At 34.4% G+C, this 61,091-nt stretch overlaps 4 protein-coding genes across 6 annotated transcripts in view; 1 reads left to right on the plus strand and 3 right to left on the minus strand.

The window, feature by feature from the left end:
* Nucleotides 1-7,600: 7,600 nt before the first annotated feature.
* Nucleotides 7,601-9,862, minus strand: LOC128222384 (putative nuclease HARBI1). Its single transcript, XM_052931358.1, has 4 exons — nt 9,334-9,862; nt 8,707-8,842; nt 8,176-8,326; nt 7,601-8,009 (listed from the first exon to the last, which is right to left on the minus strand). The coding sequence occupies exons 1-4, from the start codon at nt 9,860-9,862 to the stop codon at nt 7,821-7,823; spliced, it is 1,005 nt and encodes a 334-aa protein (XP_052787318.1). The 3' UTR covers nt 7,601-7,820.
* A 2,532-nt stretch (nt 9,863-12,394) lies between these two features.
* LOC128222460 (furin-like) lies at nt 12,395-24,729 on the minus strand. Of its 2 annotated transcripts, none has more exons than XM_052931473.1 (14): nt 24,562-24,729; nt 22,424-22,519; nt 22,055-22,138; nt 21,070-21,198; nt 20,399-20,463; nt 19,944-20,029; nt 18,815-18,942; nt 18,420-18,629; nt 18,228-18,328; nt 17,578-17,681; nt 15,317-15,434; nt 14,474-14,793; nt 13,764-13,841; nt 12,395-12,992 (listed from the first exon to the last, which is right to left on the minus strand). In XM_052931473.1, the coding sequence occupies exons 1-13, from the start codon at nt 24,718-24,720 to the stop codon at nt 13,795-13,797; spliced, it is 1,647 nt and encodes a 548-aa protein (XP_052787433.1). In that variant the 5' UTR covers nt 24,721-24,729; the 3' UTR covers nt 12,395-12,992; nt 13,764-13,794. The 2 variants fall into 2 exon arrangements, with proteins under 2 accessions (XP_052787433.1, XP_052787432.1); XM_052931472.1 differs by having other exon boundaries at nt 18,782-18,942.
* An 11,187-nt stretch (nt 24,730-35,916) lies between these two features.
* Nucleotides 35,917-42,331, minus strand: LOC128222461 (uncharacterized). Its single transcript, XM_052931475.1, has 5 exons — nt 42,250-42,331; nt 41,304-41,956; nt 40,853-41,091; nt 37,079-37,333; nt 35,917-36,004 (listed from the first exon to the last, which is right to left on the minus strand). Exons 1-5 carry the CDS (start codon nt 42,296-42,298, stop codon nt 36,001-36,003), a joined length of 1,200 nt encoding a protein of 399 aa, XP_052787435.1. The 5' UTR covers nt 42,299-42,331; the 3' UTR covers nt 35,917-36,000.
* Nucleotides 42,332-61,071: 18,740 nt separating this feature from the next.
* The window catches only part of LOC128222464 (furin-like), an 8,517-nt gene continuing 8,497 nt past the window's right edge, over nt 61,072-61,091 (plus strand). For both annotated transcript variants that reach the window (XM_052931476.1, XM_052931477.1), the window contains exon 1: nt 61,072-61,091. This exon is cut by the window's right edge and continues 299 nt beyond it. The gene's annotated coding sequence lies outside the window, so the exon portion shown is untranslated.

A 61,091-nucleotide genomic window follows, 5' to 3' on the forward strand; every position in this document is an offset into this window, starting at 1 on the left:
GCACCGACCGATTTTACGGCTAACGACCTATATAGTACATATGATATGATGCCTACATGAACACGATTATACTTACTATGTCAATTTCTACTGCTGATGTCAAACAATCATCTTTATATTATTTGTAATCGAATATGACAGTAACATAATGTATCAATATACTTAAAAAATGATGTCGAAATTATGACCTCCTCTGTTCTTTCGCTGACATTACAGGGAAATTCAAAATTATATATGAATCCAACGCCCTCGACGTCACGAATATACCGCTGACGTCATTAATTGCCTGTTATTCTATATATTGATTGTCATAGTCATCGCTGGTACATATTTGTATATAATATATATTAAGATAGTGCTGACTATCAAGAATACGATATTTATCGATGAAACTATGTTGACTACTCACGGCAATTACCTTTTTACATTATCTGTATACATAGAATGCTCCCGATGACATGATTATTACCGCTAAGTCGATTTTTACCGCTGACGTAAGTTCGCCACTTGGAAATTATTCAATGGCTCCAATAGACGAACATGGTTTTCTGAATGGGACCAGCAGGTTCGCATGTCTTCAGGTCAGATGTCCTGGATTTCTAACCACAGGAGCAGCGTTTGATATTGTGGTCAATGTCACGATGGAGACAATGTCCGGACATTGCCTAGCAAGGTATGTACCAATCGTGCCACTAAAATAAGATTAAGGTATGTTAATTATTTACAGCAATGAAAGATTAACATTCGAGCCACGAAAGAAATCAAATGTAAATATTACGTAAAATCTTGTTGGTGCACCCACTTTATAGGTAGTTTAGAAGGTGTAAGGTAGAATTTTAGGCATGCCAATTTGATGCAAACATACTTTAATGGATGCCAACGTCTTACAGGTTGAAATATGAGTACTATATAACCGATTACCAATTCATTTACACTGCTCTTCGTATACCAGTTAACGCTACCATGAAGTTGCGAAATGTTTTAGCTCGGCATGTTTCTTATATTGTTATACTAATACAGAAGTCAGTCGGCTCTACTGAGATCTGGAAACATTATCTCACGCTCGGCCGGAGGAGACAGCTTTCGATTCACGCTAGAGAACGGTGATAACTACGGTCCCAAGTTTGGGGTGTATATTGGCACTGGGTTCCGTGACCGCGCTGTGTACCAAGCCCAGCATTCCTGCTACAGCGGAAGTCACTTTGACCACGTGACCATGCTGGCGGAAAATGGAGCGATTGCTTCTTATCAATGCTAACAATATATATTTGTGATTATGGTGTTATTCCAATACATTTTTGCGACATAGTTGCGAGGAGCATTTAAGTGAATATCTATTATGATTATTAAAAACCAGTTCAGTGGTTAACTATATATTTAAGTATTATAAATAATTCATTACTTTATGCTGATGCTCTGTGATTCAGGTTATAGTAATAGATTAGCAAATACATGTAGATATGTACTTACTCTTTTTGTGCAAACTGTTTGACGCTTCTTTCATATAAGCATACACTACCTTCTCCATTTGAAATTGTGATTAGGAAATGTAGAAGTGGCATTTTGATATGCATTTAGCTATTGACCAATACTAATATGATTTGTAACACTTTTTTGCTAAGAGATTTGAGTCAAGGAATCAACGCCCTTGTTTACATATTCTGTAAGATGGGAATATAAATATGTATAAGTTAATATTTGTTATGATTTCTAGTGAATTAAAGATAGTTATCACACTTCAGCGAGCACAGGACATAATTTCAACGACGTCATTTACGAACGGACGTTACATTCGCATACAGTTTGGCGCACCTATCTTAACAACTAAAATAAACGGTCATTTAATATGCTTGATAGCCGTATATTTATATATATATCACGGTCTTAACTTGAACAAACGAAATATAGTTTATGTGTTACACAGAGTATTTAGTAAACAATTCTAACCATGTCTTGTCGTTTGTTTGTTTTTTACTGACGGGATCGGACATTTTGCTTCCAATCGCTGTTTTGATTGGGGGTCTTTTAATATCAGCTTCTTAACGAATGCTTTTGTTTACATGTGTTATAGTTCTGGAAATCGCCCGCACGGAAAGCAATAAACGCCAAGAACACGAAGCTCTTAGATTATAGATTAAATCATTGTGTGTCTAAAATACTCATTGATATTTTCAAACTCTGGGTTTGTAAATGTTATTAACAATGTATTCATTGCAAAGGTAATTGATCGAAAAAGTCCAACATCTAAAACATGGCGGGCAAAATTAATGCAAGGCCTGTGAAGTAGCTCGCTGTCTTGGTTTTCCAATCACTTAGAAAGTGGGTGCCAATGTGTTGTTGTTTCAGGAGCCTAACGATTATTAAATCAATCGCAGTTTGAGTTCCTAAGGACTCAATTTTGGGTCTTCTTATGCTTCTTGTTTACATTCTTGTTTACATTAATGATATAGTAAACGACGATTTGCTAATGAAACAAGTCTATATGTTATAGTTGACTCCCCCAGCTTTAATATTACAGGCAAAGATCAACATAATATATATCTGGGCACAATAAGTCAGAATCAATGATCATATCGCGCTAAAGGAACAAAACCAATTATCCACCTGTGTAAATGTTTGACACTGATATCGTTTGTTGAATCTCATAAACACCTTGGTGTTTTTCTTTCCGTTGACGGCAATCGGCATACTCATATTAACTAATAAAGAGTTAACTTCATAAAACGTCAACGCTATCAACTCGATAGAAGGTCTCTGTGGGTTATTTATCTTTTTTTAAAACGGCAATCTTGGTGTATGCTTAAGTTATCTTAAATACTTGTACACCGTATGATAGAGTGATCTTGACAAGATCTAAAACGAATGCAAACGTATTGTTGCTTGTTACAGTTGCCTTGATTCTCTGCGTCTTCTTCACATTGAATCTGGCTATTTGAGAGCTACAAACACAAGACGTGAAAAACACACAAGATTTTTACGCTTCTACCATATGAAAAATGATCACTCTTCTGAATATCTTTCAAGATTGGTTCCTCATACAATAAATCAGGTCTCACAAAATCACCTAAAGAACCCATTCAATATTTCTAGTGTTCGTACACACACGCCACCATATGAATTCATTCGTTTCTTAGACATTCTCAGCTAGAAATCGTAACCAAGTTGAGAGAGAGCCTAATGAAAATTACTTAAGATCTCTTTAACATTGTTACTTACACAAAATTATCAGTGTACATCGTCTGTTAATATTTTCTCTTAACATATTTAATAATATTGATTAAAATAAACCTTATTTTACAGTACCCTTAAATGCCACTAATTTAATAAATTCATCAGTATCAATCTCATTGTGACATCCACATTGTTAGCTGTACAAATGTCCGTCACTAACTATGTACTTTTGCTAAGGCTTGGAAGTTGAACCTTTTAAGGTACTGTTATCATATTTCGTTCCAATCCCTCTCTCTGGATTGTAGATGTGTTTCTTCTTGTCTTTATGGTATGTAAATATACGCTGATAAACAAAATATGTTCAATCTAAATTGAAGGAAACTCTTGTGCTAATATTACTAAAAATGAATTGTGAATTGTCGATGTGTATAATTGGAATGAAATACAACACGCTGAAGCCAAACTTGACGATGTGTTATTAAAGGGGCTGTCTCGCGTATGATAAAATAGCGAAAAAAAGAAAGAAAAGAGACATAAACTTGGCATCGATGAGTACAATGCATTGAAACTTACTGACTGAAGTACCACATAGTTTTCAATTTATTTAACTTTAGCAGTTATTTCGTATTTTTCGATTAAAAAATATTACTGAGTATGTCTACCAGGTAGAATTTATTCATTTTGCGTGATTGGCTAGTCGGTGTTATCACGTAATATTACCGAGGCAGGTGTATAGCTTTATTATGTCACCCGAATAGAATAAGCCTTTGAAACTCAGAGAGTAAGACGCTGGACTTCAATTTTGGTCTTGTTATTATAAGTTTAAGGACCATTACTCGAGCGCATAGCTTTTCAAAAATAAGTTTTGTCATAAACAAGAGAAATATACACATATTTCAAAAATAATATAAATATTTCTGGAATGTCATGTTTCAATTACCAATAATAGTTCAAAGCTTTTTAAATATTTATAATTTAATTATTTCTGGAATGTCATGTTTCAATTAACAATAATAGTTCAAAGCTTTTTAAATATTCAGAATTTAATATCTCATATGTCAGTGACTAATCATTGTGCATTCCAGAGTAAATTCTCCATTTTGTCTTCGTACATTCTCGAAGAATTGAGGGGTGTTAGCCGATGGTATGCTGCCACACGGGTGTCTTTGCTTGGCTATTGTCTTTCAATTTGGCACATCTGAATTTCCGGCAGGTGGCCATAAAATAGATTATAGGACAATTATATGTTCTGTAAAAGGTAGAGTTTACACTCATTACATATATTAAATAAATATTTTGAACGTTTTGAAATGTTTTGATTGAGACAAAACATATTGCGATTTGTTTTTCGTTTTCATTTCAAAAAGTACCTAGTCAATTCACCTAATAAATACGTATTAACTAAAGAGAGTCGAAAGTATCCGTAAGTGTCTTGGTTCGTTTCTTTTCTGATTTTGTGGCAACTGGCTAATTGCCCTCAAGCGAAAACCCGTTTAAATAAGGTCCGAAGTTTTCATAATTTCTTCACTTCATCCTTATGTTAAGAATGAAGATTTTGTAATTCGTGACTTGCTAGGTCTCAGGATAACTTGATCGTGTGTGTTTGGAATTATGATTTACAATAGAAAAACAGATAACGTTGAGCAGCGGTAAATTAAAACCCACGATAAAAATGGGAAATACTTAAACTTACAACATAACTGGATATCAAATACACATCTAGTCATATAAAAACATATTTTAAAGGTTATGACTTTAAAACTGTACGCTAAATTATACTATTTCTGACGAGTAAATGAGAAAAAAAAATCCTACTTTAAAGAATGAAATGCTTAGTTTGAAACTCGGCCCATAAACCATTTTTATCGCAAATCGATTTGTAATAATGCAGAAATTGAAATAGAAGCCTATATATTACTCACCCCATCCTTTTTGACAGTTCATGAAATAGTTTTTTTCTGTTTAAAGTTGCTTGAATCATGGAAGAGACCAGGGGCCGGTTGCTCAAAACCTCTGTTAAATATAACGCTACGTTACCTTAATAGTCCGTTAAATCCTTAACGGAGCGTAAGATAACGCTCCGTTAAAATCCTGTTGCTTAAAGAGACTTAACGCTGCCGTTAAATTACGTCAGCGTTAAGTCCATAACGCCAGTGTTAAATCCTTAACAGGCTGTTAAATTTCTACTTCCTGTCCCATAATGCATCATTCTCCTTCCAAGATGGCTGACTTGTCTTCTGCAAAGAAAAAGAGAAAAACAAACTTTAATAAAAATGAAGTTTTGATGTTAGAGGAACTTATGAGTGTAGAAGAAACTAAAGAGCTACTTAGCTCTAGCTTTAGTAACAAGGTTACAAATCAGAAAAAAAAGAAGAATGGCACCGAATTGCTGGAATAATTTCCTCTTTGGGCTTTGCCATAAGATCTGCAGAAGAAGTGTCAAACAAATGGCAGAATATAAAAAGAATTGCAAAGGAAGAGGTGACAAGGTGAAAATATTTGTTTAATTCTTAGATATATAGAATACTGCAAAATAATAAATAATACCAAATGTCATCTTTAAAAAAATAAAATATTGTGATGTTAATAATTTCACTGGTTTGTTATGTTGTTTTCATTTGAAGCAATTTTTTTGTTACTAAACTGTAAGTAAAGTTATTGGTCATGGAATAATAAAATTTTCTTTAAAATTACAGTGAAAAGCTGCAGAGACGCGAGAGTGGTAGGGGCTTGGCAAGTCTAAAGGTTGCATCGGAGCAATCACAGAGGATTGTCTCTGTTCATGGCAATGCAAGCTTCAGCGGCATAACAGGAGGGACGGACACTGACGAAAATGGTTTGAACTTTTGCAGTGTATGTGTTTGAATACTGTACGATTACTAAATAAATACTGCTATATGGAAAACCCAATGTTCTAAAAATAAACGTACATCATGTTGCTATTAATAGAAATATATTATTACTGAAAAACATTGACAAATAAGAGAACTTTTACTCTTCAAAGCTGCTTAAACATAAACATAAACATTAACACGTACCTGTTATTCCATTCACTTGTCGAAACATCCACAGTAATCACCATTTTTTGTCAGTTTTATAGAAACACGATCACATGGCAAGATCAAGCATTTAACTCCCAAGTATAAATATCGCAAAGAAAACTATACCAAGAATTGAATTGCGACGCAGTGACCTCCCTTTACGAGCTGTTGCAAAGTGACACAATATTAATTGGAATTCATTTACATTGTTACTTAATTTAATTGGAAACTAGATTTTGTCATGTACAATCGTTATATACATACAACTTAGTTACAAGTGTATATATATTATACATTTAGTCGACTTTCAAAAGCATGTTAATGGCATGATAAATCGATGGTCATTAACTGTCAAGTGACTTTTCTGTCCTTCTTGTTGGTAAATTTTGAAAGAAGTCAAAACGTACTTTAATTCTTTGTTATTTAATACAGATTGTTAGAAACTTATTATGAAATAAGTTATATGATTTCTTCAATATACAATGTTGTTGTGTTGTTCCTTTATCTTGAAATAAACGTCAACTTATGCTTGTTAATTGCAGATGGTTTGAGCTATATTGCTAACATCCCATCAGTGGTCCCACAGGAGGGAGAGGAGCCCTCTGATTTCGAGCCAACATGCCCAACTGAAGTGAAACAGGACCCCTGCACCTCGAGCTTACGGGCAACGTTTGCAGGGAGAGCTTCTGTTTTAGTTTATCATTTTCAGTAATATGGTTATTTGTTCTCTATACAAACTAATATATTTACTAACGTGTAACTGTCAACGTGTAAACCGGCTTTTGTGTTGGTATGGAATACATATACGAACCAAGTTTACGGCAGCTTCTAGGATATCCATGTAACAGATTTAACTTAACCTTGTATTGATAATTGCATTCTCTGATTTTATGTTTGCAGACCAAAGCGGAAGAAACCCCTAAGCGAGGAGGTTGCCGAGTGGCAAATTCGTTTCTTCAAATCTCAGGTGGCATTGTCAGAGAAGAAGGTATAAACATCATTTATAAAATCAATTTCCTATTATTTTTATTGTTTTCGTGATTGTTGCAGCTAATTATTATTATTGAATGTAATAGAATTAGAACTGGAAGTGTAGTAGTACTAGTTATAGTACTAGTGGTAGCAGTAGTAGTAGTCGTAGTAGTAGCAAAAACAGCAGCAGTAGCAGCAGTAGCATTAGTAGAAGTAGTAGCATCAGAAGCAGTAACAGCAGCAGGAGTAGTACCATCATCAGCAGTAGGTAAAGTAGTATAAGTAGTATCAGTATCAGTAGCATTATTATTATTAGTATTATCATAATTATAATTAATGTTATTCTTATCATTCTTATTATTATGATTAAATTAATTAGTAATATTAATCTTTTTCAGCAAAAGCTGGTTGAGACACAGCAACGGGTACTAGAGAAATATGAGAGGCGTATGGACAACGAGGACGTTGACTCTTTCATAAAAAGCCAATTTTTCAATTAAATTAAATTTAATTGTAATGTATTGTAAATAAATAAATGATATATGTAAAAATGAAAACGAACAAAACGAACAGTTAAAGCTATTCTTTATTACAGCATGATGATGATGATGATGATGATGATGATGATGATGATGATTAAAAGTAACTGTTAACAATAAAATCCCGTGTCGCTGTTCCAGTACCAACATCATCCTGCACATTATTATCAATGTTTTGTATGACATCTACATCATCTACCTCTGGCATATTAAACATTAATGCTACATTATGTAGAATTGCACAGGCTGTAGCTATGCGACAGGCCTTGTCTGGACTTAGTCTGATCTGAAATAAAAATAAATAAATAGTAATCATAGCAAAGTTTTTAATATCATTACATATCCTAAAGGTGAACAGTAAAGTTAAAAATGAAAGCAGTCACTTTATGCACTTAAACTATAGACTAAATAAACTTAGTCCGAGTATTCAAAAAACATATGCAAGAAAGTACCTCACTGTGCAGCACGTGGAAGCGCCGCTTGAGCCTACCAAAGGCCCTTTCTATGCAAACCCGGGTTCTAGTATGGGCTAGCTGGTATCTCTCCTTGGCAGGAGTGTCAGCGTTCATAAACGGCGTCATGAGGAATGGCCGTAAAGGATACCTGTGGCGGGGAATAAAAACAATATCAATGATAAAATTGACAAAAAAACAACAACGTCCCGATGTTATAATCTTGTAATCATACGGGTGTGTGTAAGATTGTTTATACTTGCCCTCGGGCCTTGCTCATTCAGCGATTGCTCCCTTAAGAATATTAGTCATTTCGATTTTTGGAGCATGCTGTGCACAGACAGAATGTAACCCTGGTTACCTGAGCTACCCTGGTTCTTTAACGTGCATCAGTGTATAGCACTGACCCCCATTTAACGTCCCTCCCGCGAGACGATTAGTACGTTTATTGATGCGACAGGGAATAAAAACATGCGACCCCTTGATTGAAAGTAAAGTGTTTATAATTAACAACTAGACCACGGTTTTTACCCACTATCTCCAAGAAGCACCCCATCTTCCAGACATTGATTGTCTCGTTGTAGCCTGTTGCACAGCCCTGATGTCCTGAACACGTGTGCATCATGGCACGAGCCCTGCCAGCTGGCGTTGACACTTGTGAACAATCCTGGGAAAATAATTAATGAATAATAATTCGCATTTTTTATCATCAATTCAATTCAATTCAAACATTTATTGCATGAAGGCCTCCAGCCCATATCATCAGGGACGGTTCCTTAATGTTCTTTAATGTACAATCACAAATGTAAAGTTTATTTGTGTCGATGTCAGGGGAGAGAGGGAGCACTAAGAGCTGTATGTCCCAACTAAAACCCCTCAATCATCAAATCCTGGAGCCATCCCTGCGTATGGTTAGGTTAGAGTGGTAAACCGTATTAAGTTAAATGAAAAACATTTAGGGGACCATTTGTAAAACTTTCTATGATAATTGTCACATTCTGACCAAACAGAATATGCCCATTATTGATCGATAATCGGGGTGAATTTCAGATTTTATGACCGGTTCGGTCTAAGACGAGTTGACAAAAATTATTTGATAAAGCGTTTACAAGAAAAAGATCTTTAGAATGTTTATGGTGAAATTTCAATCATTTTTACCTTCATGATCGCAAACTGCCTGCATGTTGATACTATGATAGCATTTTCGGTTGACAAAAGCTGGCTCATCAACAGAAGGGGCCTGGATACGGATGTGTGTCCCGTCAACGCACCCTACTACGTGAGGGAAGCCTGCCGATGTGAAAAATCCGCTCTTCACTCTATTCTTCTCTTCGCCGGAAGGCCATACAATGAATCGTTTCATTCTTTTGCAAATAATATCTGTCACGTGGGTTACCACACGAGAAACTGTTGATTTGTGGTAACCCATGCTGTCTCCTACAACATTGAAAAACGCCCCTGTGGCGAGGAACCGAAGGGTTATAAGAACCATCTGTCGCACACTGAGGGCTCTGCTCCGGCGAGTGTCTCTTCTTATGTCATCCTTCAAGATATCCTCCAAAAATTCTACGCCATCATTTGTGAAACGATACCTCTCGTGCATTTCCCCATCATCAAGATGCTGAACATGAGGAGTATGTCTATACTGACGCTGTTTCCTTACATTTGGTAAAAATACACCTGCCATGGTAAAGCTGCCGTTAACTTTAATCGAGGTTCTTATCTCAATTAACTTTAACGGTCAGTTCCACCGTTAACTCCATCGTTAAAACTTAACATTTCTTTGAGCAACAGGAAATTAACGCCATGTTGAAATTTAACGGACCGTTAGTTGTTCAACGGTCCGTTAAGCCTAACAGAGGTTTTGAGCAACCGGCCCCAGGCCTGAGTTTTAAGTATAAATTTTTATTAACATTAGTGTTTATCTGAATACGAAACATATATTCATCTTACGTTAAAAGAAAGTCAATTCTTTATTCAAACCGTTTCATTAAGAGTATGCTGACACTCGGGGAGTGGGTAAAACTGTCAGACTTAAGACTTGCGTCAAAACTGCAATTTAGATCAAAATCACACCATTCGGTTATTATGTGCATATAGTGAACCATTATTAAACTTAAATATACATGTAATTTAAGACCTGAAGTATTGATAAATAGCTTCCTTATATATGTTGTATAGCCTTTATTCGCATCGACTAAGTGGCATTGTCATCATTATTCATGGCAGTAGCGGCTAGCATTATTTTAGAGCATAGTCATGTTACGTTTATTAAAGCTTACTATAACTGAAAAAATAACGATAGTTAAATTATAGTACGTCTTGATATAATAGATACTTATAATATAACTTATTAAATGAACGTATATAAATTATACATGAATTAGTAAATATAGATACGTTTGATTTTAATAACGTTTCGCGGGAAAAGAGCCAACTTATAATTACTTAAAACACAAGAATAAGAATAAGTTTTCAACATATGCGAATGAGGTAAATGCACATGGATATGTTTTGGCCGATGTTCTTTACCAGTATCAATGTCATGTAGAGTGATGGAACACTCTGGGCTAGTGATGGTTGAGCTCAGTTGTTAGCCGTCTATTAATAAGGTACTGAAATATCTATTATGCTTTTCTTCTGAGATTTTAGAATAGAAAATAAGTATGTTTCCGCCTGCAACCGACTGTAGATAAACATTAAATTGTCAACTATCCTAAAAGAACTTAAATTTACAAGGCACCTTTATATTGGACCGATATGTACGCAAGTGACAGAATAGAACGGAATTACTCCTCAATTGTTTTTTAAATATTTTTTTTGCTTTTATTTAAGGTAAATCAACCATTATTATTCTGAACAGGCATATTGTCTGTATTGTAAGCTTATATCGCATTTTTATGATTATCTTGTTTATTCTTCGCTAAATTATTGCTTTTTGACGGTGGGTTATTTATTTTTCAAAATGCTCTTATTGACTTCTTTTCAGAAAATTCAAATTCATTAATAATGTCACCACCTCAATGTTGTATATTGACGAATCTTGTATGATTCATGGGCTTCTCAACAGACCATCAGTATGACCTGTCAAAAACAGCTTGCAAGGGCACAAGTATGATAACTGTGTGATTTAGTTTATGATTAAAGCGTGTTCAAAACAAGGACGCAAATCTAAAGCGGTTTAACTACAGTGAATGTCATTAAGAGTCATTTCAATGTTGTAAACGAAACACATATTCATATTATTTTATATTGATGTCCTGTAGAAATGACTTTCACTTGCCTTGTAGTCCTCTGTAGTTTATCTCACCATTACGGGTTAAAATGCGCGTGTACAAAGTCAGGGAGGAAAAGCCAATAGTACATTTAAGACTTCCTGGTAAAATTGTTTTGAGACAACTTATATGCAGAATATATTGAGGATAATTGTGTATTTTATCGTACGATTGTAATATATGTCACCGAGTGAGCATCAACAAATATACTTTTTGAGTGACGTGAATGCTCACTAAATAAAAAAACTTTGAACAAACGGAAAGCATGTAATACATACACATAGTCCAATTATCAGCAGAAGGTATTACTTGCAAACATATCTATATAAACAAACTTCTGAACAACTTCATTCTACTGTAGTGCTGTATCCTTTATAGACGTGAACAAGTTGTGTGAACGTATGGTTGCAATAATGTTCACCTCGTGAACAGCAAAAGTAAAACTTTCATCAGCGAGTGTAAGATAGCTTTTTGTGCGTACTCGATGAAATATATTTTAGTGAAATCAGCTACTTGTTCTATCCATATGTACACCGTTATATATACATTCGTATGTCTAAATACTAAAATATACATATTGGTCGCATTTGTTCGAGAGTTACACCGTCACTTGTATTTGACATTCGGAATGTAGTGCTTCAAATAACACTTATTTCAGAAGTGAATTATAATACAGATATTTCCCAGAGAGTAATTGTTGCGAAAGTCACATTATTCTGAACGCCAAAGAATGACATCTGATGACACCGGTTATATTATAAAGAGAACAAACACACTGCCAAATCAAAGTGCTTCACTGAAAACAAAAATATTTGAAAAGTGTTTTTTCCAGGAATCAAAAGGCGGTTTTATGTAATGGATGTCTGTAAGAATTGCCTTTTACCGAAAATTAAACGTTAAATTGATTTTTACTGGTGTTTTCAACTCAAATCATTTACTTTTAAATGCATCTGTTATATCTCAGATAATTTTGAATTAATAAATGGCCTTAAATACAATTTATAAACATCGAAACACCTTACACAGCCAATGTATTTATAACAATTGCTTGTAATCTTAACCGCTTCAAATTGATTGTTCTGTGTAGTGTGCATGTCCAGTCATTGACTAATAGCCTTTAAGCAATTACACAATTTGTTTTTTGTGTTTGTTATTGTTGTTGATTTTGTGTTGTTGTTGATTCTTATTGGATATTATTTTATCTCGGAAAACAGCTTTTAGCTAGTAAAAGTATGTTGATCATAATTAACTGTAGAAAAATAATATTATTTCACATCGTATTATTCTCCAAGGCAATCTACAACAACACACATGTATGACAGTGAAAGACAAATTTATATAACAGTTCAAACGGATAAAATCAAGTTCTTGTATTTGCAGGATTTGTTGTTTCATTGTAAGTATTCCCAATTGGTGAGTTGACTTTGGATTTCTTTTGTCTATAATCACGATATATTAATACAGCAACGACTGCGATAATGATAGCCGCGCAAGGCACCGATACAGAAACTATAATCACAATCGTCTTATCGTCTGGGGGATCTGAAAATATAACAATTTCATCAAACATACAACCAATTATATTTTTAAGTTTATCAAAAAAAGATATTACATGCATTTATAAAATAGATGAATTTGACTCGACAAATGTTTAATGGTGCTTTATAACCTGTTGTGTTTGATGAATAGTTTGTTAAAGTACATTGGTAACTACGATTACTAAATCATGACTTTATTTTTGTCATCGTCGTTTAATTTTCCATTTCCTTTTACCTCTAGACAATGCTAAGTTTTGAATTTTCGAATACTTGAATTGTTCCTGAAGTGTTCAGTGTTTTTGAATTTTGTAGAGTTACCATACAGTAACAGGAATCGGTGACCTAGTTGATGTTTTGTTAAAACTTGTTAAAAAGGTATTAAGACATGAAATCTCGATAGGAATTATTGTCCTAAATAACCCCTTTATTACACAAATATACAATTAAATGCACGATAATTAACTAAGTAAATTCGTTAATCAAAATGTTTAGCGACATATGGTCATAAAATGTTTTATCCGTACCACGGCATATTGGCTTTGCATAATTATCAAGACTATGCACAGGCAATATGTACAAAATGCACAAACATGCATCGCAGATACAGATTAAAAGGCACAAAAGATGTTCTCTCCCTCTCTCTCTCTCTCTCTCTCTCTCTCTCTCTCTCTCTCTTTGTCTTTCTGTCTTAGTTTTACCGTCAATCTTTTAACATTACCTACATATACTACACTCATAACTGCAATTAGTCGAATACATTTAACCTTTAACCAACCTTTTACAGAAGGAGTTTCATTTCGACTGCATCAAACGCCAGTTCCATATAAGATCAATTTCCAGGAAGACAATGTGGCTACAATGAAACAAAGAAGCTTATTATAGAGATTTCTTCATAATTTTAAGCTGCTTCATTCAACATAAATATCATTGCTGCTTTCCTATCAATCAAAATGAAAACTAAATAAAATATACCCTAGCCAAGCATTATGTATGTTTTATATATCAGATGAAGTATTTACTGTTTAATTATTTAGATGTTGGTCAAACTAACTATAATTTCAAAGTATTATCAAGTCAATGACCACCAGTGACAAAATATTTGTGAATGGATTAAATGAACCAGCATTTTTTTAAATACGAGTACTTATAATGATTGTCGGTTTCAAGTTATGCCTATAACACATATATCAATGAAATCTTAGTATAAAGACTCCACCTTTCAAATTATCTTCCTAATTAGGATGGCATAATAGTTAAGCTACCACAGGCAACATCTTCAAGGTTATGCATGTTATGATATATGAGCTTTGTCATTGTTAAGAAACTAATATAAAATTAAAGAAAGGTTGAGAATAGAAATTACAAATAAATACAAATGTATTAAATATAGATAATATATAATGTATATTAGTAATTATGTATACATTTCATTGGTTTTTTAACTACAGCCTTTGATTTCATGATTTTCTATGGAATAATTTGTACCTCCTTCGTTTATATTCGCTTTGACCGATAAGTTAAGTTTCCACGTTCCAAATGGATTTTCACTCCAATGATGTACCGACATATATGTCCATTTTTGTTCTGAATTTTGCATTGAATCCGAGCCCCTCGTAGTCAGGAGAGTGCTCACAGTCCCGCTTGGAGATTCTAGACTTAGTTCAATAACTCCTCTAGTTGTGTATGAAAACTCTATATATGCCTCTACATGTTCAACTCTGTTAACACAATAAGTGGTGTCGTTACACCCGTCCGTGTATATTTGGCTCTGCACCACACGTACAGTGTCTTTAGGTTTGACCGTTCTGAAATGGTGTAATTAGTTGAAATCAAATGTTTTCACGTATAAAGGCCTCAGTTTAGTGCGAAAATTATGAAATTATTACATTTTTAGGGTGAATTTATACTTAAATAACCATCAACTAAAATCATTATAAAGATACCGTCAACTGCATGCATAATGTAGAAAACCATAAACTTTACATACTATTTAAACCACCAGCACCTCGATATATATATATACTATTAAGTATATATATTATGTAGAATACCATCAATAATACATTATTTATAATATCATCAACTACCTACATTATATAATACAATCATTTGCATACATTATGTACTGCAGTCAACTGTATACATTAAAGATTATACCAGATAATATTAATAATAATACATACAAGAAATGGAAACGTTAAGGAATACGAAGCAACAAAGAGAAAAGAAATATCAACATTCGGTAGCAACTGCATTTTTTAAATAATACATTCGTAGAATCATAATAACATCACCCTTTTTCGTAAAAGGTACTATAATTATTCTTACTTCATTTCATATTTCACTTGAGTGTGACACGAATGTTGCTCTGGAAGACTCTGCCACGTTGGAGCTCTTTGAACCATCGCTTCGACGTCAATGAGGCCGTATCCGAACCAATGACTCACTACAGAGCAGAAAAAAAATAATACGTTAGTCAACACATAAGGGCAAGTATTTGGATCAAGGTCATTACAAACTAATACAAATTACGTGAAATTTGAATAAAACATTATTATTCCTGGCATAATTTGCAATTGAAAGTGAGGTACGCAGTTATGTTCAAAGGGTAAAACTTCCAGTGATTTGAATAATTCTTAAAGTTGATATTTTAAAACCACTCCTAAAACTGCAATGCAACATTCCTTGATATTGTTTACTGATATAGCTATTGTTGAACGAAAACAGTGAGAACATGGTTTAGATTTCAGCCTTATCTGTTATATCACATTAATAGTGTGTACCGTATAATACAGCAGGTCATGTTACCATAAAAACACGTTTTATGGTCTTTTGACATGTCTTACTATATTGGGTACAACTATTTAGCACCTACATGTATTGTCTTGAAAGGTTGTCAATTAAGTGTAAACAGTCAATTCAAAGACGATGCAAACGGTCATTTCAAGGTCGAATTGATAAAAACTGCTAAACGATAAGTCAATTTTCTACGATTGTTTTTAAAAATTTACGCATTTTTGCAGTAGTCCCAAGAACAAAGTCACGTTTATACATTTATAAAGTAATGCAAATAAAATATGGTGTTTACCTTGAAATGACATTGATTTGGACCTGAAAGTGTTCAATGTTTCGGTTAAATTTGACGTGAATAATGGTAGAAATAAAATCTATATGTATACTGACGCATATCTGTTTTGATATTTGCAACGTTCATATACAATATTTTAACTAAATTTCTCTGTGTACACCATGTGTCGGCTGTTATGACACCAGGTTAATATTATACAGACCAAACATTTTGGTATATAACATTGATTGTTCTACTGTTCTTACTACTCTTCCCCAATATTAACCGATTGTCATTCAACTATCAATGCATATTAAGGCTGTCACAACAGGTTTTATTTAACTTGACTTTAATAAATGATAATCTGAATGTTTCATCCATGATATGTGCCAACAGGTCATTCATTGATGAGGCTAAGAAGCATCGATGTATACTTATTAAACATTAAAATGTTGAGAAAATCTCAGATAATTGAGTGTGTTTAAAAATATTGCAATTAGAAAATGTTCAGCAAATTTTAAAATAAAGTAGTGGCACGTAATTGACTGTTGTATCTTATCAGTATATCTTATGCGGCCCTCGTTTTGATTTCTCTGTTTGGAAATGATTATAGAACTATGTTCCTTTAATACAATAATAATTTTTTTATAAATGATTAAACACGGTAAAAGATAGATAATCAACATATATTTTAGCACTTTTATTCATATCTTAACCTTGACATGATCTTGACCCTGACCTTTTATGAGCGTAATGGGCAATATGTTACAAACACTAACATTTATAAAAAATAGTAAAATAAGTACTTGTTAGTGTTAATTCGAAAATGTGATTATAGTTATACAATAAAACTGACTGAACACCTATAGAACACCTATCAATTATCTGTTTATTTTGGTACACGCGTTCGGGAAAAAGTGTGAAATTATGACCTCGAAGGAGCCATAGGGTTGTGTGCATGATTTATGTACTTAAGACCGACTATATTGCTCGACCCCTCGACATATTTAGGTTACGATGCAGCGTAGGTAAATTTTATATGAACATAGAAGGAAACATGTTAGGGACCAAGCTCCAACCTCGAGGGACTGCCGGTTATAGAACGACCGCTTGTTCGAACGACCGAAGTTTTACTGTACTAGTCATTGGTTCAGAAAACGACGCCAAATCTGACTGTTTCTTGGTTGGAATGGTTATTTGTATAATGTCATTTGTGCATCCTGGATATAAAAGAGTATTTTGACTTCCAACAACCCAATTGTATCTGGACAAAAAAATGCAGACGCATAAAGGAATTGAGCAATGAATTGAGTGGATATCAGAGTTGTAAGATTATAGAAATGTTCAGTTATTAACTACTCAGAAATATCGAGTCGAATTCGATCGTACGATTACTTCTCCCATACTATGATGCAATGCTCCTGAATGAACTTTCAGTTAAAACGTAATGCGAATATTTGCTTAAGAAACTATCATGAATGTTGCATAAAATTCTTGTGTCGGAGTTTGATTTAATACAAACCATTTCGTCCTACTGCATTTTGCTGAGCCTCTGTGTATTTCAGGTTGTCTAATTTCGCAGTTTCAATCAAGAGCTGTTGCATGTCACGCCAATGAAGTTTTTGGCTAAAACAAAGAATTTACGTAAGTTTTTGAAGAAAAATTCGAAAAAATAAACTAAAAGTGTTTAAAGCTTTCACATGTTCATGATTGTAAGGACAAAGTATTGGTTGCAATGAATAAATGACAAAAACATGTCGAATATTAATAACTTTAATTGCACTTTAATGAAAGTTTTGCAAAAGCATAACAGAATTGTACATTTCTATAAATGCCTTGCAAAATCAAACTCTAGCCAAGCAGGTTATAAAAAAAGTTCCCTTTTACTCGGATGATGGCAAGTGGTTTAACGGTCACATTGCAATTGACTTTCGTTGTTTCATTTTTCAAAACAAAAATGTCAATTTTGCTTTTTGAACTGTCGATAATATATTGTTTTCTATTATAAATTACACGCTACAATGTCAAAAGTGAATGCATGAATCTACTTGTAGCATTTATATTCGACCAACAATCAATTGATTTCAGGAACGCCAGAAATACTGTAACCAAGTTACACCTACTTTGATGCTGACATAGTCACATAATATAATTGAATATTTAGTGGCATACTTTGCCTCAAGCACCAGTGCAAGTGCCCCAGCTGCTAACGGAGCGGCTGCCGAAGTTCCGGTAAACGAATTAATGCAACCGCCATTCACGTCAGTGGTACACTGTAAAGTAAATTTAGATCTGGTACAGAGAAAACTCCATTGATTCTGTGGACACTTTGTAGTGTTACATACAGATTGCCTCTTAACTTACTAAATTGTCCGAGCTTCCTCCCTTTCCTGTGTAGGCACTTGCCATGACAGCGCTACAAGGTTCTGCATAACCTGGAGGCTCGAGATCACGGGCAACACCGTTGATGCCAATTGTATAAATACTATTAACATATCCGTCCATGTTGCAGTTGTCGTCAAAACCACCGTTGCCCCCGGCGAAGACGTAAATTACACCTTTCCCCCCTCGTAACTGTAATGTATTATAACACAAACAACATATTAAACCTTATTCAAAAAAGCTTGTGTTAATTTAGTTATTCTTTTAACGCAATTAAGCTTTCAGTCATTATTAGAACAAATATGTCGGCTTAAGAATGTTTAATAATTATGTCGATAAAATACCGATGATGTTCCATGAACAAATGCTTCCTTTACAGGCTGTGAAGGGCCTTCGAAGCTTCCGTCAGTTCCTCCCCAACTGTTTGATGATACATCAACGTCAGTGGTCAAAGCAATCACCTGTCCACTGGGTAAAACACCATTCGGCCCTATCATCCGTAAAGCTGAAAATTAAGCATATTTCTTTTCTTTTGTTCATGGTGTAAGGCACAAAAGAACAACACTTATGAGCTTTTACTATCAATATTTATATTAAAAACAAGCAATCACAATAGGCCTTACCACACAGATAGATTGCGTTATTGTGTTAACATTGGGTTGCTCGTTAAGGACAAGACTGATGAGTACCCGGTGTAACGCACATAAGGATAACACATATTAACATTTTTCGACAGTGTTACGCACAGAAGGACTAGCTGTATTTTTATCCGACAGGAGTCTCCGCACACTTGATGACTACGCAAATATTTTTTCCCGAGACAGCAACAAATACACAGTGATTTACTTACCAAATCACTTTACGCGGTACGTTGGGCCGATAACGATCATTCTATTTTTCTCTTTTGCAGTTACCCCTGCTCACTTTATTACTAACCAAATATCGGTACATAGTGCCAAAAATGCAAATGATATTTTCTTATTATGCAGCAACAATTACACACGTTATTACTTATAATATAGCGTTGCATGTTTTGCCGTGCCGAGAACACATATTCAATATTTCTCGGAGACAGCAACCCCTGTGTACTATATTCATTAACAAAAAGTGTTGCCATGTTTGCTTTGACGATAAGGAAATGTTTTTGTCTATGCTCTATCAACTCCTGCACACTTTGATACTTGCCAAATAGCGTTACCTGGTGTGCTGCGCCGAGAATGCCAATGATATTGTTGTCTGCGACTGGAACTCCTACGTACTTAATTCTTATCAAAAAGCGTTGACTGTTGCCCTTTTAATATCGCAAACGCTTTATTTACTGCGACAGCAACCTGTACACAGTTTATGACTTACCAAATAGCTTTGCGTGGTTCGTTGTGCCCTATAACGCAAATGTTTTTTTTTTGTTTTTTTTTTTTTTAAATAGCGCTTCCTTGTTTGCTATGCCGAAAACGCAAATGCTTTTTTTACTGGTGCGACAGTAACCCTGCACACTATATAACTTACCAAATAGTGTTGCCTGGTATGCGGCGCCAATTACGCAAATGTTATTGCTTTCTGCAACAGCAACCCCTGCACACTTAGTTCCATGGCTAGTAAAGAAGAATATAACACGTACAGCTGTGTACTAGTTGGTTTAAAGTAGTTGGACTGTGTGACGTACAATGTTAGTCAGTGATATTTCAAGAATAATTAAACAGTTTTTGCAACGTAGGAACATATGTTGCAATATCTGTTAGACACCATTTTTAAGTTGATACACATGAGTCACAAACTATTTTCGAAACTAATTCGATTATATTTTTTGTAAATAGCAATATAGCTTGATCGGAGTTTAAATTCAAAACCTGGCAATACATATAAATATTATATTGAAAACATGTAAGTATTATAAAAAAAAGGATATAAACGAGTACATGCATTTGAAAGTTTACATATCTCATGAGTACTTGCAGGCGTACCTTTGTCCAATACCAGGTAATGGATTATTGTCGTTATCATAAACGTCTCTGCTCCCAGATAAGTTCTGAATTTAATTGTTATACATATATAAGACAAGTATCGTGAAACTAAACCAGAACACGCAAAAGCACAGACAAACGCTGAAAATCAAGAAATGGAGCTCGAGGAATAGGGTTTTCATGTCAGAAATTCTACCAACTGAGATAACCGGGCCAATTAACTCAGATACACTCTGATGTTCGAATCAGTAACATGATATACATGTTCACTGATTGAAAATGCCGAACGCCAAACAAAAACATTAATTTACAATTTGGGCATTTCTTTTCATCACGAGTTGATTTCCTGCTTATGCACTGGGCTAAAGATACAAGCCTTCGTTCGGCGCCAAATGTAACAGAGTAAGAAAATTTAATGACAAAATATTGACATATATGAATACTATAATTAAAAGTGAATTTGATTTGAAAAAAAGTTGTTTTACTATTGTAACTAATGATGCGTTTTTTTGTATAACAATGCATTCCAAATGACTTGCAATTAACCAATTAAACAACAGGTAGTGGGAACCATGCCATATATTGCCAGACTATATCAAGCGACAACAAACTATAGGTTTTTTTTAACCTACGATGTATTAAAACAACTAATTACTCTAAACTAGACTCACAATTCTGTTTTTAAGGTCAGGATGGTTGTAGTCAACTCCGTCATCTACTATTGCCAATCTCACACCCCTACCAGTGATATTCTTTCTCCATGTATTTTCCACGCTCATAGATGGCCCAGATTTGCCATTCTGAAACCACAACGATCTATTAATTGTTTTCTTAAAATAGTTGCAAAATTGTTTACTTGATAACAATGGAATACAATTCAAACAAACGTCAAAGCGTTCTTATATCTATTCGTGAAAGGTCAATGCGTTTAAGGGGCTAGACACCAGATGATACAATTGCAAAAACAGCAAATTGTCAAAATAATTACATATACTTTATATCGTTGTGTACAGCTTATTGAATCTTATTTACTGATGCATTGAATGGCTTACGACACGGGCATCTTTTTCATTTTTTGCGTATTGCTTATTCAAATTCGAAATTTACTTGGTTTGTCTTCCAGGTAAATAACAGTAAATTTAAAAAGAGTAACGGTAAAATATATAAATGACGATTAATCCTTAATATATACACTATTAACCGGGAATACATTATGTGCTATTTTAAAACGGGAAAACTCTTTAATATATTATTTTAATCATTTAAATGACGTATTCTCGGTCTTATAACAGCTCGTATTTACAACTCTATTCTTGTTATGATAACATAATGAATCTGCAGATTTTAGGACCATCTCGTGTCTTGTCCCTTTAATATCATTATCTTGACCTGGGTTGTTACCTTCGATGTGCGTAAACATGCAGAAGGATAGGATAGAGCCCAATTATCGTCATTATGAGTCAGTTTTATGCAAGCAATACAAATATAAATTGTTTGTTGAGGTGAGATTTCCAATTCCTTTCATATGGAGGGCGCGTGCAAGTATAATGTTGGGTGCACATTCAGTGAAGTAAAACTGATATCTCAAGGAAACACACTCTTATTTTTTAACTTAAGCTTATTACATTTAGTATAAATACAGGTTTTTTGTCTTACAAGGTACCACATCTGAGGCCATTTGGGGTCCATAATCTGTCGCAAAGACACGTTGATCCACTGTTCTTGTTTAATGAATGTGAGCTGTAAAAATACATATCATACTGTTATTATCTCTTTGTTACGTTTAAAATTAAATTCGACAATTTACTTTGAAATAGTGTGATTGTATGTAGGACTATGGATAAACACATAAGTAATGTGCACCAATTACAGAGTAACACAGTACGTGGTAAACACTCTAGCATGCACAGCTTAAGAATAAGCAATGTGTAAGATGATCCAACAATTATCTGTTACACTCGCAATACCCATAAACGTAGTAATTAAACTGTAGGTTGATCAACCTAACTCATGCTACAGCCTTACATTTAAAGCCTTACGAAGGGAGCTGTTGTAGCTGTATCTACGACTGGAGCGATGGGGAACATCGCCTCGTCTTAACACAAAATGGCTTGTTGGAAGCTGAAAAGGTACAATAAATATGCATGTACATCTACAATTCATTTCTTAAGATTACTATTCAATTCAAACCTTTGAAACATGATAGTTGTTTAGTCAATTTTAGTTTCGGATTTTATTCGAGCTTGCAGTAGGATGATTGAAGTCGGTTCGTGTCAGGTTTTACTAGAAGGTACGAATACTGATCATTTGTTGTTGTTTAATGGCATAACAGTAACCAAGAGCTTATAAAATTCAATGAATATAAAACTTTCAAATTCAACATTTAATTAATCAAAATCAAACTGCTTTATCTTTCAAATCATGTTTTGTGAAGAGATCATGCCTACCATGGAGACATTATAGTTTTTTTACAAACAAAACCGTTCATGCTTTCCATCTGAATTTGTATCTCTTCATAAAGCGATAATGTTTAGCTCGCTATTTGTAAAATAAAAAAATAGTTACCATAGTTACTGTTTTATCACACGAAACGATAATGACTTAGCCTTCATATCAATCTTTTTTAAGTTGAGAAAACATACTTAGAAAAAAATGTTAATAAAATTTAAAAACGCCTATCGGCTTTGAACCGTACATATCATGTTTTTGTTTTCCGTATACTTTGCACTACAAAAGAAAAATAATTCTTAAATTCGCTATTTGACTTTTCGACAAAGTATTATGTTATTTCAGATCGGTACAAATTTAATTAAGATTATTGATTGTTTTTATTACTTTTGCTGTTTTAAAAATCTGCACCAACACTGTTACTATTCCATTGTTGCCAATTAACATTTAACTGTTGTTTTTTTTTCCGCTGCTACACTGTCAATCATTTTGTGTAACGATATAATTATATAATGTAGAAGATAAAATTCGCAGCTCCATTAAAGAAGAAATTAATAGTAACAAATTTTAGATCAAATTATGACAATTTTCGGAAGAACACTTCAGTTATTAAATTTACACTGGCGGTCAAATATTTTTACACAGTTAATGACCTTATTGATTCGCCATTGCGATGTTATATTTTGTTACGATGATTTTTTCTAATATCAAATTAAAGGTATTCATTCAGGTTTATATCGTTTATCAAATCATAAGAACGCCATGATTAAATAAAAAGGTTTGACGATTTCGTGAAGGCACACATGTATTCACTCGATACCGCACCACTCTAATTTATTTATCGCGCGTAAATATCGATTAAAGCAATTTTAGTAGTGACAACCGATGACAGCATATTCAGACGGACTCCTGATTTATCGCTGAATTTCTTATCGCTTTAATGCTACATAACTGGCTCGAGTAAACAGTTCACCATTAATATTAAATCGTTAACTTTTTTAATATAAATGTTTGACGATTTGAAAACATTAATGTTTAGTGCCATGAAAGCATGCTATTGAAACCTTACTGCTTGAGATGAATATAAACAAATAAAGAGAGTATATTCGTTGAAAATGAAATACAATATGCTCACTCTTTGATCATAATTTGTTTCCAAAATAGCTGACACTAGATCTTTAACATAATTTTGACTTAAACTCATCAATGAAAAGTCTTGTAAATGCCTAATAAAATATGATTTGCAATGTCTTTACAGGACTGATAAAGGTTCTGACGCTCATGTTTCAAATTGATTGGAAGATTATTTTTATAACAATTATTTTGTCATTTTAAACTTCCACGCTGATTAAAACGTTTGGCCGTTACAACTAAATACATAAAAGCAATACATAGATAAGATATAACATACGTGGTAATACACAATAGTCATATTCAATAATTGACAGTAGGTCGGTGTGCGTGAAACGGAGAATAAGTTTGAAACGCCAAAATGAAATGTTCTCCATTGAATCATTTCTTCACAATCATTTTGATCTGGTGCATATATTCGTAAAATTGCAATTACAATAGCATCTGAAAAATGATATCAGTGCCTTTCTAATGCATCCGACCATTTACTGACTAATATTTTGTGTGTATTGTATAAATAAACACTCCTGGCAGATATTGAAAATTGACATTGTGCAAAAAAATAAGATAAACTAAAATCTCACCTTCTGCAGAAAATCAAATCCAAGCCTTGATGACACTTTTCTTACTTCCTCTTCAGTAACTTGTCCTTGTAACAGCCATGTATTACTAAACCTATGTGATTCATTAATAGGTAAAGCATACGGTACTAAAGCAAAAATCAAATATATCGAAAATATCATTATAAGAAAGGAGTAAATCCAAATCACAAAATGCACGCTTACTTAATGATTCGTAAAACTGAATCACTCGGTTTGATATCAGACATGATAAATTTGATCGATATGTTATCTTGCACTGAACAACAAAACAAATACAGTCCCATGCATTCAAATGTTTTTGATAAGGGGTCATTGTGCAAAAGAAACGGGAAGTTTTCTGTTCAAGTATAGCAACTTATCTGTTTAAGACTTACGTCTTTCGATAAAGCATGTTTGTTTGCACCTTGCGATCATTAACAATATGTGGTTAAATCGAGCATTTTGTTTTGGTTACACGATGTAAGATTACAATTCAGACCAATATCAGACAGGCGATTGTGCCCAGCAAAAAAAACAAAAAAAAAAACAAACAAATTAAGTTTAGTGAATATCGTTATTGATTATCGCGACCTACAACTTTGATAACATTTTATATAAAGCCTTATCAAAGGCTCAAAATAATGGCGTCCGTTCAATTATCCTATGTTTTTAAGGCTAGCAACTTAATTATAACATGGCCTTAATATGTGTTTTCATGCCGGGTGATCCTATATCAGTTGTTTGATAGCTTTCGAAACGTACCTGCCTACTGATTACTAATATGTTAAATGAACGACGTAAACTACCATTTTGAAAACAGTTTTAAAGTAAACAATTAAACGGTTAGAAACGCATCAGTCTTCCGTTAGAGGTAAGAAAGAAGAAGGCAATAACGAAAAGGAAATGTAATTGCAAGTAACCGTGATGTCATGTTCGAGTACCCTCGATAAAACTGTTTAAGGAATGAATTGCGGAGTTTATGTCATTATCGCGGTATGAACGCAATTAGGCTGGTCAAAGTGTATGTAGTCCGAAGGACTCCAAGCGTACTTTGACCAGCCCAATTACGATTATATCCCCGACAATGACATCAAACCACCAATTCGTTACTTATATTTACACCAATATTTCATTATTTCATTTAAGAAGTGTTAAAAGTACAGTCGAAACCAGTTGACTCGAACCCGAATTTTCCGACGCTCGAAGTATTTTCGCCGGTCCCTTGGAGTTCGAGCCAACGGAGTTTTACTGTTCTTCATTTCATTTAAGAAAAACTTTCAGTAATCCTTTCTAACCCATTATGTAAATAGAACGACCCGACTGTAACCGGAAACATTTTTTTCAAATGACGGCACAATAACGCGTGAAAAGATAAACCACTTGAAATAATTTTTAAACGTGAGGAAATTTAAACACTTATGGCAACAATACATTTGATATATCATAAATTACCACTTTCTTAAATGTTGATTTATATTTTACAGGACGTGCTGACAAAATACAAACAATAAAAGGATCAACAATTTTCCTGTATATTGTTATGATATGAATTGCGATCCGAACATATCCGAAGATGTTGCGTTCATCGGATGATAAACACAATTGACGAAAAGCAGTTTATTGAAGGAATGGGAGTTTAGGTTTGAATGTATCAAAATACTATTTTGTGTATACTAAATTGTTTTAAATGCATTTTTACAGACAAACACTAATACAAGTACAATATATATTTTATTTCCGATAAGAGATAAATATGTTTAACTTTTACACGTTAATTTGCTCGTTCTTTCCCTTTGAACGATATTTGATATTATTTGCTTAATCGCTTAAATGGTCTTACTGTGCTCTTGAACAGTTATTATCTTGACATTTTGAATGGCAAATAAGGGCAAATACCTGCTTCAATATTTTGGCTAATTCATGACTTGATTGCCTCCCTTAAACACATACAGCAGTGACGTCAGTACTTAATATGTACACAAAAGCATCAGACGATAGAAACTGTCAGCAAGTAAACCTGTCTCGTTTACCTTATTAAACTTGTTTAATGAAATTAATTAAAAACATTTAAAAAAAAAATTGTACTTAATTTTGTTCGATATAATAAAATAAATATCATATGGCAGCATGTGTGACACTGATATTGTCAACGCCTCGGGTGACATTCTGCTCTCGGGTTATATGCTGCCATATGATATTTATATATTATACGATGAGGTTAATGCCCTTAAATCCTCAATATCGCAGTAGGTATATCATTGTCTCTTTTACCACCATTAAAAAGACGTGCAAATAAAATACTACGACAAAAAACTTAAACAGATCATCACAAATACTAAAGTCTTAAAGTTTACATTTGATTACGAATGGTACGAGTATATCAATTACCATATGTGGCAAGCATGAAGACCTATATTATTGTTGAAAACATGTAACCAGTTATAATGTTTGCTATATGTAAACCGTCAGTAACACCGGATAAATATTTAACGCTCTTTATGGAAAACACTTCAGATAGAGTATCATCAAACCCGTATAGCTTAAGCACACACTTAGAAAATAAAGATTTAAACATGGTCGTTTTTGCTAGGTGGGTAAGTTTAATATGGGAACAGGCTCACCACCTGCGTCCGGTTAACGTAAAAAGTCGATAATAATCAGTTAACGTAGTTTTAAAATATGCAGGAACATACATGTGACACAGGCACATTGACATTTAGAAAGGATAATTAATTATTCATGAAATGTACCATAATTGCACGTTTTCTCTTTACTTGTTGTACACTCTTGTAAAAATATATTTTTTGTACAACATTGACCGTCACGATGTTTTACCTTCCCTTAATCATATATAAAGCAGGTGTTTTACGGTATCGTCTGTCTAGATGGACTAGAGTCGGTGTTAGAGACGTCTGGTGTCAGCCAGTTTTTGTCTGATGAATTTGCTCAAAATAAACTTGTTGTAATAACTTTAAAAACTTTAAAAAAAAACATGACACTACATGGCAATGACTATTTCTTTCTCCGAGCAGGCAAGTGACGGGTACGCGAGGGTCAGGCATCTGGAAATTACTTAAACAGTTCGGGCGGGCAACCCGCGTAGAAGAGTACAAAGAAAAATCGTTCGCGCTATACACTCAGTTGAACAGCAGATACATATTTCACAAGTTAATAACGGGAATGATTTTGATTAAGTTTCCAATATATGATTCAAATTTAATGTTAACCCATAATCACTACCATCTTGAGTAGTAATTTGATTGCTTCTGATTTCTGGTCATATACAACTTGAGCTTTTTTATACACTTATTAAATTTAATTATCGCGTTTTGTTAGGGAATTTGTAGTTGCAGGAGCGTAGCTATGGCCATTTCGGGATTACGCAGATCGATGCCGTTGGGGCACGTTTTGGAGGGGATATTTCACATTCGGGGTGTTTGGCATGACAAAAACTTTGACCTATCAAATCTCATGACGCTACTGCGTATCCTTTTACAGTCATCTACGCGCCTGATTTGTGTATATGGTGTTTATACATCTAGTTATTTACATTGTTCCTGACATTTTGTCGTTGAAATCGTTTATTTTTGTTTGTGTTCCGGCCCTGTTGTAATCGGTGACTTATTGTTATAAGATCAAATTCAATGATGGTGATATGTTATTTTTTTCTTATTAAACCATATATTCATTCTCAGATTACTAATTAATATTAACCCAGATCGTATAATACTTATTCCAAATATATCCCATTACAACTTAGAGTACAAATCAATGTTCAATACCATGTTAATTTGCCATTTACTTTCAGTCTTTTACATCTTAACACTATTCTTGAAATTATGAAATTAGTTTGCAGTCATTTTGAACATATTTAGGCTCATTTTACAGGTATATTAATCAACATATATACAATTGAAACAGAGCTGCTTCTTATCTAAAAATAAACAATCATGAACAAAACATTTTTGTATGCCCTTCAGTATGTTCTATTGAATTCGTTTATTTTGTTGACTCTATATAAGTCGTACTAATGCATAATTCATAAGGAGCTATATAATCGTTATTGTTTCCCTTATAAATGGCATTGCTATGTCAACAATTCATAAGGATTCAAACATTAAGACTTGCTCATGATGACATCAGATGAAATGACACATTATTTGCGTCAAATTATTGGGCTAATAAGATAATATTCGAAGCACTATTTACATTCATTGCTGACAGATGTTGAACAGTATAAAAGTTTATCTTTTTAAGAAAGGCCCATGATACCACAAAAAATACCATACATATAAACATATCAGTTATGTTATATCAATTATTTTTTTTTAATGATATTATGCTTTTGTTTCCTGATAACATTAACATAATAAAGCTTTTGTTTTACTGTCGTTTAAACAATGCATAAAATTGCAGAAAACTTAATTGTATACCACTGTATCTTAAAGGTATGTACGATGTCTTAATTGATTTGATTTATTACATATAAACAATACATGGTAATCGTCTTCTAAACATCGATTTAAAAAAAAAAATAACCAAACATTTTCGGTTTTCTTTCAAACGTTCTGAAATGTCGACCATTTTCATGAAACTATGACTTCTGAATCCTGCTAGTGATTGTTTAACAGAATATGTTAGATAATTGATAAACCCATGGCCATATTGATACGATACTTTCTATACAGAGGTATCTCAATTTTTATTTTCAAATCCCATTTTTTCAGCATTTAATATACATTCCTTGCACTTTAGAAGGGGATACAACTCATGTATGCCTAATTAAAACATTATAATAATGTTAACGTCCCCTTAAATTGGCCACCGCTTTAGTTAACGAAAGGGGTTAGTTTATCGTCACCGACAATTGCTGAAACTATCCAACTATGTTTTTAAATCCGCCAATAAAATGTTAAATATACTCTCCAGTTTTCTGGTATTTTTATTTGTACTTTTTTGTAATGCACAAATATTGTCCGTTATAGAATATCAAACATGCATATGCCTCATGTATTCTATCAAATTGTTCAAAATGTCATACACAAAAGTTTAACAAACAATTGTTCGTAACATTGATAAGAGATATGCTCCTTTAATAAGACGTATCTTACAGACTGAATTGTGCAAGGGGCTACATAACTATATCTTCACGTATCTGAAAAAAACGTAGTTTATTCATTGATTGATCCAATGTTGGAGTTAACACATGTTTGCACTCTTATCAAATTCAGCATAGAATCGATTTGTCCCTTGAGATGCCTCACTCTTAAAATTGATTATCCAAAGCTTTATCCGTCAGATTTGAATAATTATCCTTAAACGAAAAATCAGTAACACAAACAGATTTTGTATTTTATTATCTGGTATATAATATAACATATTAATTTGTGGTGCATACAAGCATATGTAATTATGCATTAGAAATAGCAAATATCTGTTAAAATGTAAGCCATTTTAGAAACACCAATAACAAGGCACATGCTATTATAGTTGAGATCGTTTTGAGCTATCGAGCATGTATTTAAGTAATTTGATACAATTGTTTTATATTATTGGCCATTTGATTAAAACTCAATAAGCTAATTTGCAAACCAATTAGAATATTTAAGTTTAAGCATAAACCCGGTTTATTGGCACTGGGCAAACGCCAAAGACATAGAACACAAAATCTCAAACAAGAAACATAGAAGAACAGCACAACACTCCACAAACAGCACAGTGCATACATACTTTATATAAAAAAAATGTTTATCAAGAACTGTTAGGTACCGCCTTGGAACGGTCAGTAAAATGTAAATTTACTGGGGGGGGGGGGGGGGGTTAAACCAGTTTATGTGCACAAACCTCGCGCGTATTCCAACAATCCATAATACAGATTAAACGCAAAAGGTAAATCTTATCAAAGTATGCATTAACCTGAGGAAACTTATCAATAAAACAAATAATAATAAACGTATAGGTAAACCCAAAGTACTTCTATGATTAGAGATCCCAACTCTATCTTCAGACGGAGGGATACAATTCGTACGAATTGTTGCTATGTTTCATGATCCAATATTTAAAGTGTTTACAGATGTAAGAAAAATTATAGAATTAAATGAAGGAGCTAGTACCTTTGCTACGATTGTAATTCCGTTCAAACCTATACCAATACCATTCGCGTCAAGCAATGGGACTGCAATAGATCTTGGAGGTAATCACAAAAATCCACCCGCTGCAAGACTGTCCATTCCATGGAAAAGTCCAAACCTCTTTACGTTTTATGGATCCAAGAAACCGGGATGACATAGACGCTGCAAACTGCGATTTTGACAGTGAAGGTCAAGATGGAAGGAAAGTTCCTTTAATTACTTTTGGAATGTTTTAGCTAGACATGACTGACGACAATGGGACAGGCCTAGCAGTAAATCGACCTATAAAGTTCTCTCTTGACGCTTCCCTATTCGATGTACCATTAGACGAAAACGGTGAACCAATGGTGTCCCTATGGCATTGCGACGTGAACAGATGCTCATTGGTCGAAACTGCGAAAATGAGGAAAAAAACAGCAGGCGCTGGGAGAAAACTCCTAGCATCCGGTCGACTATCATCCGCAAACCATACCTGTGCTTGATCAGTATAATAAAAAAACTTCAACAGTGAGAGTCATAACAGGGTATAGAAACAAGTGGTCAAATTCCGACTCATGGATTCCAATTTACAGAACATCAACAGTCGTTACAAGAGAAGCGGAACTAAATTTGGAGTTTTTATTGAAGACAAAACCTCAAAAGAAACTGAACAATTTTGCAACAGTGGAGTTAACTTCGGATCAAACCTTGAAGGCATGATGGACCCGGTTTCAAATCCTGCAGCTTCTTTTGACTGCACGACATAATGTTGGTTTATAGTAATAATAATTGCGAAAGGGTATGACTGATTTAACATTTTTAATGACAAATGTAAGATAAGTAGAGTTATTGACATATCTTATATATAACGAAAATGCACATATCTTAAATAGATACTCGTTCTACCGGATAAACTTTTGAAATGAATCAAAAGATATGCTCGATTGTTGTCGAAGGCTTTTAAAGCTCAAAGTTAGGTTTCAGACAACTCCTCATGAACACAGTGAGTTCATCCATAATACTATTTAAACGCCTAGTGGTCAAACATGTATATAAATATACTTCAAAATAAAGAGTTTCCTTTTTAAAGATAATATTTATATTTAAACTACGGAAACAGGTCCAGTAGTCGAATGTGTAAACATATACCCCGTTTAATGACACAGGGTTAACGCTAATGACATAGAACACACAAACAAACAATCATAAACCAGAAACATGGACAAATTAAGTGAACACAAAACTCCACAAACAATACGCTGCATATATTACTGATCAAACTAGGGATGTTAATCAATGATTGTTATGTATGTACCGCCTTGGAACGGTCAGTGAGATTCTAATTTAATGGGGTTTAAATTAATCTGTGTGCACAACCTCTGTGAATTCAATCAATGTTTGCTTTTGGCATCTAAAGAAAGAACCAGTACAAACGGATTGATAATTGAAAGATTTATTTCACTAATTAGACTATTATTTCATATCAAAACTATAAGTGTAAGTATCTAAAAGTTACATGTTTACCTTGTGATTTTCATTTCAACTGTTAAATTGATATATTGTAGTGAATACCTGATGCATGCATAACATAGAGATATGCATAGTATTGTATGCTTACATGAATGTTTCTCTATTGAAATTCTATTTTGTGTGAATGTTGTTTATAAAAGACTGTACCGATTTTGTAATCAAGAAACAATAAAAAGTATACGAAGATATTAAGTGTGTACAGTAATACTTAATCGTCCAGACTATTAGTTGCCGTGTACACAATCAAGTTGGCAATCACCTAAAGCTATTGAATGATGATAAAACTGTAACTGATAGCATATTTGATATGTTTTCTGTGTGTTTGGATGATATAAATATAGTCCATAATGCATTCAACTGTTCTGTAGACTGATATCATTTAACTCGAACCAGCGTGAAATGAATGTGTTACAAATCGTCTATATGATCTTTAACCCATTTTCATGACATAATCAGTAGGTTTAATCGGAAGCTATGAATAAGGCATACTTTATCTTAACCAAATTTAACCGGCTGTCAGATTAGCAAGATATTCATGGCCCTTAATGTAGGGTCTCTGGCCGTTTCTGTATTAATCACACCGTTCAAACAGACATAAATTATCAACGGCTTGTTTTACCGTGGGACTATCAAACGGTATAGCGAAACGGAAAGTAGTTTATTTGACAGCTACATGTATTAAATCTCTCTTACAGTTTCGCAAATGTAATTTCAAACATGAATTCCTACAGTATGCTTGTTCTTTAATGTGAGATCCATTTCATCTTTAAACAAGTCATTTCGTTATAACACGAAACGATGTAATTATGTACTTATTGATGCTTCTAGAACTGTCGCGTGGTGGATAAGTAGCACCTGCAATGATGTATGTTGGGGCTGTTTTAATATTATCCTGACCTTACATAACGAATCGTGAGTTTACAGATAATGACCTTCTCTACTCATTCACTGTTTTTTTTAGTAACCCTTATAATATAATTAGTGTATCAGAAGTTACTATAATTTATAAACAAACTTATTGCTAAATGGTTTTGAATCATTAAATCAACATGATTTTGGCTTATCCTCAAACCATCAAGACCATTTCAAACATGCAATAATATTGATTCCGCCGTAAACGGCTGCGTGTAATAGTTACTAGTCACTTGCGAGACAAAGCATTCATAAATATACAGTATTGGTTTCAGTTTATACGACGTTTTAAATCTTCGCTTATAATTAAGATCAACGGTGTGTTGACAAAGGAAACCGATTGAATAGATTAATATTTATTTTGCAGTGTTCTACTGTCATTTATGTTGGTTGTACAAACACGTTTATCGAATCTACGGTGGTCGGTCCCTAAACGGCCTGTCACACTTAACATTCTATCTCTCGGGCATTGCTGTCCTAACCGTCGTTAATATCACAACTTTAGGAACCTTTTCATTGTTGCAAAATTATACTTTTTACACCGCTGGTATGTTGCATTTTTTGACACCCGTCGTCCTTTTACCCCGGTTACACATCGCCCGGACATCGTCCGGTAAAAATAACATTTGCCGGAAACGGTATATTGTAATTTTTCAAATATGCTAAAAAAATACTGCCATTGCACTGCCGGAACCAGCAAACGGAACACAACCACAGTATTCCAGTATGGATTCGTTTATGTCGAAAGGGAACCGGAAGAGCCCCGTAATGGATATGCGACTCTACGGTGATCTCCATATGTACCGCACTAATACATGTAGTACCGTAGTCCTGCCGATGTACTAACGATTTACCGCCGTTAAGCGAAAATAATACAGTACTTCTACCGTACTAATACTTAACATTGTTAGTACAACGGAAGGGCAACGGAATCACTCCACTTCAGCTGTAATCAGCGGTTGCACATCAGTTTAAGATCGGCGGCGCCTCAGTATAACATCCGCGACAGAAAAGTGGAACTAGCTCTTAGATGAGTAGTTCATCGAATACTACGCCGGTACCAAATCGTAATTGCTACGACTTTTTTTGATTTTCCATGCCGCTGTTTATTGTGTTATCCGTTTTAGTCCTGACGAGGCACATTGCTTATGTGTGGCAGGCCCTTAAGCAGCAGGGGAACTAGTTTCTGATGAAAAGTTAGTGTTTTAAAAAGGTATATGTTTACTGTTTTATGAAGCAAAGATAATTGTGTTAATCTTTCCATGTGACTTATTCGCTAGTATACAATACTTTAATTGATTTCGGTTAATGAGCTTGTAATAGTAGCACAAAAATTTCATCATTAACAGTACACTCTGAAGAAGGCATTGTTTAATAATTAATTATTGTGTCCGTCAGTATGCTTTATATACATGATTGCTATCATAGAAACATTGATATGTCAAGTCGATAGTTAATATAGTGCGTGATGACTGATAACACGTCGCTCGTACTATGTAAAACTTGTTTTATCTCGATGACGCTAAACTAGACTTTTACGTGTTTCATATGCTGTTCGTCCAATACGTCGCTCTTCAAAAATAAACGTATTTATAACGTGTTATAATCAAGTACTTAATTGGACGTGTTATGGATCAGATAGTTCTTGAAACGTCCAACGTAAACAACTCAAACTACACAAGCGCCAAGCAAACAGCTGCTGGACGAAATGGTGTTTGTAACACAAATGTTCGAAATAATTTATGTTAATGTTTGATTTTATTTCATGCACTTTTACACTTTTCGATACTACGTTATCCATACAATGATGGTCTTATCAGGTGCACTTAAGAAATGTCCTCAATACACTTGTTATGTATGCAAACCAAGCTTAATTAGATATGCTTCATGAAAATACCGATAAGACCGAAAAAGCAGAAATTAGAACACTATTGTCATGATCTTATTGCATGACATTTTATGTGTAATTATATTCGTATTGCGTTCTTCTATTGCGTTTATGAACATCATTGGTTACGACACAGCTTTGAAAATGTCAAATAGTTGGTTGAAATAGGTCAAACGCGACATAGACTTAACCTGCAAAATGTTAGTCACACGCAAGTCTTATAGCTATAAGGTAATAAAGAAATGTAACGGGTCCGTGATTTAAACCGTGTAGACCCCCAACACCCACTGTGTGAAATGCTAAATTTCCATTATGTTGTAATAGTAAGTTCTATGTTAAGCAAATTTTGAAAATTAAAAATCAAAATATAATACTTAGAGCTTGTAAAGGAATATGTCACGTTTTTATGCATAAATACTTTGGCAATATAAGAAAGTATAGGACATTACAGTGGGATTATAAGCTCACTTTTGACTCCGTGCAAAACACAGGATAACAACGGTCGTATAAGTATTGGTGTTAACCCTCTTGGATCATGAACAACTAACTGATCGGTCAAAACGAATATAATCAAAGGCCATTAGGAGGTAATAAATAAACATGTTTCCTTCAAAAGCATTACACACTCCGACCTATTTGATATACCACACCACATTTGGCGCGTTAACATACGTTGTTATAAAGAATGTCTTTGTTAATTATACATTACCTATGCACATATATTCGCAACGTTTCTGACTTCATGCAAATGTTTAAATTCGTGTATCATTGAATGTAAGAGCACAGTTATGCAACTATTCGTGGCATTTTACTGAATATTGCAGTTCAGTGGATATCTCAGTTTAAATGCGTATAAACCTTTACAATTAATCAAATAACATTACGTAAACCGACGGAATGATTAGATAACAATGCAAGTGAAATGCAAGTAATTGTATTTAAAAAGAAGAACAAATGAGTCCATCACCCATGCCTTGCCACTGTAGGTCATTGACTGGACAATTAGCTGAAATAAAAACAAGAAGATTTATTTGCACACCAAGATCAATGTTAAAATCTAACTAATTAATATAACATAAAGGTAGAAGTATTAAGGCTCTTCTGATGTATTGGTTTCTACTATGTATACGATTGATGCTTCGCGTACTGGAAAATGAAAGTTACCATTGTTTTTGCGGAAAGTTAATATAATATGGAACGCGCGTCCGATTAGGTCGAACTAAAACTGCTACTTAACAATATTCGTTGAAGGTATGTAAAAAAAACATTATGCCTTGTTACCACAAAACATTTTTTCATGTGGTTTTAAAGCTTCATCAAACGTTTTACATAATATGGTTGTTTACATTGAAAAAATACATATAGGTTACACACGTTTGTTTTTGATTGCAGTGAAGATATATTTATGAACATAAAGTAATGCATTTTGAGGTATATTTTTATCTATTATTAATCAGCAAGGTAACCCCTATGGAATCATACACTTCAAGTTTAAATTAATATTAGAATTGATGACCGAGCAAAACAATGTAACAATATAAAAATTGTCATTTGATTAAACCGACCAGAAACTCGTTTTACTATATTCGAGACTAATTTAAAAGACAAGGACATAAATGGGCAACTAACTCATAATGCTCAATTTGAAATGATATATATTCTATCCCTATGTCAATGGTAGTTAGTTTTGTTTTAAAAATGTACTATCAATTAAGTTGCTTCTTGAATAGCCACAAGTTGATGCGTTCGAGCACTATCATTTGTCAGATATCCCAGACAATAAAAGGATATTAAAGGGTTAGAGTTAGGATTGTGGTCATAATTATGTCTATCGATTGTTCAGTTGTCATCGCTCTTGCAATTGTTTGTTATGGTTCGAAAGAAGCATTCCCGCGTGAACATACCAGCTGTGAAATTCGATACTTATTTATCAAATAAAGCCAATACAAGCAACCACAATCGACAGTTTATATTGTTATTTCATTGTGATGGACTGTGTTTTATTGCGACTTTACTATTCGATATTGAACGCTGCTTTTTGATAAAAACATCACTGTATTTTGATGAAAAACTCGTTTACCCAAATATTTGCGGAGAAGGGCAAGGGTTAGACGTATTGCAGTCGTACTCAAAAGCAAACCCAACATCCGGATTCATCGAATACTCTCCCTTCAAAAACTCGTGCCCGGTGAAGCATCGTGATCTGGCAGCTTGCTTGACCTCATTAACATATAAACCATCGTTGGATCCGTAGCCTCTAGTTTTGCTTAAAGGTCGCTTCGTCCAGAATGAGGTGGAATTTGCAGCAAACACGAAAGTGCCCTTTTGGGAATATCTGTATTGAAATACAAGAACCACTTGGCAGGTTTTTAAGCAAGATGTATATATTGTCAAATACATACTATAAGGAAGAAGAGATATTTATTATTATCTATACGTTTGGAGGAACGAAAAACGTTATTCAATATAATTCATGACCTATATAGCTGCTAATATCAATACACAATCAATGACCACTAACGAAAGCCTTTTGGGAATGTTGCAAACATGTGTATCCAACAACTATACGTTATTTCTTTCATGTTTTTCGATGAAGTATGAAGTTTTATCAATATCAAATATCAAAAGTGAAAATATCGATTTAATATTTTCACTGCAAATCTAGGAGTGAAATTATAAACTTATAAAGTCCGCTTTGTTTTACTTTAGAAATAAACATTTTTTCCGCGTTTCATTGAGGTATAAATTGTCGGAAAAATTACACCTAATTTGCAATTCATCACTCAATAATTCCGAGTAGCATGTAACCTTTCAACGCGTATGAACAACATTGACTTGGAGACACGTGGGGCTAAAATCAAGAGCAATGAGACCAGCAATGGCTGCCGACACATCTTTTTTTTACAATTTCGGAACGAATTAACAACACTATTCAGGTAGGATATTTGTGGAAAGGCGACTTGTTTAAACTCTGAAATGTATCTTCCATTATTATTAAGACAATATTTTTGTCCATTATTGTTGTTTTATCCAATAAGCTTTAACTCGCATCTGCTCAAAGTTGTAATTATTTCCCATTGATCAAAGCTAAACACTACTATTCTGAACAAATTGTTGAAAAAGTTCAAATCAGGATATATTTGGAAAATGAAACATGTGTTTTCATACAAAAAAAAACGAAACAAAACAGATAATAGGTAATCAAACGCAAATAGGATGTTATATCATTCGTTCAAATATGTTTCGAACTGTTTATTGCAATAAAAACTTCCTCGAAAATTCACACAACAATTTACAAATGAACTATTGTTGTATTACCCCACCCGAGCTTCAGAATTCGACAACAACATGATATGTCTTTATTCTCTACCTTTTTAACAAAAATCTTCAAGCGAATCAGACTGGTCTCTAGATAGGGATATTTGAATACCCATGTATCATGAAACAAACTGTTTTTATCCAATGTGTTTTCCTCATTTATTTTTCACATAGATACAAATATATAAATACAGTTTTAAATTATCAACATATACAACATATCTATGTTTTTTGATAGGATATACATATATATTCAGAAAAAAATAATGCTCTCACACACACACATGAACACGCACATACACTCGCTCCCACACACGCACGCACAAACGCACACACACACACACACACATACACATTGCATACACACCCGATCGTATGATGTTTATACGATCGATGTCCTCTGTATTAGCTAATATATTCTATTAATGTTTTTATATGTTTTTAAGTCTAAGATTTCTTTGTATGGCTAATTGTGTCTTTTATTATTAAGTTATATTGTATGTTTTAGTACTTCCCATTTTTTGTTGTGGGTTTCAAGTTTGTCATTGTTCAACGCAATTTGTTCTTCTATTTTAATCCTTAATTTCAAATACGTCAAGTTTGCATCAGAGGATAGTGTTCTATTATTATAGTTGGTTGAATTTATATAAAATTTCATTAGAATATCGTAAAAGTTGCATATGTTGTTGTATTTGTTTTTGTCACTGTTCCCAATAAAGCTTCACGTTTACCTATAATTATGTTAATTGTTGTTGAAGCTATGAAAAGGTTTTAATTTCGTCCATAATTTTTATGGCCCGTAACACTCCCAGTATAAATGTTCAATAGATTCAATACCTGAATAACAGAGTGTACATAAGCTACAATCGAAAAGTTTCAATTTAAAAAGCAGTTTGTTGGTTGGTAGTACCCCATTTTTAATCTGGAATGTTTCAGACAAATGGCCATTATTCGTTATTATGCTTTGTATATCGTTGTAGAAGAGTTTCGTCCATTGTTTTATATCCGAGCCAAAATTTAAAGTGTTCAAACTGTCTAATGTAAAAGAGTGGTCAACGTTGTCAAAGGTTTTTTGTAAGTCGGAGTCCGGGCATATTATTCCCATCAAGGTATTGCATGAACTCAACTATGAGACGAACGTTTACACCAATATATCTGCCTTTGATAAAGCCTGTTTGTTCGTTATCAATTAGTTCCAGTAAAACTCTTTTTATTCTGTTCAAAATTGCCTTCGTTGCTGTTTTATAATCAGTGTTTAATAAGCTGATTGGTCTCCAGTTTTTATCCAATGTTGCTACGCAATTGTGATGCTAATACGTTCGAACTTTCAAACTTTCATTTAATGCGTGACGTAATTTGATCATATATCATGTCCTGTCCAATTTTGAAGCTAATTTCAATATAAACATTGATTAAAATTCATAAAATATTTCCGAAAAAAATGAGTAAATATTGAACACTAAAATACATCGGTGGAACTGTATTATACACGGACCGGAAAAAGAAAATCTGACATCTACGTCATCAGCAATAATTTTGGGTGAAGGTCGCCCAGAAGTAGCGGCATAGAAAAATAATATTTTCAAAAAGGGATATATGCATTTGAAAAAACAAACTAATTAAACCAATAAAATATGCATAAAGAAACAGAAAGTTTTTGATTTCACTGAAATGTATTATTCAATTTCACTCTTGCACATATAAAAATTATACTTATACCCGTGGCTTTACCACTGATAAACACATGTATTAACGAAATATGATCTTACACTGAAATCAACGAATATCCTAAATCATTAGAATAAAAGAGTGTAGGAGTATACGTCTTTTATGAAAAATGAATGTATACAGCTACCGAAGGAGAAATAAGTATATGACGCTTTAGCACAAAGTCACCACTGCGTGTTCGTCTTTAAACTTACTAAAACGTTCAATATATGGTTAGGTTAATAAGTACGCAATAAATGTGTTATAAACTTCTACAAACCATGGCAATGACTATCTATATTTTTAATTGTATTATTACACATGTGTCTTTGCTTTATTTTAACCTATCTGACAAATATATTGAAATATAATTCCAGGTGTTTATTTTGGTTTTGAATATGTTCGTGCGTGTTGTATCTATAAACAAACACCACTAAAAACTGACTTTTATAATATACTTCTATTAGAATATTTATGCAAAACAAAATGTTTTAAAATTGGGGGATATTCATATGTATAACATGTATACCTTTTCTCTATTTTGTTTTTTCTTTTCATTTTCTTTTTAGTACAAATATATGAGGTGCTATAAACAATGTTTTTAAGGAATTCGGTGCACTCACAATCGGAAGTACTCGCGGGGATATAATTTTAGAATTGTAGAACCAAGATATATTTCAACGCAAACTAAATTAGTATGTACTATATCGACTATTAAGGGAAACTTAGTCAATAAAACAAGAATGGTATACGTTTATAATAGAAAAAAAGATAAAGTCCGTCAAATTTAGGGAGTCTTTGATATCACAACGTTTGAAGAGTAACTTACCTTACACAACAGCCTTTGTCTTTACCTGGAACGGAAATTGAGCCAAACAAGTAAGTGTCCTTGTTTGTTCCATCCAAGATATCGTTGATAGGGCAACGGTATTCTATGCAAGCGGCCTTCTCAAATGTTTGTGGCAAGTTTGGGTTAAACTGTGGTCCGGTTGAGAAGGTCCCAAGAAGAAGCCCAAATTCGTCGTTCTCGAAACTTGAAGTAGTGACGTTTATTTGAGTTGAACTGGTCTGAAATTATATTTCTATTAGAAACCAGAACGTTACTCTAAAAACAACACCATTTAAATTCTAATGACCTCCATCCCTACAATATCGCAAAATAAAATTTCATTTATGCAATGTCAACTGTAAATACAAAATACGAGTGCAAAACATGATTGTATTTATTTCTAGGTAAAGCGACATATAGTTGATCTTTGAAACGAAAAATAATAACATACTGTAAATTTTATTTTCAAGTAGCAGTATGTTGGCTCAAGTCCCGCGGAACCTTGTATTCCGTAGTTCCAAACGTATCTAAATTTATCATCTGTCACTGTCAAACCTGTCGGGGGAGCCGCTGTAGCAAAGAGTTTGTCTGGAATGCTAATATAGGAAAACACAAACGAATTTCCTTTCGAACCAGCGCTTATGCATTGTTGTTTACCATCAGCATAATAAATAGGACCAGTTTTTCCATTTGGGTTCCCCCACACGTATGTCCAAAATTGTAGAACCTCATTGGCGTATTCAAACTGAACCAAAAATCCAGGGGGTATATTATTTTGCTGGATAGTCTTGTTCATAGCTGATATCCGTACATCATTTTTTTCAACAAAAACTCTTGTTTCAGCCCTGCATGAAACTGGAACACAAGCAAAGCCATCACTGTCAGTTTTAACCTGGAAAAATGATGGTTTTGGTGAAGAAACGGAAATGTCTCCTGTTATTGAAGTAACAATTGCGTCCTCAAGACCGTATAAAAAAGACGACGAATTGTGAACCACGACATTAACGTAACATTGGTCATAGTTCCCTGGTTTTTCAATATGTTTCTGTGCGGTAACAAGATGGTCAGCAAAGGTAAAATTCTTCAAAGTTTGCGCATTGGAATCTGAAACAACGCAACTATGTAGATAAGTGTGCCAATGTTAAGTATATTTATATTATCGATTAACATATAATTGAAATTAATTCATAACAATGGTTAGTGAAAATGGGGCGTTTAAGATATGACTACTACAAAGCATAGAAGATCCGCTTCTAAACCCTTAAGGGGCATGGTCCGCTTAATGCTTAAAAGACACCACCAAAAATTGTAATTCCTATCACCTTATGGCTTATTGATATTTCTGAAATAAAAACAAATTACCATCATGTCAGTACATATATTCAGACGATACAAACCTGTTAAAAAGCCCAAACATGCAATTAGAAAAAGGTAATTCATATCCATAATGTTGCTAGTTTGCAACTAGCTCACAAATGTTGTTCCAAATGCAATTCTTATCTCCTGATAACGCCACGATCGTAAAAATTATCATACAGGTTTTGCTATTTTGCAGACTGTCATGCCAAATTTTACATAAGGTTGTGCTAGTAATGATAACATAAATGGTTCATTCTGTGTATAGATAGCTACATCTGTTTATAAAACACGTGGACTAGATTTAAGGTCTGTGGTACAACAACTGTGCAATAACTGGAAGCAACAGCTGTCTTTAACTAAATAGTATACATATACATTTGTTTTAATGTAAGCCTGTTATGAGTAACAACATTAATTTCTAGTCGTTATTGAAAATCACATGTCACTACGTTTGACACGGACTCGAATACTTGTGAATATGAGTGTATGTAGCAGCTTGGCGGACTAGTGCCTTAAATTTAGAGGCCTTTCGACCTAGTAGCCTGAACCTAACGATGTTACTGAGAGAGTTGTATGCCATTGAGTAAGCGCTCGGGGTAAGCGTCCTCACGCAGCATGAACAAAGCGGCTGCCGTTCTAGGCATCGGCCTGGTACCGTACCAAAGTGCATGTAGCGTTCTGGTTGCATATCGGCGTGAAACGAGCGCCATGTTGGAGATAATTGGTAAAGTAAGAGGGCCGGTTTTAAAGCAGAATTTTAATTGAATAACAGCCTGGTGTTAGCGGTATGCTGGAACAGTGGCATAATGCAAGCTGGCTGTTGAAGTATCATCATGAAGTTAGTTAACTGATGGAGTTTTGGCGTGACAAAACAGATTCAAGCCGACCAACCTTTGAAGAACGCAACTTTGTGGAGTATTGGCGTGAATAAAGCGGCAGTTTGCGTGTACGTGTGCGTGTGTGTGCGTGTGCGTGTGCGTGTGTGTGTGTGTGTGTGTGTCTGCGTGTGCGTGTGTGTGTGCGTGTGAGTGCGTGTGCGTGTGCGTGTGTGTGTGTGTGTGTGTGTGCGTGAGCGTGTGTATACGTGTGCGTGTGGGTGTGTATGCGTGCGGTTGTGTATGCGTGTGCGTGTGTGTACGTGTGCGTGTGTACGTTTGCCTGTGCGTGTGTATGTGTGTGAGTGTGCGTGTACGTGTGTGTGCGTGTGCGTGTGTGTGTGTGTACGTGTGCGTGTATGTGTGGGTGTGCGTGTGTGTGTGTGTACATGTGCGTGTATGTACGTGTGTGTGTACGTTTGCGTGTGTGTGTATTTAGCGGCTTTGTGGTGTTGCAGCTCAGGGATTGCGGCTTGGTGTACTTGCGGTGAGTATTTCGCGATCTGTACTAGTAGCGGCGTTAAGTGAACTGACAGGTTGACTAGCTAGGTGAAATATGCGGCGAACTAAATGTTCGAGTAATGTCGTCAGGTAAGAGCACTGGTAGGGAAGCAACATGATTTTAACGACCTGGTGAATGCAATAAAACTATGTAACGTGTGTTTCAAAATGTAGGTTATAATAAATTAATAGTTAAAGGGAGGTTAACTGTTCTGCATTTCCCAAATTGCAACTCTTAGTGCATTTCCTTAGGCCAATTTATTTAAATTGTAATTTAAAAAAAATAGTCATAATATTGTAGATATTCGTAAATTACAGCCCAGATTAACTTGTGAAAAAATGTTTCCAAACTGAATTGCATATCGGATGCAGTAAAGCAGTTAGAGCGAAATATCAATTTTTATGAATATACATATAAAGTGGAAAATAATTTTAAAGTAAATCAATATTACAATATATTATGTTTTGTCTTATCATATCGTGTTGACATTTTTCAAATAGTTTGTCGATTGTTCGTTACCCCTTTTAAAGCAACATGACCGTTCAACAATGCACCCTTGACAAATGTAGTATGAATATATTTACTAAGAATGATTCAATGTGAAATGCAGCTGATTTATCGTTAAGTTTCAGGCCTAAATGATAAAAACCTAGCTCGTGTCTTTTTAGTTGTTGGCGTTGTCTTTCTCGATAAGAGTAACCCCTAATGCAGACTTGAAACACTTCAAATAAACAAAGCATAGTTAAACTACAATGGATTAAGATGTTACATTCATATGTCTCATTGTTATACTTTTTGGTAAGCTATTTCTTTCGAGTTTTATTTAAAAACAATACAGATATATAGACTATAATGTAATTAATATATGTCAATAATTTAAGATATATTTATATTTTTTGGAAACTATAAGAATTTAAAGGCAAATTGAACTTTTTACGGTTTTTACATTTAAACATTTTTAGAATCTTTGAAAAATGGGTAATTCGTTATTAAAGAGTACTTGCAAGCTAATATTTAAAAATTGACGCATTTTTCACTGTTTCAGTCATCATGAGCGACAGTATGTAGTAAATATTTGCCAAAATCGATATCATTTTAATATATCAATCAGCTTAAAATCATCAAATTGTTAATGGGAAATTCCAAATTAAAGACAATTGTAGATCTGCAAAGGATATCTAAATAGTGTGTGTCTTACGTGCATGGACTCATCATGTTTAGCTACTGAATGCAGGCTAATTCATAAGAACATGTTATCTCCTTCCATCTTCATCCCCAAGTTGCATCAGGTTATTTAAATTGTTTGTCTTGAGTATCAATAGCATTTGAGCATGTACTCCCATTACTCAAAACGACTTGTCAATACGATATAAAATGCTTGCTTTGTTTATAGAATTGGAATCCAATATTTAGGCATGTTGAGTGTTTTTATGATATTATTGTGCGTAATCAGCGAAAGGTGGCGATGTCATAGTCATTTAAAAACACATCATAGAACTAATTTTTAACAACAAGATTGGAATGTCCAAAGGTCAGGCCAATTGTAAGTGCGTTATTGATTAACAAGTTATAGTACAGTCAATTTTGATTTACGTAGACTGTAATATTCAAATGGTGTTAATAATGGTCTTAAATTACTATAATGTATTTACTTTGTCTGGTTTGGCCTCAGCTTCATGGCGACATTTGATTAAGGAATACATATAATTTTCGGTCCAGAATAATTATTATACAGTTAATACAAACAACTCCAGAACGACAAACTTTTATTCATGCGCCGTGTACATTTTTTATGATGCATTTTTTGGGGTTTTATCGTAATAATAGTTAAATAATACTAATAGCTATAAATGAATCATTACATAGTAATTATTTGTAAGTTGCTATCACGGGGCGGATGTCTAGGCAGAAGGCTCCCCACTGAATAACACTTTTCCGACATTAAAAATACATATGTTGATTTCAGTGTAAGGTCGTATGCTAGTTCACTCTAGATCACAAAAAAGAAGATATTTTCAACAAGAACTTCTGAAAATAGGTACGACCTTAATCTGAATTCAACATATATTCTATATTCTAGAACGCAGAATGATGGTTGCACTTCAGTCCAAAACCTCAATGCTAGTAGCCTTCGGACGGATAACACAGCAGTCTCCAATACTCCATTACATTTGAGCCCCGGCTGGTATAGGTATACCGGTACACTGTCTGGTGTTATTTCTACGAGCTGTCCGAATGCGACTAACAAATGCGGGGCAAAACAGCAGGCCTGGCTTGAAGGTATGTTCATTGATCTAACTTTAATTGCTAGCATTGTTTGATTACTAGTTTAATAGTAATTATCGTCAGCATCAGTATTTATATTGTCAGCAGAACACTGAAGCTAATGTCAATCTGTACAAAATCCTTTATTTACGGTGCCACAAGCGTGTATGAGATGTTCTGCAATTCAACACACAAAAGTAAGATATTCAGCACATTAAACGAATTTCCGTTCATACTTTTAATCAAACTGTTATTGTCTTTAATTTAATATATATATATAGTTCAAATTTGCGTCTTTGTTTCAGAATATTCGTTCAACCTGTCTGAAATTATACGAATATGCTTGTTAAAAAACAACATTGAACATAAACAAACATCAAACATGATGAATGATTAAGCTCGAGATCAAGATTAAGATCAATGAAACTTTTCAAATTGATTCATAATGATTAGTCTCAGTTAAAAAATATTTATAGTTATGATAGGTGTATCTTATTGAGATTGATAGCAAAATAATACGACTAATACTGTTATTAATATGTAAATAAGTTCGTAGTAAGTTCGTCTGTTTTCCTTTCAGGTCAACTACCAAGCTACTCATCAGGACCAGTGGATGTTGATGTATGTATTAGAACAGTTCCAAGTGATGGTTCGACAAAATGCTGCGGACTGAAAAATACTATTAAAGTGCAGAATTGCAATTCATTTTACGTGTACTTTATGGCACCACTGCCATCGTTTACCAATTATTGCTTTAGTAAGTAATTATTGTGCATGTTATTTTGCCGTTGAGTATTGACACATCATTACTAAAGTAACATGCGATATTTGTTGTCTGTAACTATATAAAAAATGAGTCAGTCACGTTTCTTTCAATACAAACTTTATCTGTACCTTCTTTAAGATTATGAAATCAAACATACGCGATAAAAACAAAACATTCGTCACTATTTACCCAGTATGCCGTTAAATGCAATTTAAACCTACGTAATATTAAACTTCATAATCGCGTGCCTTTGTTTTTCAGACGTTTCGGCTATTACACCCTCAACCGTTAAAACAACAACAACAACAACAACAACATTTGCAAACACTTCAAATTTAACCCGGTCTCCAAACGTGTCAGCAATAACAAAACAAACAACACTTGTCGGCATCGTCATAGGTATTGTAGTAGGTAGCCTTGTGTTCTGTGCTGGGATCGGAACAGCTGTGTACCTAAAAACGTACGTATACTGTTACATTACCACCGAGTTTCATATGGCATAAATCATATTGGCAAAGTAGCCTTAAAAAGTGATAAATTTTCGAGGCCTCACTGGCTGGTCCCTATAATGTCATATGACATCATTTCTATCAAGCATTAAGTACTCTTATCATCTCATAATTTCTACTTTGTTCAGATTGTGCGATTTTGTTTATTTTTTTTACAATTGCACATCAATATTGTATAAATGAGGCATAATTACTGTTGCTGTGTGAAATAATTTAACAAATCAGTGTCAAAAAGTAACTCAAGGTTAAGATTTGACCTCGGAAACAATCGATGCTTTCAAACGGCTGTAAGTCGTATTACCATGTTGAACAAAATAAATTATTTCAAAATAAATCACATCCAAAACTCAGTATACAAGTCTTACTTATAATTGTCTGATAAAAAATGCAAACATTTTTGTTTGATATGTTTTCAGTTGTTATCGTCCCAATGGACGTGTAGATGTCAGCAGGGAACACACTATTCAGCCGATTGTTACGAATATGTCTTTTAAAACTAGTGAAATGTAGCCGAATTGTATTAAAAAGGAACCGTTAAATATGTGATGGCTTATTTGCTACAAATAATATGATATATGTTGCTGTGGACTTGTTGTTGTTGATAGATAATTTGAATTTATTCTCAGAAGGCACTTTGTTTCGTATAATAATTCATCATATTCAGATCGTGCAAGCAAGCAATGGTGGATGTATGTCAATGTGTAGTGAAAAGGCCAATGCTATCATATAAGTGTTTTCTGTATATATTTGAGCCGCACTAGGATGGTCCCTCTTAACTGACACACGTAAGGTTGTAATGCCTTCACCATCTAACAACAATACAGCACAACACATAAGCTTTAATATTTGTATATAACGTTTGATATATGCATTTATGTATTTTGCAACGTTTGTTACTTTAAGGTCATTCTACATTGAAATAGTCGTTTGAAGGACCAAAACATAGAATTTAAAAAAATAACATTTTTTATTTAGTTTTGAGGCATAATTCGTTCCAAAATGTGTAAGTGTATCATATAGTCGAACAAATTTAAATGAACAATGTTTTATCATATGTAAAAAGGTATGCAGTTGTTCCGCAATGTCTTCATACAAAACACATATGTTTTGGTATCAACAAAGTCTAATTTACCCTATCGTCGATGTATGTTGGCTTTGTTGTGATTGCAGCTATATAAAGAAAGATATTTGCATTTTACAAACCAGGAAATGCATTTATTTCAATACCTAACCCTTTGTTATGATTATATTTCCTTAGAAATATATAATGCAGAAACACCAGGACATTCTTGATTGGGTAATCTTGGGGTTTTTTGACACAAAACATACTTTTATGGACGACAAACTTCTGAACAAAATACAAAACAAAAAATCTTTAACTCCTCATTTCCACACAATATGTTGCACAGGATGTATGTTTAACTCCTGAAAAATTAGTGTTCATCAACACTAAATAAAACATACACTATTGTAACTTTTAATTGTGGCCTTCCCGACCAACAAAAACTCGTAATGGCCCTCAACACGAAAATTGTAAGGGTTAGAATAGTAAAGATATTGCTTCTTCATTGCGTTTTATTTAGTCTAAATTGTTAGTATATCACTTGTGACACTGGATGGTAATAAGATATTTCTTGTACATGCGTTGTATCTTTATATGGCTCCCCTGCTGGGCAACTGACTTATCAAAATAGTTAGTTTCATTTTTTCTATATTCAGATAGGGAATTGGAATTTCATTAATGGATGTCTAGCAATATTTGGTTTACATGATAAATTAAGAAACACAATCGCAATGTGTAAACATCTTAACGATAAGATAAAGCCACTTAAACTCTAAAAAGTGTCTCATATCGCTCATTATAATGTGTTTCTCTATCTGCCATATCAAAAAGCAAAGAAGCATTCACATGTAAAGACTATTGCATTAACTTCAACATACTTAATTTGACATCAAAATTCAAAATTAAATATAACATTCAGTAAGGGCTAGAACACATATATACATAAATGCCTTTGTCAAGCATAAAGACCTGTGTGGTTGTTGGAAAAAACCCTGCTCAGTTCCGATGTATATTCACATTTCAAATTCAGATAGTATCGGGTAGGTTTTCACATGTTTTTACAGAATGTTCAACTGTATTGAAGGACGAAAGTATATCAATAAAGTGCTATAACTTGTCTTTTATGACGTATTTATGCATGTTTATGCACGAACTCATGTCATTTTGATCGGATAATTAGTCTAGAGACAATGCATATCTAAAAAATCCTACCCTAATATAATTTCAAATGTCGTATAAATATGTAGTAACAACAAGAAGCACCTTCTGATGTTTTTTTGGAACCCAAGAGCATAAGGCTGTCGTTGGAATCTCTATTGTCGCTGCTTTAAATGATTGTAATCGTCCGAAAATTTAAATCTCGAGTGAGCCTTTAGATGTGAAATTTGACTCTGAGATATAATCAAATCAAGCCAATTGAAGCAACCGATGATGAATATTTGAACTTTTATTTCTTTATTGTGAAAGACTAAAGTATTTATCATTTAGATGTGTATTGATAGTAATGACTACAAAAACGTTAGTCGTAGCGTAGGCATTGTAAAGACTAATCAGTTTAAATTGTGTAGCGGCCCGAAGGTAGCGGCATGCTGGATTGGCGGCGTTTTTACAGCCTAACATCGATGGGGCATATAGTAACCGGCATGGTTTGGAAGCGGCATAAATGAGCCGCATAGCATAGCATATCGGCCTGAATGTTGCGTGCTGGCGACTTAAACGAATAAAGGTAGCGTCTTGTTTGTGAAGCAATCAGTGGCTGGAAAAGTGGTATGTAGGAAGCAGCATACCTATTGGCATAAAGGTAGTGTCCTGCTGATGTAGAGCCGTGTACCGAAATGTTTGTTTGAGTAACGACCAAAATGTAGCCTTCTTGTTGAGATAGCGCATGAAGTTTGCGGCATGGTCGTGTTTTTGCGCTCTGTAAGTGGACTCGTCTGGTGAAGTAGATGCGTATATAAACGTACTGGTCGAATAGCTTGGAAAATAAAGCGGCGTTGTGAAGTATCTGCGTGAAGTAAGCGGCCTGTTTGAGTTGCAAACAGGAGGCAGCGGCTTTTCCGAGTAGTGGAATGTATGTATTAGGTTCTGGAAAAGCGTCGTGAAGTTAACGGCCAAGTGCAGCAATGGCATTAAGTTAACGTCTGCTGACTGACCAACACCTGTGCAGCAGCTGGTTGTAGTAGCAGCGTAACGGTAACTGCCTGGTGAAATAGAAGAGCAACGTCGTGATATAAGCGACATGTTGAAGAAGTGGCGAGAAGTAAGAGGCCTTATTGAGGGGCGATGGGATCTTAGCGGCCTGGCGGAATATCGGTGTCAGATAAAGGTCCAGATGGTGTTGCGGAATGCGGATAGCTGAACAGTCGGTTTTTCGACGTAATTAAAACATTTTAGTCGCGTAACGTCGTGCATGAAGCGGCCTGATGACGTTTTACATGGCACCGGGGTCTGTAAACAAAGGTGCATATAGTAATCGACTTGCATTTATAATATGCTCTACCTACGTAATCGGGTAGGTTGTCGATTTATATCGGTGGAAAGGTGAATAAAGCAAGTTTGGCTGAATGCGGGTAGTTAATCCAATATTATGTTTGACAAATTAATTAAAATAACCAAGTAATAGTAATATGGTATATTTGGTTAGAAAATCGATGTTGGTGGATAGATGTATATATTCTGAACATATTGCACCGATAGTTAGATCTTATCTTGTTTGCATCTCACATTCGAAATTCTGCATTTCTATTGCATTACGATGATCCAGTAATGTGTTGTACTTAATAGGAAAACATATAACTATAATACTTCGTTCAAACCAACATCCCGTCTATGAGAAATGGCTATTGCGAAATGCCCATAGCCCCACCATCACTAGCTGAGGCAACGGTCTCAAGATCAGCATGCATTTAACCATCCTGAAGTCCCTATCACCCCCTCACAACCCCACCAGATGCACTAACATGACGGCTTTCCAATCATAGCATTTAAATATATATATAAAAAACTACGGTTGTAATCTTTATTAAGCATAATTGTAAGGTCGGTAATAGAACAAACACTACGCGGATTGCATTAATACAATGAAAACTTCAGATACAAGCAATTTAGACGAATGCTTAAAAGCACATTCACATCTTTAGAGCAACAAAGCAAGGTCCTTAACGACAACTAACTAGATACACACAAATAAACACAACATAAACAAATACAAACACCTCAAGCAGACCAAACCATCACCAATATAGTTTTACCGAAAAATTATGGGCCGACCGCCTAAGAACGGTAAGTGAAACACAATGCCTTAAATATTTGTAGGTCAGTTTGCCTATTTTAGATAAGTGCAAATGTTTTTATCTAAAACCCACAATCCAAAAGTCTAAAAGTGTCCAATTATTAAAATTTTAGACACATATTTCCAATGATGTACCATGTTGGAATTTGCAAAACAGTCAATTTGATATTGTTTTCATTTAGCAGTATGATTATTATGTTGTGTATACTGTTTTTAACACTGAAGTGTATACAATTACTAAAATGCATGAGGCAGTGAAATGGGTTTTATTTTTAAAGTTCTGATCAGTCGTCAACGACGGCATCAATTAAACATTACAAATTGTTTTTGGCGAAGCAAATGGTTTTATCAGAACTCAATTGACTTAAATTCCGTCCAATGGATATAACTCGATGTATATACATCATTTATCTCAATAAATTGAAGCTCTTAGTAATGTCTGGTGTTGAAACTGTTCGTTATTTGGGTGAATTGTATACGTGTTGTTTCCACGGGAATGTATTCGGAACTCTGCCCTCGATTAAAAAAGAATAGCATTATTTGTTTTGCGACACCCTATCAAAGTCTATCAGCAGTTAAGTTGTAGTAAATAGTATATATTGTCAAAATAAATATTAACGATAAACTGTAGGATATGTTTCTTTTTGCAATGTTTTTAATTGTAAGCCTTGCTGACAAAGTGTTTTCATTCTAAAACTTATTAGATTTCCAGTATCTACCCTTGCGTATCATGCAGTACTGTCTTCCAAGGTCAGGGTTATTATGCATTCGGGATTGGGACAGTCAACAGTACGTTCTTATACTTGAACATTTTTCAACAGAGGTTAGTTGTAAAGATCACCAGTTTTACCTGCTTTTCCTGTTAGAGTGGCTGTGTATAAGTATCAAAGTCTATAAGAGAGGAAAAAGTAGCCACGTCAAAGGTTTCGTTTTCTAATAACCTGACACATATAATAATTAATAGTGTGTCTCTCTGGTTGCGTTTAAAGGAATGCTATGCCCTTTTAAGGAAAACAAATGACAAAGGCTTAGCGTTTCATATTGACTATCGCTTTGGATCATAAAATATATCTAACAATCTTTATTTAAACATTTGGTGTCATGCATTTTGTTGTGAATTTCATTGCGAAATCTGGATTAGTTTTTCAGAGGTAATGAGATTGTGTTTAATATGTGCACATTTTTTCAGAACCTTATTTGGCTTTTATATTTGTAACACAAACATTTTGTTGATAGGAAAAAGTTTGTTATATTGTTGTAGTATCATTTTTCATCCTGCCCCTGGTGCCGTTGATTCGTGAATCTCGATTTCAGTTAAGTTTTTGTATTTATGCATTGATATCCGGCCCCTGAGGGTTGCTGTTGATTGGTAGCCCTTGATTCCAGTTGTATTGTAGATTGTATGCCTTAGAAAACCGGGATTCGTTGTTATTTATCAGTAGCCGTAAAACACCAGTCAGATTGTTGATTTATGCTTTGAAATCCGACCCCTAGTGGCATGGGAATTGATACCTGGCCGTTGTCAACGTTTATTCATGATCATAAGTGTAAGTTTTACTTTGGCTTATGAGCCTGGCTTTCCGGCTATGTTGCCAGTGATTCATATCCGTCGTTGTAGTTGTGTTGGGGCTGGAATGCCATTTATATCAATTTATTCCTTTGATTCGTAAACAATTCTCCTTGCTGTAGTGTGGCTTGTATGCTATAATATCAGTTGCCCTGTGTTTTTGTGTTTTAGACCATTGGTGCCAATTGTATTGTGCCTCTTATATTTTATTAACAGGCCATTTGTTTCGTTGAGTTCGCTGCCATCAGTGCAAGGTTTATTTTAGCTTGAATGCTTTTATATCCATTCCCCTGTCCAATTTAATTGTCACCATTGATGTCAGTTGCATTTAAGCTCGCATGCTATGATGTCCGGTCTCTTGTGCCGTTGATTCTTTACCAATTTACCAACCGTGTCAATTGTATTGTGTCTGATATGCAGGCCCCACTGCCGCGTATTCGGTGTCAGTTGCAATGTGGCGTGTATGCCTTTTATATCCGGTGTAATGTGTTATATCTTTTCGAAACGCATACATGTACTACTGTTAATGCTTTCATTTTGATGTTTTAAATGTAACGGCACGTCGATCCCAAAATGTTGTGTTATTATCCATTGCCCTAAGAAACACTGACTATAATTATTTTAGAGGGTAAAGGTAGGAATGCTGAACAAAGTCATTTTACACAAACATTAAGGTAAGTAGAGGTTCTGATGGCACTAAAAGTATAGTCAATATTGGACTAAGTATCCGGACTTGTTAAAATAACAAAATTGACTAATCTCTATGTTTGATAAACTTTTAAATAAAACTACTTGAAACGTATTGATCTTCATTTCAAATGTCTCAATATATACAAGCAAAACTTCCTTGTATCTTAATGCAATTGGCTTTATCAGCAAAACCAGAGAAAACACAGTGGCCAAAAAATATTTAAAAAACTTGCAAGGGCTTTTTAAAATGGCATTTTATCATGAATTACTTCAAATTTGGTCGTCTTTTGGCCCGACCTCCAGGATATTGAATGATAACACAATGTACGTGCAACCAAGAAGACATAAACATGCATGATATGTAATTAAATGCTTCCTTAAGCATTTGCCTTACATCAACACCCTAATTTGCATGCACCTGTGGTGGCTCTGTTCCCGATGAAACAGTTGTTCGTTTTTGAAATAATTAATGATTATGTTATACGATGGTTGTATTTTAATTGTTTTCCGTATAACCTTTCCATATGTACTTTATAAATGACGATGAATGATGATTTATTTAGTGTACACTTGTTTTTTTTTTAGCAAAGAGAAAAGCATCTACTTGAATAATCATGGCAACAAAACAAAATATTATTCCTATGTTAAAAACATTCTACAACTCACCCACTCGCTAGTTCGGTCTTTCGTTCACTCGCTCTCTCCTTCACTCCTTCACTCCTTCACTCCTTCACTCACTCACTCCTTCACTCACGCACTCACTCACTCACTCACTCACTCCTTCACTCACTCACTCACTCACTCACTCACTCACTCACTCACTCACTCACTCACTCACTCACTCACTCACTCACTCACTCACTCACTCACTCACTCACTCACTCACTCACTCACTCACTCACTCACTCACTCACTCACTCACTCACTCACTCACTCACTCACTCACTCACTCACTCACTCACTCACTCACTCACTCACTCACTCACTCACTCACTCACTCACTCACTCACTCACTCACTCACTCACTCACTCACTCACTCACTCACTCACTCACTCACTCACTCACGCACTCACTCACTCACTCACTCACTCACTCACTCACTCACTCACTCACTCACTCACTCACTCACTCACTCACTCACTCACTCACTCACTCACTCACTCACTCACTCACTCACTCACTCACTCACTCACTCACTCACTCACTCACTCACTCACTCACTCACTCACTCACTCACTCACTCACTCACTCACTCACTCACTCACTCACTCACTCACTCACTCACTCACTCACTCACTCACTCACTCACTCACTCACTCACTCACTCACTCACTCACTCACTCACTCACTCACTCACTCACTCACTCACTCACTCACTCACTCACTCACTCACTCACTCACTCACTCACTCACTCACTCACTCACTCACTCACTCACTCACTCACTCACTCACTCACTCACTCACTCACTCACTCACTCACTCACTCACTCACTCACTCACTCACTCACTCACTCACTCACTCACTCACTCACTCACTCACTCACTCACTCACTCACTCACTCACTCACTCACTCACTCACTCACTCACTCACTCACTCACTCACTCACTCACTCACTCACTCACTCACTCACTCACTCACTCACTCACTCACTCACTCACTCACTCACTCACTCACTCTCTCTCACTCACTCACTCACTCACTCACTCACTCACTCACTCACTCACTCACTCACTCACTCACTCACTCACTCACTCACTCACTCACTCACTCACTCACTCACTCACTCACTCACTCACTCACTCACTCACTCACTCTCTCTCTCACTCACTCACTCACTCACTCACTCACTCACTCACTCACTCACTCACTCACTCACTCACTCACTCACTCACTCACTCACTCACTCACTCACTCACTCACTCACTCACTCACTCACTCACTCACTCACTCACTCACTCACTCACTCACTCACTCACTCACTCACTCACTCACTCACTCACTCACTCACTCACTCACTCACTCACTCACTCACTCACTCACTCACTCACTCACTCACTCACTCACTCACTCACTCACTCACTCACTCACTCACTCACTCACTCACTCACTCACTCACTCACTCACTCACTCACTCACTCACTCACTCACTCACTCACTCACTCACTCACTCACTCACTCACTCACTCACTCACTCACTCACTCACTCACTCACTCACTCACTCACTCACTCACTCACTCACTCACTCACTCACTCAAAATATGTGTTTACCGCCACCCTGGTTGCTGAGGCTCTGGAAGAACTTACAATTACAAAATTCTGTGCTGCTTAAAGTATGGTTTTAAGAAAAGATAAGCTAAGATATGTCGCTTTTATTTTCGATAATGTTTCCTTTCTTTTCTCCCAGTTTTAGTACAATGATCCTTTTTATTATGAAACTCTATTATCACACAGTTTTTATATAACCTTTTATTTTATAAGGCAGACTGTGTGTGATGCTCACAGTTTCAAACAATGACTCCATTGTATCTTTAATAAGTTTTTTGCATTAGGTGCTCTGAATTGTATTCCTCCGTCTGCAGATAGAGTTGAGATCTCTTATCATTGAAGTACTTGGGATTTACCTATACGTTTATTAATATTTGTTTTGTTGATAAGTTTACTCAAGTTAATGCATACTTTGATAACATTAACCTTTTGCGTGTTATCTTTATTAAGGATTGTTGGGATAAGAGTGAGGTTTGTGCACATAAACTGGTTAAAACCCCCAGTAACTTTACATTTTACTGACCGTTCCAAGGCGGTTACTAACAATTATTGATAAACATACCTATTTTTTATATATATAGTATGAATGCACTATGATGTTTGTGGAGTTTTGTGCTATTCTTCTATGTTTCTTGTTTGTGATTTTGTGTTATATGTCTTTGTCGTTTGCCCAGTGCCACTAAACCGGGTTTATGTTTAAACATTTTGCTACTGAGTTTGTTTCTGTAGCTTTTTGCATAAATATTACAATGAGGCAACACTGTTACTCGCTTTGGAAATAAATTGTCAATTTCATCGTTATTTAAAAGGATTTGAAATACTTCCAAGATGCATTATCTGTTTAAAATCATGTTCTTGTAAAATGGGCTTTTTTACGAAATAAAGTATGGAAAATCATTGGGAATGTTATAAGAAAGACACCAAGAGCTGGAATATTTCAGCAAATTTTGATATTTGCTCAAGTTTCTTTGAATTCAAAACTATTTATTGGCGTTAACAATGCTAACAGTAACTTACAAGGTAAATATTCTTCCATCTTGTAGACTGTATTTTTGTGTACTTTTTAGCATATTACTTTTGACTCTGTAATAGAAAGGTTCAAGCAATTATTGCTGTGAAATTATTCGTAGACAATAGTCTTATCAAAGCGGTAGATTGTTTTGTTTTGCTTGAGTGGTTATACATTATAAGAAGGTGAAGTCTAGAAACAGAAGCCTGATAAACGGAGTGGTGTTAAGAGATATAAAGTAATTGATATTTCATGATTAAAGCTTCAATAAGAAAAGAGCGAGCACACGCTCCTTGATGCAAATCCCTTTAAATGCATATAAAACCATACATTGAATCTCACATTATCCTTAAATTCTCCAAAACCTTCTGAAATGAAGTGTTTCTGAGATAGCTATAAGTGAATGTGTCATATATTGAGACAAACAGTGATAACATCAGCCCATCACTGACTGTCGAATGTCAAGTTTCAATGAGCGATAACGACGGGAAGTTATTCGTTTTCCATTTCTTTCTTATTTGAAAAGATTTCCTATCTGAAACACCTAGAGACTCTATGAAGTATATATGTTGGCATATAAATAGATGGAGGTTTTCTTGATCGGTTTATGACGCTAAAATCAGTGTGTACATCCTATTAACGATCGTATAAGGAATTATTTTTGCGCAAGAAATTAAGACGAATATTAGATAACTCATATTATCAGAGAAATGACAAGGATCAGAACAGTGTTTCCAATTTGAACCTTCAAAAGAGCCTGATTGAATACTTTCAAAACAACAATTGGTATATCTGAGTTCAAGTCTGAGTTCAAGTAAGAAAGTATTAAGTTTGTCGTACTTCACTCTCTTGGATGAACTGTGAGCCTTAAAACTAAATACCTTTACAAGTGCGTATGTTTAAAAGTTATAAAGGTGGAAATATTCTTTTAACCAACTGAGTTCCAGCATTTTTCGAAGAATCGAATACTTGAATGCCGTATTAATTGCTTGAATCGTTAGTCGTGTTGTTTGTTTCAAAGTGCATAGAAAATTAAATGATTTGCTTAATTTAAAAATTACACGCGTTATTTTCCGATGGTTTAGTATTTTGTGTGCAAATTTAAATTAAAATGTGTCAAAGTGATGAATTCACATAAAACAACAACCTTGCAGTTAAACAATAGTAGTTCTGGTTAAAAAACCGGTCCACAGATTGTTGTATTTAAAGTGGTTAACTTAATAACATAATCGGCCTAGTCGGGCTCTACATCAAAAGCCTTTGTTATTGGAAGTAAACCACAAAAGAAATGAAACTGCATATTATGGTTGGAAAAAAATGTAATCAAAGAAAGTACTCAACTACTTATCTATGAGAACGTTATTATATATCAATTACATAATTGATATATAATAACGTTCTCATTGTATTGGATGTCTGTTTTCATTCGTTCAAGTCTGACGCACTGAACGAATTGTTTAAGCGACATTGTTTGACAAACAATATCTATATTAAATTCTAAATAAACAATAGCATACACTTACAAGATTCTAAGTAAAAGAAACAATCACACTGAAGCTGTTGTATTTACTTTTATAAGAGCTCATTTTTCTTTTCAATTGAAATTAAAATAGAGCTTCTTTTTATTCATGAATCAAAGGCAAGCAGATACAAAGTCATACAGAAATGAACATTGAATGTTTGTACTTGAGTTGGTTTATGTTTCTTGTGTTAAGTGTCTTAATAACTAAGTAAATAAAACTATTCAGACGGCGATGCTTTTATTTGCTTATCTTTAAAATAACTCTGTCATCCGTATGTGAGAAATAAAGTAAACGGCTAGGGAAGCTTTTATTATGTGAGTTCCGCTTCAATTGTTATGTAAACGTATGTTACCTCAGGTAAAATGGAATTTAAATGATATATATATATATATATATTATGTAATTCAGCATAAACTTCTATCATATGTTCTGTGAATCCCGATTGAATGGCTTAGAAGCATTTATGTACGAGGTATTCTTTATAAATGGCTATGGAAGCGTATGCTCTGCATCTTCGTATACAATTGTTTACAACGCGTTAATTATGCATATTTCTATTTAATGGATATAAAATCGTTTATCATGTGACTTGTGAACAATTGGTTATGAACACGTATTTCATGTTACTTGCGACCCTTGGTTATGGAAGCGTATATTATATTACTTCTTATCAAATGGATACTGAAGCGTATTTTATTTGACTTTCGATTAAACGACTATAAATATGTTCATGATGTTACTGCAGCATAAATCGTTATGGAATCGTATAAGTTGTGATTTTCAATAAAATGGCTATGGAAGCGATTATAATGTGACCTCCTATTTAATATAAATGGAAGTGTACATGATATCACTTCCAATCAAATGGCTATGGAAGCGAATAAAATGTGACCTCCTATTTAATATAAATGGAAGTGTACATGATATCACTTCCAATCAAATGGCTATGGAAGCGAATAAAATGTGACCTCCTATTTAATATAAATGGAAGTGTACATGATATCACTTCCAATCAAATGGCTATGGAAGCGAATATAATGTGACCTCCTATTTAATATAAATGGAAGCGTACATGATATTACTTTCGATCAAATGGCTATGGAAGCGAATATAATGTGACCTCCGATAAAATATGAATAGAAGCGTACATGTGACTTCCAATTATACTTCCAATAACAAAAGCTATTGAAACGTATATGATGTATCTTTCTATTAAACTTTTTTTACAAAGGCTATAGAAACGTTTATTGTTCGACTTCCGATGTACACTACCAATTGCAAAGGCCATTGAAACGTTTATAATTTGACTTCCGATTGCATTTCCGATTACAAAGGCTATATATACTTTTATGGTTTGACCTCCGATAACACTTCAGATTACAAAATGTTTTGAAACGTATATGGTTTGACTTCCGATTACAATTCTGATTACAAAGGCAATTGAAAAGTATAAGTTTATGATGTGACTTCCGATAACACCTCCAGATTACAAACGCTATGGAAACGTATATGGTTTGACTTCCGATTACAATTCTGATTACAAAGGCAATCGAAAAGTATATGGTTTGACTTCCGATTACACTTCCGATAACAAAGGCTATTGAGACGTTTATAGTTTGACTGTCGAATACACTACCGATTACAAAAGCCATAAAAACTTTTATGGTTTGACTTCCGACTACATTTTTTAGATTAAAAATGCTGTTGAAACGTTTATGGTTTGAATTCCGATAACACTTACGATAATTCAGGCTATAGAAACGTATATCAAGTGACTTCGTATTACACTTCAGATAACAAAGGCTATTGAAACGTATATTTTGTGACTTCTGATTACACTTCCGATTACAAAGGCTATAAAAAGGGTCATGACATGACTTCCAAATAAACTTCCGATAAGGAAGCCTATTGAAACGCATATGGTTTGACTTCCGATTACACTTCCAATAACAAAATCTTTTGAAACGTATATGGTTTGACTTCCGATTCCACGCGTATGATTTGACTTCTGATTACATTTCTCATTACAATGGTTATGAAAAGGTATATGGTGTAATTTCCGATTACAATTTGATTAAAAAACTATAAAAACGTGTATAGAGTGACTTCCGATCAAATAACTACGAAAGCGTATATTACATTGCTTCCGATTAAAGGCTATTAAAACGATTGCTATGTACAGTGATAAAGTGGGGTTCCATAATTGTTGACTTGTAGCATGATAATTATTACCGTGAGTTGTCAACAATAATCATTTCGTCTGTTTTTCTAACAAACGGGTTTATTCATGGACAGATATAAGGTCACCTTCAATTTAAAAAAAATGAATGAAGTCGACGCAATTGTGATTACTTATCATGTTTGAAATTACGAATTTCGACAAGATAAAATCAAATGTATTTGCGACATATGCCGAACATATTCCTGTTTGTGCAGCGAATGAGCATGCGAGTAAGATAACATTGCAATATTTGTAATTCACAGAAAAAAATAGATTAGTAGCGTTTGAACTTTGTAGTGACTCAACAGCAATGGGCTTTAAAGGACTT

Source organism: Mya arenaria, chromosome 16, assembly GCF_026914265.1.
Source record: "Mya arenaria isolate MELC-2E11 chromosome 16, ASM2691426v1".
Taxonomy (NCBI): Eukaryota; Metazoa; Mollusca; class Bivalvia; order Myida; family Myidae; genus Mya; species Mya arenaria.

Bases quoted from the DNA above. Each gene is read 5' to 3' on its own strand.
- LOC128222384 (XM_052931358.1), bottom strand. From the start codon at position 9,862: ATGGCAGGTGTATTTTTACCAAATGTAAGGAAACAGCGTCAGTATAGA. The intron at 8,843-9,333 runs GTAAAAATGATT...TTATTTTCCCAG, and splicing joins GGCAGTTTGCGATCATGAAG to GATTGTTCACAAGTGTCAAC. The intron at 8,010-8,175 runs GTACTTTCTTGC...TTTTTATTTCAG, and splicing joins TCCACGTGCTGCACAGTGAG to ATCAGACTAAGTCCAGACAA.
- LOC128222461 (XM_052931475.1), bottom strand. From the start codon at position 42,298: ATGGATATGAATTACCTTTTTCTAATTGCATGTTTGGGCTTTTTAACA. The intron at 41,092-41,303 runs GTATGTTATTAT...ATATAATTTCAG, and splicing joins ACTTGAAAATAAAATTTACA to ACCAGTTCAACTCAAATAAA. The intron at 37,334-40,852 runs GTAAGTTACTCT...ATTTCAATACAG, and splicing joins GACAAAGGCTGTTGTGTAAG to ATATTCCCAAAAGGGCACTT.
- LOC128222460 (XM_052931472.1), bottom strand. From the start codon at position 24,720: ATGATATTTTCGATATATTTGATTTTTGCTTTAGTACCGTATGCTTTA. The intron at 18,630-18,781 runs GTATTTTATCGA...AATACATTACAG, and splicing joins TTGTTCATGGAACATCATCG to TTACGAGGGGGGAAAGGTGT. The intron at 17,682-18,227 runs GTATGCCACTAA...TCTTTGTTTTAG, and splicing joins GCACTGGTGCTTGAGGCAAA to CCAAAAACTTCATTGGCGTG.